The following is a 61,037-nucleotide window of genomic DNA, read 5'->3' as shown; positions in this document are numbered from 1 at the left end:
ACAGAACTACACTACACTACATACTACTACACAGTACTACACCACACCACACTACACAGTACTACACTACACCACACTACACAGTACTACACTACACCACACTACACAGAACTACACTACACCATACTACACAGAACTACACTACATCACACTACACAGTACTACACTACACCATACTACACAGAACTACACTACACCATACTACACAGTACTACACTACATCACATTGCAAAGAACTACACTACACTATACAGAACTACACTACACTACATACTACTACACAGTACTACAACACACCACACTACACAGAACTACATTACACCACACTACACAGTACTTCACTACACCACACTACACAAAACTAAACTACACCATACTACACAGAACTACACTACACCACACTACACAGTACTTCACTACACCACACTACACTATACAGAACTACACTACACTACACCACACTACACTAAACAACACTACACTACATACTACTACACTACACAGTACTAAACTACACTAAACTGAACTACAAAGCACTTCACCACACTACACAGTACCATACTACATCACATTACACTACACAGTACTATACTACATCACATTATACTACACAGTACTAAACTACACTACACCACACTACACAGTACAACATCTCACTACACATAACAACACTACACATTACTACACTACACTACATACTTCCACAGTACACAGTACTTAACTACACTACACATAACTACATTGCATACTACTACCATACACAGAACTACAATACACTACACAGAACTACACTACACCGCACTACACTATACAGAACTACACTACACTACACATAACTACACTACTCTACACAGTACTACACTACAGAGAACTACACTACACTGCACACAACAACACTACACTACACAGTACTACACTACACATAACTACACTACACTACACAGTACTACACTACAGAGAACTACACTACACTACACACAACTACATTATATACTACTACACTACACAGCACTACACTACACTACATAATACTACACTATACAGTACTACACTACACTACACCACACTACACTACATAGAACTACACAACACTTTATAATAATACACTACACTACACAGTAATATACTACACTACATAGTAATACACTCCACTACACAGTAATATACTACACTACATAATCATACACTACACATTACAGTAGTACACTACACTTTAAATTAATACACAACACTATCCGTTAAAACACTACATAGTAATACACTACACTACATAGTAATACACTACACTACATAGAAATACACTACATTATACGGTAATGCACTACACTACACAGTAATACACTACACTTTACAGTAATACACTACACTACATAATAATACACTACACATTACACTAATACACTACACTACACAGTAATACACTACACTATAAAGCACTCCACTACACAGTATTACACTACACAGTCATACACTACACTCCATAATAGTACACTACACTACATTACACAGATATACACTATACTACATAATACTTAATTCCACAACACAACACTTATCTGTAAAACACTACTCATCACTACGCGATTACATAGTGATGTACAACATCACGCTGTTCAACACTACAAGTCACGATACCACTCTCATGTGATCGTGGATAGTAGGAGTGGGGATGTAATCTTTTCATCACTCCAATGACATTTCTACAGTGTGTTGATACACCACATTGTTCAACGTTGTTCAACTAAGATTTCAGATGCGCTTCAAAATGAAATTCTTTATGCTTACAGTCAAAGGTAGTCCTGATATGACCTTTCCACAGGAATATTTATCATAAGCAAATATGGGTCAAGAAAGCGTTAACTTCAGCAATTCTATCTGTATGTATGTCTTAATCACCTGTTCAACAAAACAACCAGCTTTTTGACATGAAAACTAAACTGATCAACATGATGCTCTCCAATAGTGAATAGTGTAAGGCCTTTCACTTCAGATTCGGATATGTATATCTTGTGAAAATATTGCAATGCAAAAAGCTATTAGCCATTTTAAAAAGGTGACCTGGTGGTGCTGGCACAAATGTGCACCTGTAGGCACTGGTTAATTGCATCGACTGCAATTAACACAACTGCTTATTATCATATCTGTCATCGAGGTGACAATAATACACAAACTGTTGTTAGCATGGTAACAACAGGAGAAGCTGCATAAATCTTAAGCGCTTTATCATACTTCGGATATTAAGACTTCCCATACCAAACGGTACATCTCCAAAATGTACTGCAGTTCAAATGAGAGCGTGTGACATCAATAAGGACAAAAAAAATCATTGTAGGTGAAATCAGTATCAACCTCCCTGCATATCCATTGGAGACTTAATGACATAGACGGGAGTGATTATGAAAGTGTACCACATTTGGTGACCTCAGTATATCAAATTACAATTTTTTCATCCGCATCTTTACACTTCACTGGGCATGGACAACTCAAGACTAATCGGTTCTATGAACTCTACTACGACAAACCTGTAACAGATCATGACAGACATGGGCGATTCTGACATTGTTGAAACTGAGAATTAGTAACAAAGTCTACAGAGGTTATTACCTGACTGTAAACTGCTGTGAGAGATAGCAGTGCTGGACTCCATTTAAACCTTAACGATATCGAATACGCACTCCGTTTGTGCCCAAGTCTCATAGCTAGTGACGCTCACAGCAAATGTGGATAGATGATTGTATGTCCAAGGTAAGGGATATTTTCCAGGAGCCAAAATCTCGAAATAAAGCAAAATGTTCTTTCTAAAATTAATACATGCCAACATTTTTGTAGAATGAAGCCCAAGTAAAAACGTTTGTTTGTATTTTTCTGTAATCCTGTGTTTAGAAAGGTGGCAAATGGATTGTAATTCAATTTGTTTGTAAATACGGAAAGTGCTCCTCTGGTTTAGCTCCTATCTATTCTTATGGGACACTGAAAAAGTAATTATGACGAAAACTACCAATCTGAAGGTGTTATATGTGTATTTGTATGGGAAAGGGACTATGATTGAATCAAATTATTCAGGATAAATTACGAACGTTTATTAGATTTACAAACATTGTTTTCAATTACAAATAACATGAAAATCTATATGATTCTCGGGGACTATTACGTTAAAACAGTTGTAACAATCATGGGGTGTATCATATAGAGCAAACACACAGACAAGGTACATCTGTACAATTATGTGTGGTATATATGTATGACTCACGTAATATATTTGTCATTTCGAGTGTGTGTATGATGTATTTATGAATACATAATTTGTAGTTAACTTTCACATAAGTGTACACTGTTTATGTTTTTGTGTTTATGTAGATAGGTCTAAATTGCTAGGTACATTAGTATTTGTACTCTTTTTTTATTTCCCCAGACATTCCTTCTTAAATTAATCCAAATTACACATGAAAAACAACATCATTCAAAGTACATGAATTCGGTTTTATCTTGTCTAAATTTAAGGACAATATGGCAATCCCAAATCAATAAAGCAGAATTTATAAATATAAAATATTAAAATGTAAATGAATTTATAAATATAAAAATACTTTCAATATTTGAATATATAAAGAAGGAATGGTTGATGTAATTTAATATATCAATTTAATCAAAATAAATATTATTGTTATTGTAATGAATGAAATATACGTTTGAAAGAATGAATGATTTTGAGTTTGAGTATGAAAGAATGAATGAAAAAGAAAGAGAAAATGAAGAGAAAGAGGCCTTTTGCATGAAGCTATATTATGTAAGAGGGATGATTCCGGCGCACCCCAACTCTGGCTTCCCTCCCAAAGATGCTGGGGGAATAAATAAAACAATTTGAACCTAAAACAAGAAAGAAAGAAAAAAAAGTACATCTTACGGTCCCTGTAGCCTCAGTCCTCCCAGAGAGAGGCAGTCAGTTCAAGGCGTTTGGTTACAAATCTCTACTATAAGGGATTCATTGATATACCATATTACTTTCAGGTAAAAAAAAAAAAAAACATTTTCATACTTGAAGAATGTATTTTTTCATTAATATTTTTAAAATTATTTTCTGTTATTTTTTTCCCTTCGTTTACTTAATCAAAAACACTCACACATTGCTGTGCCCATTTCCTATACTCTACTCAATAAATGAACACATCAATAACTCCCTGCCCAACCTCCTCTTTCTTCTTGTAAGTGCCAAATTTGAAATTAGAATAATCTCAGACAATTAAAATGAATAAATCCTTTTTAGAATTTTACACAAATTCATACTGTTAAAAAAGAAAAAACTGACCTCACAATCCAGGTTTTTTTCATCAGCCATCTTAGGTAAAATACTGTTTCATCAGCTGTTCAGTAGAACTGCATATGTTGCTGTTCGATCGCTTCACATATAACACTAAGATATTGTTTGAAACGTATGTATTTGTGCCCTTTTATGGAGTTATGCTTTATAAAAAAAACTTTTAATTTACGCGACAAAAAAATATATTTATGAACATCATCAGGTGTAATCAGATTACTGATATCACATGGTGACATCTCGTGGCATATGTAACAATTTCATTAATAATGAAAAGTTCTTTTTACAAAAGTTAGCAGTTTTTACAAGAAAATGTTATTGCTTGTGTAAAAAGAACTTTTCATAATCCATACTTTTCAACCTGAAGAAAATGTTTAGAAATGTTATAATTTCAAGTTAGTTTTTAAATTCTTTTTTTTTTTCATTTTTCAAGATTGTATCATTTCAATTCTACTTCATTTGTCAAAGGATATTGAGTCAAGCCAGCTCTGCTATCAAACATCGGCTATTTAAATTTGAGATCACTTCAGAAGAAAATAGAACATGTGGAGAAAGTACCACTACATCAACAGACAATGACACAAGAGCAACTGACAATAACCACACAACATCAACAAACAATGCTACAACATCAATAGACAATGCCATAACATCAATAGACAATACCACTATATCAACAGACAATACCACTACCTCAACAGACAATACCATAACATCAATAGACAATACCACTACATCACCAGACAATACTACAACATCAAAAGACAATACCACAACATCACCAGACAATACTATAACATCAACAGACAATACCACAACATCAACAGACAATACCACTACATCACCAGACAATACCACTACATCAAAAGACAATACAACTACATCACCAGACAATACCACAACATCAACAGACATTACCACAAGATCACCAGATAATAGTACTACATCACCAGATATAGTACAACATCACCAGATAATAGTACTACATCAACAGACAATACCACAACATCAACAGCCAATAAATACTACTACATCAAAAAGGCAATACCACTACATCAAAAGACAATACCACTACATCACCAGACAATACTACAACATCAACAGAAAATACCACAACAACAACAGACAATCCCACTACATCACCAGACAATACTACAACATCAAAAGACAATACCACTACATCAAAAGACAATACCACTTCATCACCAGACAATACCACAACATCAACAGACAATACTACTACATCAACAGACAATACTACAACATCACCAGACATAGTACAACATCACCAGACAATACCACTACATCATCAGACATAGTACAACATCACAAGACAATACCACTACATCACCAGACAATACCAATACATCACCAGACAATACCACTACATCACCAGACATAGTACAACATAACCAGACAATACCACAACATCACCAGATAATACCACAACATCAAAAGACAATACCACTTCATCACCAGACAATACCACTNGACAATACCACAACATCACCAGACAATACCACTACATCACCAGACAATACCACTACATCACCAGACATAGTACAACATCACCAGACAATACCACAACATCACCAGATAATACCACAACATCAAAAGACAATACCACTTCATCACCAGACAATACCACAACATCAAAAGACAATACCACTACATCACCAGACAATACCACAACATCAAAAGACAATACCACTTCATCACCAGACAATACCACTACATCACAAGACAACACCACTACATCACCAGACAATACCACTACATCAACAGACAATACTACAACATCAACAGACAATACCACAAAATCAACAGACAATACTACTACATCAACAGACAATACCACAACATCAACAGACATAGTACAACATCACCAGACAATGCCACTACATCACCAGACATAGTACAACATCACCAGACAATACCACTACATCAAAAGACAATACCACTACATCACCAGACATATTACAACATCACCAGACAATACGACTACATCACCAGACAATACCACTACATCACCAGACATAGTACAACATCACCAGACATAGTACAACATCACCAGACATTACCAATACATCCCCAGATGAAACCACAACATCAACAGACAATACTACAACATCACCAGACAATAGTACTACATCAACAGACAATCCCACTACATCACCAGACAATACCACAACATCAACAGACAATATCACAACATCAACAGACAATACCACAACATCAACAGACAATACCAAAACATCAACAGACAATACTACAACATCAACAGACATAGTACAACAACACCAGACAATGCCACTACATCAACAGACAATACCACAACATCACCAGACAATAGTACTACATCAACAGACAATACCACAACATCAACAGACATAGTACAACAACACCAGACAATGCCACTACATCAACAGACAATCCCACAACATCAACAGACAATACCACAAAATCAACAGACACTACCATAACATCAACAGACAATACCATACCATCAACAGACAATACCACAACAGCAACAGACAATACCACAACATCAACAGATATTACCATTACTTCACCAGAAAATACCACAACATCACCAGACATAGTACAACATCACCAGACAATACCACTACATCACCAGACAATACTACAACATCACCAGACAATAGTACTACATCACCAGACATAGTACAACATCCCCAGATAATAGTACTACATCAACAGACAATACCATACCATCAACAGACAATACCATACCATCAACAGACAATACCACAACAGCAACAGACAATACCACAACATCAACAGACAATGCCACTACATGACCAGACAATATCACAACATCAACAGACAATCCCACAACATCAACAGACAATACCACAACATCAACAGACAATACCATACCATCAACAGACAATACCATACCATCAACAGACAATACCACAACATCAACAGACAATACTATAACATCAACAGACAATACCTCAACATCAACAGACAATGCCACTACATGACCAGACAATAGTACTACACTACCTCAACAGACAATACCACTACATGACCAGACAATAGTACTACATCAACAGACAATAACACAAGACAATACTACAACATCACCAGACAATACCACGACATCAACAGACAATACTATAACATCAACAGACAATATCACTACATGACCAGACAATAGTACTAAATCAACAGACAATACCACAACATCAACAGATATTACCATTACTTCACCAGACAATACCGAAACATCAAAAACAATAGTACATCATCAACACATTGTAATGTGATTCTGACTAGCTCACGGTATACCTTGTCATAAATTGTTTGTCTTAGGTGGCTATCTCTCTAAAATGGTCGGTGCAGTTCGATTGTTGTAATATTGATATGGTTTTCCTTTTTCAACTGAAGTAAGCTGTGGATAAAAAACTGTCATTTGTTCCATTAAGACAGCTGTTATATTATCGTGCACGTTCGATAAAAAATGTTCGATATTTGGTGACTTCTTTGATACCGAGCCGATGTAACAACTTCACACATTAGAAACATCTATCTGTATTCTGTACAGGCTTCTTATTCGTTGGTCAGGGCCTCTAACTGGATGAATAGAAATAAAGATATAAAGATATAAGGGATAAAGATTTGTTAATCAATAACAAATGTGTTAGAGGGATTAGTATGTTACACGAACATGACAACCTGTTTCCTTTTTCTCGCCCTGGTATATATATTTATCTCCGGTGAGTCATGGTTAGGATAATCAAATCAGGTCCTGAATAAACAATGATGTACCAGTGCCTGAAGCTTTCTCTGTGAATATTTAGAAAACATGAAATAAATAAGATAAGCAAAACCACACTTGAACGTTTGATTTTATCTGACGTCATCAGACACCACGAGTGTTCACGCGAACGAATTATATCCTTAAGCGTAAACAGCGGAGCTAACTATCATTAGAACGCTGCTTGGGACCATCAAAATAAAAATAAAATAGTAATAATATATTTTATATCAATGAAAAATAGAAATCGATATAAATTAAATTCATACACGTGGCTTTTCTAATGCATTAAATCAATCATTCGTTAGTAAATGTTTATATAATTTTTATTAAGAATGTAATAAATCGGTGGATAAATGAGCAATAAAGGTATTGTCATTTAATTAAAACGACAAAAACAGAACAAAAATCAATTGCATTTACATTAAATGATATTCAATCTAATTTCTTAAGAACTCAAGTAGATAAAAAGTGTCGAGTATCTCACATGAAAATGGAAACGAATTGAGGAACCGTTTATAACAATACCAAGAATATATGCTATAATTCGGGATAAAACGCGACATCATCACGCCTTTACCGCCTCCATTGTGACTTGTATTCTATGTTACGTCATGATGTCATGACGTCATGCCTATTTTTTAATGTTTACGTCACAGTTGGTTTTATAAATGTAACACCGGGATGCATTAACTTCATGATGTTCTCCTCATGAAATATACATGGTATCGGTATTTCGCTCGCTTTGTTTTTATCGCGTACAATGTATAGAGACTATTTTGCTTCCACTGCGCAATAAAACGTTGTTTTTTTTAAATGCGAATGTCAACGAGAGTGGCATCGCAGTATGAATGACATTTGATGTATTGTGACGGCATTGTTGCTGCCATGTGCGTTTTTTAAATTCAACAGTAAAAATTGCGATGATGTTAAAACACGACTTACAATGAGTGCACAGCATAAACCTCTTTCAGAGTAAAATTAAAGCAAGATTATAGATTTGATGTTAATCCCCTGTAGTTTCGGGGAAATAATCGTTAGAGGCGACCAACCCTTCATATTTATATATTTGGAAACACTAGCTGTGCTGTCGTCATATCAGTCACGAGGCAGGACAAGTCGGGTCATCTAGACTAACCGACTTATCCTACGAACGTTCAATCTCCGACTCCCATAGTTATGCATACTTTTTTTAATTAGTTACTGAAATCAACATGGGTCATCAGGTAAGTCGTGCAATGTGTGGGGGTGTCAATCATCGGAGGGTTTTTACAATACTACGAAATGTTGTTTCTCTATACGAAGCGTGAAATCCACCATCTCAAAAAGCTTAATACGCCGAAAGAGTTATCAATGAATTCATTAAGATGATTAGCAGGGGTCGTAGAGTTCACAATGCCGTGAGACAAAAGTGATTTATTGCTAACACACGATACCTGTATATATAATTGATGATGGCTGATGGCGGGTTCAGTTTGGTATCAAATATTAATGCAGATGTTAACGAGTGTGATACGGACTGCTAAGACGTTTGTCGTGGGTATTCAGATTTTATGGAAAGAAATAACACAGTCGGCTCACTAATTTTTAAAATGAAAAATGAAATGACCAAATGATGGAAGTTTCAACGTATGCTATTGTCGTTCATCAACTTGCAGAAAAAACAATAAACGAATAAGTTAGTATTTGTATTTGTAATTTTATTGATTAATGTATATGCTAATTGTATTCATTGTATAAATAAATGCACTGTAAATCGCTTTAGAGTGGCTTATGTTAGCTAGATAGGGCGCTATATCAAATGTTGTATATTTATTTATTTAGTATTTTAATATTCCAGTTTAATTGTCACGCTGTAATCATTTACACAGATGTCTATGTTTTCAATAAATAAAAACGCGAGTATTTATTTCCTATCTCTTTGATAGCCAAACATAACAATTTTATAATCGTTATTTCCTTCAAGCAAACCGTTTCAAATGCTATTCAAGGTATGATTTCAAAAACTCCAAAGCATCATGGAAATGTGTTCAAAAATGAAAATGAATGATACGGATATTGGTTTAACTATTAAGATGGAATATATAGTTTTGGCAACGAGATCAGATTTGTTGTTGATACTTAACACTTAAAACGACATCCATCCATCTGATATATGTTTATGGTTGATGTTGTGAAAGACACATGTGTTTTCAAAATCGTCCAATATCTAATATTAAGGCGAAAAAGGGTCCTCAGCTAAAAAATAAAATAAAAACGCTCATCATATCCTAATGTGGTATCCAAACAATTAAATTTGTACCTTTATTTTTTGAAACTTTATCTTTATCCATGTCTACTTGTCTAGGCTTGGACGCATTCTTATTTCTAGAGTTCTATTTCAAGTGTGTTTTTTATCATATCACAGGTGATGTCTGAGAAGTTAAAATAAATCCTGTATTAAACTTTTTTTTCTTATAAGCTTTTTTGGGAAAAGGAGTTAAAGTAGAAAATGCAAAAAACATTATATGTCCGTGTGTTCGTTTTTGTGCTATGATCGGTCAAGATACCAAATTGACATAATATGTGATTTTAAGTGATTTTTTGGGTTTTGACCATTTGTAGAACAAATTTATACAATTTCTTCCAAGTCTTCCAAGTGTGTTGTTATCAGATAAATATGAATGATTGCAGAATTGATAAAAATATTTTCTTTTAAGTTATGGAAGTAAAGCTTCTTTATTTTATTCTTTTAACGCAGAAAGTCGATATAAGTTACCCCTGCCCCCTACTTTTTAAAGAAAGAAAAAATCATTTTTTAACCATTTTTAGCAGATTTAACGCTTGATATTAAGAGTTCTGCTATCAAACTTTTCTTAATACTTAATTAATCAAAAGATACTGTGTTTCTCTTTCTAAAACAACGACAAAATGGGGGATCCGTGAGCTTCTTTTTTTTGTCCTATTATTATTTGTGTTATTTTTCACCTTTTTCGGGGTCAAAATTAAAAGTAATTCAGTTACACTAAATTTGTTTAAAAAAAAAAAAAAAAAATCCAATTTGTTGCACCTTATTTCATTAATATTGAACATTATAAAGTTCTACAACAAAAATGAACTTGCTATAATTAGAAATGGCGACACAATAACGATTTAAGTGATCAATCTAGTGTCAAAAATCTAAAATGTCGGCCTTTCTTGAAGCGCAAGATAAACACACTTTCAAAATGGCTGCCGCATTGGTCATATTTTTGAATTCTTGAAAATAAAAGTTCTACAAACAACAAGCATCTAGTTTTTGACGCATTTTTCAGATGCGTGTTTGTTATCAAAATTTATACTTATTTGTTAAATATTACAAAAGCCTGTTACACAAGATTAAAATGAGACTTGAACGTGATTAAAACCTCAGAAGAGTACATCCGTAAACAGGTATGGGTACAAAAATCATACAGATGTAGTGTCAATCTTTCTAAAGACACACTGTCCAGGTGTTTGTAAGAAATATTAGGCTTATATTCAAATATCATATTAACCTTCCTCATCGACAAAAGCTTATGAAAAATGTTTATGACAAATAACGTTTCAAATATTTGGGATAAAAATAAACGAAATTTTGTATACATCATAACACTTAATAAGACATGAGAAAACCGGAAATGACGTTGTATACACTTGCTATCTTTGCCGAAACCTTTCACAACAAATGACATCCGCAATCTTCGTCCCAATACATCGACATCGAAAAAAAACCAAGAATACTAGCTCGAAAACGGCGAGAAAGCACACTCGTGTTGGAAATATATAAATAAACTACTGTGAAAGTCTAGCTACACATTGTTCAGATCACATGGATTAATCGACATTCTCGCCTGAAAAGGGTCTACAAATACATTTCTTAGAAGAAGGCGAAGTCAAAATTAGATCATTCGTTCTCCGGAAACGGAAGTCTGGTGATGTGAGGTGCGTTTATTCGGTCCTTCATAGGGCGACACTGTAGCTATATGCATGCCTCACATAATCCACTTTCTAAGAATTCAGTCAATACGTAGAGGTTTCCTACAGTTCATGGCCACAGAATGTCAATGAACTTGTTATCCGAATAACGTGTAACATATTACAGATTAACAAGCAATGCAAAAAAAAAAAAAAAATACAGATCTGTGTGACGCATTTTTATAACGGACCGTCGAGCTGTAAAAATACGTCAGAAATGAAATAGAAAACATAAAATTAGAATGCACAAAGACAGAATCCGAACTCAAATGTCGATAAAGATTTGATTACAGCAAACGAAAAGACATCGGAACAAAAGAATAAAAACCCATTATGAACCCAAATAAAGAAGCGAAAGAAAGCACTTGGAAAAGTATTTTCCAAACTTGCTTAATGCAATGAATTAACAAGTCAAGCACGGATATCCAATCGGCTAGGAGTTACAGTGTATATCAGAAGGGTGATATTCAGTTTCGTATCATATACACCTCGGTGTTTTATTTAATAGTCTGTGTAGTTCACAAAATGTATACAGCAAATATTGAACAGAATACATGTTCAACGGACATAAACGTTAATTTCATAACACAAGCAAAACGCGGCAAAACACTAGCTGAAGTTATACCAAAATCTAGCAGGGTACAATTAGTACTGTACCTGGTTTACGTCATTTTCACTTTTTGACATTAAAAAAATATCAGGTATTTCAATTTCAGTTTGTTATAAGGAGTTCTAATTGATAATACATTATGTATATTATGACTTAGTACACAGTTGTGACGTCATCCATTGTTTTTGTGGTATTCTATCCAATAGAGTGTTGAGGTATCACCTATGGCTGTACAATACGTTAACTGTAGCTGTCCAAACAGTGCTAAACGTATTGGACAGTTGTGATATCACATTCTAGAGAACAGATGGGCGGGTCCAAATAGGAGTAAAAATTCAACAGCTAGAGTACTCTACCAGCGGTGTATACATTCAAAATTCAACATCTATCAATGAAATTCATCACATTCAAAATTCAACAGCTGAAGTACTGTACCAGCGGTGTATACATTAAAAATTCAACAGCTAGAGTACTGTACCAGCGTTGTATATATATCCATGGAATTAAACAGTCAACACATTTAAAATTCAACAGCTAGAGTACTGTACCAGCGGTGTATATATCCATGGAATTCAACACATTCAAAATTCAACAGCTGAAGTAATGTACCAGCGGTGTATATATCAATGAGATTCAACACATTCAAAATTCAACAGCTAGAGTACTGTACCAGCGGTGTATATATCAATGAAACTCAACACATTCAAAATTCAACAGCTGAAGTAATGTACCATGCAGCGGTGTATACATCAATGAAATTCAACACATTCAAAATTCAACAGCTAGAGTACTGTACCAGCGGTGTATACACTCAAAATTCAACAGCTAGAGAAATGTACCAGCGGTGTATATATCAATGGAATTCAACAATGAACACATTTAAAATTCAACAGCTAGAGTACTGTACCAGCTGTGTATATATCCATGGAATTCAACACATTCAAAATTCAACAGCTGAAGTAATGTACCAGCGGTGTATATATCAATGAAATTCAACACATTCAAAATTCAACAGCTAGAGTACTGTACCAGCGGTGTATACATTCAAAATTCAACAGCTACAGTAATGTACCAGCGGTGTATATATCCATGCAATTCAACAATGAACACATTTAAAATTCAACAGCTAGAGTACTGTACCAGCTGTGTATATATCCATGGAATTCAACACATTCAAAATTCAACAGCTGAAGTAATGTACCAGCGGTGTATATATCAATGAAATTCAACACATTCAAAATTCAACAGCTAGAGTACTGTACCAGCGGTGTATACATTCAAAATTCAACAGCTACAGTAATGTACCAGCGGTGTATATATCCATGCAATTCAACAATGAACACATTCAAAATTCAACAGCTAGAGTACTGTACCAGCTGTGTATATATCCATGGAATTCAACACATTCAAAGTTCAACAGCTGAAGTATACTGTACCAGCGGTGTATAAATCAATGGAATTANCACATTCAAAATTCAAAAGCTACAGTACTTAACCAGCAGTATCAACACATTCAAAATTCAACAGCTGAAGTACTGTACCAGCGGTGTATATATCCATGGAATTCAACACATTCAAAGTTCAACAGCTAGAGTACTGTACCAGCGGTGTATATATCAATGGAATTCAACACATTCAAAATTCAAAAGCTACAGTACTGTACCAGCGGTATATATATATCCGTGAAATGCAATACATTCAAAATTCTTAAGCTAGAGTACTAAACTAACACATTCAAAATTCAACAACTTGAGTACTTTACCAACGGTGTATATATCCGTGGAATTCAAACATTAAAAATGTAGATAGGTCTGAAAAAAAGCTGCTTTAATCGTAAAATCTGGCCACATATTTTCTTCCTTTATTTCCAAGATGTCACTCATGACACCATCAAAGAAAACCTGTTTCTCAAACGTCCATGGAGTAATACAAATAGCCTCCTCAGGGTTAGAGGTCGGCTTATATCCACAGCTTACTGTAATACACAGGGACCGATGTTCTCTAGCTGACGAGGCAGGTTTAAATAAAATAATAATCAGATCATTTTTCCTTGGTGTTTAGAGAAATAATATGTTATGTAAATTAACAAATGCTCATTAATATTAGTCTGAAATGTCTGTCAAAACGGCTTTGTACAGAGGGAAAACATGTTATGGCATAAAACAACACGTGTTTAAAACATACATATCTCGTTAAGCAGTTGGTTTGTCATGAAAATATCAATTCGTCTTTTGAATGAGACTTATTTATCGTATATTTTGTGTAACAGTTCAATCCAAAGACTCGGCGTAAAAACATGTATGAACTCTATATATAGTAACACTGATAATATTCAACCACTTCTTAATTAAGGCCTTGCGTTATTTACCAGCAACTGAAAAATCGTCTTGGATAATATCCTGAAATTAGAAGAGCAGCTGTTTTTACTGATCAAATAGTGTAACTCCATTGTCAGGACTATCTGCTGTATCCGTAAAGTCATTCCTTGGCTTATCCTACTGCGAGGAATCGCTGGTACTCTGTTGAACGGTCTTCTAAGATTGCATTTTGATACATTATTAATTTCAAATAACACTCAAGCAGCTAGTTTTAATATCTGAAGGCAGTATTCATGCCTGTTTTTCTCTTTTTTTTTCTAGGGCCATACTTTGCAACTCATAAATGAAAAATGAAAAACCGCGTGCATTTTTACACCCATAGTTTTCCATAAAGAAATACCTTAATATAGCATAAATATGAACATTGTTTTACAATTTTAAAATATGTAGCTTTCATTTAATGAAAGAAATGTCACACATTACTGTGTTGTTGGTAGTTTTCGCGGTGGATATAGTTTCGCTAAATTCGCGGTCACAAATGATTTTTTTAAATTAAATACCCAGTGAATATAAATACAATGAATATACACACGATAAGAAAGACCTGTTAACTCTTTTATTGCCGAATAATGGAGATTAAGCATTTATTTGATATCGTGCTTTATGTTAAGTTGACAAAACTCATGTACATATTATAAAATAAATCCCATCACCAAAATACAAAAGACCATCGCTTGCGCAATAATTTTACCTTGCGATTGCTGCGCGAAATTAAATTCCGGCGAACTAGTTCCGATTGGGATAACGGCGAAGCTATTTGATGGAAGATCAGTAGCACGTGACCACGAGACATTTTTGGTAAAAGGAATGTCATTCGTTATCGTCACACCTAAACATTTTTTAATATAACATGGGCTTCTGAAGATAACCATTCTCCATTTTATTAAGTACAATCCGAAATATATTTCAGATCATCAGCTCGTATGAAAAGTTGTTACGTATATTTGTTAATTTCCTCCAGTGGCGATACCCCCTGCAAGCATTCTAACAAAATAAAATCCAAAACGCCTATAAGGATTTCTCCGTTGCTACTTCCGGCCGGTGCCTACGCACATGTATTCTAGTATTGTAAGTCCTAGTGTGTCGCCCAAAAACCCACTTAAGAGGCGAACCAAAGGGGAGTTCATTTGATACTTAAAATTATGCATTCTAATATGAAGTTTTCTACAACATGTCGATAATCAATATTTTTTATTTTATTTCATTGGCATATTTATCTGTTTATTTTTTTAAATTATAACATAATACCCCCAGTAACTCGATTAAATATCAAAACAAATTTGTAATTATGTAACATGATACATATCCATATCTCCCTGAGGGGCCCCGCTTAGTCTAAATCCCTGTCTTCGCACATTTTGTTTTGATTAATCCAAGTTGTCGATTATAGAAAATAAAATGCTTCAATAACTATTCCCTATTAGTTTTTCATTGGATAAAACACCCATTCGGATGGCAGAAGCACTTTCGGCGCCATCTGCACAGTATTCCACAATGGCGGTCGATGACTTCCGGAAACACCGCACACCTCATAGAAACCTTTCTAACACAGTGGGTTTTATCCATTAGGTAAAAGTTAGCATAAATACTTTATTAACATAACTATCAGGCGACGTTAAGTGTTACCGTAACGATTTCCTAGTCAGGATAGCGATGTTTTTATACAACACTGGTATTTCTTTAATTAAATGTATATTACCTCGTGGGAGTTGTCCTGTCGTGGTTTAATCGAACCACTTCTTACTCGAACACCATCATGGTAACCGTCGCCATGAAATGTATGCCGAGTGACAGGGTGTGTTGCTGCTTTAATGAAATGTTCAGCGGTTGATATTTTGAAAGGTCTTTAGTCCTGACGCTTTTGACTGGGCAATAACTATAAAAACGGTTCGAGCTAACTCGCCGAAATCAATGGCGTCACGCATAAAGACAGTTACATCTCGGACTTGTAATGCGGTTCGCCCGTCACGGACAGTTACCTAAAAACAGTTACAGGCAAAAGGTTTGTCGGTCAATTATCCCTTAAAGGAAAATTAAGACGATGTCTGTGAACATGAAAATCTGCGAATGACTGAAGTACGTTTAAAAATAAAGAGTATTCACAGATTTTCTCTTTCCCGTTTCAAATGTCATTAAAGTAAAAAATATATACCACTGGATATCGATATAACAATACTGTTGGCATTTCCGGTTTTTGTTGTTTGTTGTTGTTTTGTTTTTCTTTTGGTTTTGGCTGGTTTGTTTGACTACTGCTTTCTTATTTTATATGATGTCTTCCCCGATATTTCGGTGTCGTTCGGTTTCTGTGCTAACATTTTCGTACCAACTTCCGGTATGGCTCCCTTGTGCTTCCAATGTTGTATATTATTTTCTTTAACATATCGGAGTTTGAAGGGAAGTGACGTTAGTCGTTTTGTAAATTGCTCATATCAAGTATCTTGTTCATCAATGGTAATGTTTGTTGCGATCCTTTGCTAATATTAATAAAATAATTTTTATATATTTTACAAAAATTATGAAACAAATTATTTCAACTTACGTTACTCACTCTTGTTAGCTAGAATGTTAGAGCGCAGAGGGTCTTAATGTGGGAGGAAACCGGAAAACCCGGAGAAAACCAACGTGGTCGGGAAAGTAACCCAATACCTTTTCGCGTCCGATCGGGGAATCGAACCCCAGTCGCCTTGGTGGAAAGCGAGTGCATTAACCACTGCGTCAACAGACCACCTATGTTGTTAGTGTTTAAAAGATGCGTTTAAAAGCATTATACAATTCGATTTGGTCTTTCAGCGTGACATATTTTTGTTCATGACTATCAAAATGAAAAACAGACATTTTTTTGGAAGGGAAAATGGTCGTATTTTCTAAGGGCACCATTTCTGACAGGTTAAAAACAGTAGCTTGCGGAATGTAAAAATAGGCATTAACGCCTCTTTCTTGGTTTTAAAAATCATACTGAAGATAATTTGTTCATTGTCACTAAAAATGTAATGACCGCAAACTGTTTGGGCCATTCTCAACTTCACTGGGTTCAGATTAATCCCAGACTGAGCAGCAAAGGAACAATTAGTTAGGAAACAAATTTCGTTAATAATTTAATCAGATAGAAATACAAACCCTTACTTCCATAGACAACCTTTCTGTATACCAGCGCATTACATCAAGGAGCCTTTCCTGTAGAGGAAAGCCTCTACAAACGGATATTAAATCATATTCTGAGAAGTTTTAAATGACATTTTCATAAAGGCATGAAAAGCAGTATACCCAGTGCTGGGATAATAACGCTGGTTTCGAAAAGTTACCCCATTAAAGACAATCTCCACTTCAGTGGAGCCGGACAAGCATCGAGGATTTGATACCTACCCAGAAGGAGCATTGATGTTCTTGGTATTAATAGCAACATCGTCGTTTATATTTATGTGATTTCGTTTTGTTTTACTTCTTTATGCGACATTTATTGTATGAGTTAATCGTCCCCGATGTCTTCTAGTGAAACGTTCACAATATCATGTGAAGGCCTTTCAGCTGTCCATTCTAAAACGTTTTGGGAAAAAATGCAATTTTGTCTTCCTATGGAAACGGGAAACGTGTACCGTGTTGCCACAATGTACAGTGTCATTCGCATACTTAGGATACCACTATTCACAAGGCAAGAGAAAACATGCATTTTTTTTCTGTGGGAAAAGGATTTACAATAATTATATGAGTAACCTCTTACAAGCGTCAGCGGTGGGAAGCGCATCCCAGATCACAATGTACACCAGCATACCGTCTCCAGCACTCACGCATACACTTCACTCACGGATGCACATCCCTAAATGACCGTAACTGTTATTAAAACGCTAAATAAAATAGAACCTTTACATATCTAAGGCATTGTTGCTATTATCACTGTATGTACATTGTATTTGTCTTTTGACTCTTTATCCTATTATTCATTTATAGGTAACACAGTCAGCGTGAACACAAGGCGAACACAGTACCTTAGTGACGAGTTTTAAAGATGCGTAAAAATGCAACGCTGCCCTCTTTCTCTTCGTGATAAAGGTTTTACGTGGTCGGGCTTGCGTTTAAAGGGGTGTAACTCGTTTTACGCTATCTACCGTCTCTGGAAATCGTCAGCATCATGAATAGGATCGCAATAGATTAAAATGACGGGTCCATGTATTTTACCGTATAAAAGAGTTCGTCATTGATGCATGTCAGTGCTTTAATTAACGAGACAAAAGCAAACTACAAAGAGGTGGGATACGGAATGAGTTTAACGGTGTGTTCTCCTTTCTCCCACTTTAAAAAAAAACATAGAGGCAGTAATGTTGTGATAGCAGTTATAGTCTGTTTCATATACATTTTACCTAGTTTTTACCTGTGTTCTCCCACATTACCTGTATCATTTAATTGATTTAATTTAGGTTGAAGCAAATTCATATTGGAGCATTATTTTCAGAGAATCTTTTTTACCAATAATGCGTCTTCAGTGTAATCATTGATAACTTAGTATCACTCATTAGATTATTTTCCCCTAAAACATAATCATTAGTTATGTTTCTATTTGATAACCCCATATGGCTTGGGTCCACTGATATTTCTAGTTGATAAAAATGAATCTATATACTGACCGTTTGCAGAGCGATTGATCACTATTAATAGATATTCATTCTCTGTCCGGTAATAAAAAGTGAATAAATTTCATAACCTAAATGTTCGTCACTTAATTGATGCTGTGGTGAATTAACAAGTGAGATTAAAGTATATAAGGAAGTGGAGGGTGAGGTCTCACACATTCCCCGTCAACCACCAACATTGCAAATGCACGAATTCAAGTGACGTTTCTTCGGAACAAGTTTGGAAGACAGAACATCGCCTACAACGGATGCATTAACTGTGTTAAGAACAACAGAGGTGAGCGTGTATGGTTCATTGGTTCATTGATTATGACACCGTTGTAAGCGTCAGTCGCTTCTTGAGGTGCTTCTTAATTATGTCCACTTCACTTCCGGTTGCATTAGGAGGTATTGAAGAAGACTTGTTTCTCAATAAGTAGTGAAAATTATTTACAGGTGCAGTGGGTGATAACAAGGGTAGTATCATAATTTCATATAAGATAAGGGTATTCAGTTATAAAAAAAAAGGACTGACAGGCCTGTATAGACCTGTCATGATACCTGTACTTAGAAGTATAGATATTTAAAGGGTTTAATGAGTTAAAAAAAAGTACTGAATTTGGATTGAACATTTGGGAAGTTGTATGTGTTAATTATATAACCCAGCTAATTATGAAGCTTGGTTCGAACTTGATGGGGTGATTTATCCAGTATTTGTTTAACCTGGTCTTAAGAAGAAAACAGGGATAGGGCATTAAATAACCACTTGATCAGAGAGACCATTCCAATCATTTACAATTCTAAATTTGAACGAATGGCCACGCAGATTACTTCTACACTTCAGTTTTTCAAGTTTCTGGTTGTGACCTCTGGTTGTTCTTGTTGCATTGATTTTTAGAAAGTCATCTTTGATGTTGTCTATCCCATTTATTATCTTAAATAATGTATATTGGAGATGTACCATCCCAAAACGTCCAGCTACCCTTAGTACCCGAAACAACATCCCTACTGGAAACGGCTGCCATCCCCACAACCACCCACAGGACCATGCTAAGATCGTCGCCCAGGAGATTATTGAGACCATTTGTACCCGCTGCGTGAAGGAAGTGAAACCAATTCCCAGATTCTACGAGGAGGAGGTAACCAAGCTTCGATCCGATTATTGGAACGACGACACAGAGAACACGGTCAGACAACTACCCACCCTCGGTCCAGGAAATACAAGTCAGCAACGAGATAACGCGCATCCAACACGCAGAGCAACTGAAGAGCAAAAAGCTACCGTAACATCGACAGCCTCCTTAACTGACTAAAGGAACGACACAGCATCCCATCTTTTGCGTGCTTGTTATGAAATTTTTATTTGGTGCTTTGCTAGGATTTCTTAAAATTATGGACTTTTCATTATCTGTGCTTTTTATGGACTTTCCAATATTTCACCTTTAGTAAGTTAGTGCTATTATATTAGTTTTATATCATGTATCTTTGTGCATGTGTACATTTTAGGAATATGATTGATTTGATCAACCAGTGCTAAGTATTCCATGCGTACATGTAATTAATTTTGTTTTATTTATTTGTATTCCTAGCTTTTGCATCTGTTTTTGCATATTTAATAATGTAATACATGATCTCTGTCTTTACTGATTATATTTGTCATAAATTGCTTGCTAAATTTAGTTATATTCTATGAAATATATATATATATAACATACATGTATGTAAATGTATAGTAAAAATGTATAAAATTGATTCAATATGAAATTTATAAAGGCAGGTTTTCAGTTAATGTATTTGGATGTGTTTTTATAAAGTAATAACTGGAATCTTGTATATATTTATTCATAATTCAGTAAATATTACGAAAATCAGGAAATATATTTGTTAAATATTCTTATAACTAACACAATATTTCCTATTAGTGAACAGGTAAATAATCTACCTGTGCTATACCAGAACAGACTATAATGACATCTCTATTGTTTTCCAGTGTTTATATAATTCCTTTGATCAGAAAAAGAGTGGGAGAAAGGAGAACAAACCAGTTTAACATACAACAAAGTCAGTTATAACGAAAACATACCATATTTAACACCCTTTATTTCAAAACGATAACTCCACAATAATTTTGAAATGCCTTTAGCAGTATTTAGTAAAAGAATATCTATAAAAAAATCTGCTTAAATATTTGACATATGGTAGATTATATTCGATAACGTGTAACGTTACTCTTCATGCAAATACATATATGTACAATTATACTTAAACAAAAGTAATAACAAAACATTATTGAAATACTTTCCAGTTGTTAGGAATAAAGCTTTTAGATATTTTTGATAAAACAAAAAAAAACCATTTTGCCACTGCAGTGAGGATATGCTTCATTGTCAATTTGATGAAAACATAACATCACTGCAGTGAAGATATGGTTTTCTCGAAATAGATAATTTCTGCTATGTGACTGGTAAAATGTAATAAACCACTGTTACATTACGATAATGAGACCTATACAAATGATTTGGTCAATCTCATATTCATTTATTTGGTATTTAAAATTCTGTCAATTCGCAAACTTCATGCAATCAAATCTTTTCATTTGTTTCGTGATAAAACAATGACAACGTTTATGTTTTCAACAGGAAAATGGAATGAACAGTAAATTGAATATAAACCAACATTTGTATATCGACAGTGTGTACCACTCCAACAGAAATATAAACTCACCAGGATATAAAACAGCAGTCGAGATTATATGGCATTTATTACAGACACGACTAGAAACAGCTTACAACTCACAGTAAACAATCTTATTCTATTATAAGGACTACATAAATACCTTCACATGTCTAAAAAATATAATTCAACGTTAAAAGAAAATGAAGACATCTTTACATGTCAAAAATGCAATTATTCTTTAAGGAAAATGGAGACAGCCTTATTTATCTAAATAATATAAAAGTTAAGCAAGTGAATTGATAAACTTTAAAGAGGGTTTCCATCACGTGTATGCTATCAGCCGGGTCGTAAATTTTGGAGTAATAAGGTTTTGTTAATTCGTTACAGAGACCTATTATACAGTGCAATCCGTCTACCTTAGTGCCCTATCTTTAAGATCGAGAACATAATATTAATCATATTTTGATAATTCTTGCATACTTTTATTACACTCGACGAATTCGTTTAAAAAACAAAACACAAGCAAACTAATAAAAATCGCCCATGACGTCAAACAAAGGATAGTAAAAATAGGCGCATGACGTCAATATCCTCTATTTACGACTACTTAAATAAGCACACGTCATCAATTCTCTATCTACGACTAGTAAAAACAAGCGCATGTCAAAAATCACCCATTAACGACGAGAAATAAATAAGCGTGGAACGTAAATAACAATGTCAAATGTGGAAACTGACAAATAGAGAAATACTTTTCATATTAAGTTTTGAGTAAGAGTTCTTTCCCTTGGATCTCTCGGCTATTAACGTGTACAAATTGTAATCAATGTAAAATAACATAAGAATTATGCCAGTTGATTGGATATTTCGTTCATAATCTAAAAGATTGAGAGACAATATGGTACTATATATTAACCTAAATTCACAAAGTACAATGTGCCAACCACATTCAAATTCCCGATATATTACACTCATAAATTTATAGTCATTTCTAATTTTAAAATTAAGGTGTAACACGGTTCTCAGTATTGCGGACAGAGGAAATCAGTAGAATTTGTTTAGAAAATCCAGACGAACATGGATCTGATCAAATGTATAGACGACTTACCTTTGAAAAAATATTATTATCAAATACCTGAATACTTGGTAACATTTATATTTGCAATTTATCTTTGTGTATATACATATAAAGTTTGTAAATATTATGGATGGAATGATACTAAATTGTCCTGTCACACTGTTTCCAGAGCACACTCTTAAAAACTGAAACTTTTCAATACTGTCTATTTATAAAAATGACGTCATCGGGAACCATTTTCAATCGGCAGTTAATGATTTCCCAACTTTCTTCAGCGCATCCTCAAGGATAGTCAAATCACCTGTAAAGCACACAGAAAGTACAAATTCACTTTTCATGACACAGAAATATCGTTAAAGCAGGTAACTCATGCAATGTTTATGTTTCAATTAAGACACGTCGACGAATATAACTGATTCTGATTTTATTCTATAATACAACTTAGATAAACAAGAGATCCCAGAGGTCTCTCGGCGCCCACCATTGTACCATCTTCGTTTAGTTCTTTGTCAGTTTGATCTTTTCTCTTCTTTTCCCGTATCTGTTTGATCGAGTCATGTTAGCGTTAAATGCACCTTGATTTAACTTTTGATCTAAACTTAATAATGCTGTGCATAAAAGAACACCTTCAAAATGAGTTTGTCATTTCACATATTTACCAGTACAGTACTTAAAGCGAAAGAAATAGAACCGATCATTACAATATGAGAAATAGCGATAACAAACCTTCACTGTCAAAATCCAAGATGTCTGCCTGTCGGCCATTTTGTTTATCTGATCAGTCTTAAAAGTGACCATTTACAACAAGGTACCAGGGGAAACCTACATATAAAACTTGAGAAAGATCCCCCGGGTACTTCCTGAGAAAAAGCGATAACCAGAAATGTTTAAGGACAGACGACGGACAGACTGACGGACCACGGACGCAGGGCGATTTGAATAGTCCACATCAGATGATGGTGGGCAAATAAAATGAACTAAGCTACGGAATCTCAGCTACAAATAGACATTTGTTGTTGACTTACTTTAACATGTCATACATGTAGATATATGGCTGGCCTATTTACACGAATCGCGATCATATCAACATGTTTATGTTTTTGATGTCTAGCAATTAAAATTACTAACTCATGGATAAGATTAGGACTCGTAGTCGACATGAAGCACCAAGGAAATATCAACACAACAGGGAAAACAACACGAACCTCTATAAATACGAAAAACTAGTTTATAATCGTTTTGATAATAACAACTTTCTATCCATTCTTTGGTACGTTTCACAGCTGTTTCTTGTACATTTATGACATTTTTGATTTTTACAATTTATACTCTACAAACTATTACTTACAATTTACAAAGCCATCCTATCTCCACAAGTTTAAGGAAAAACAACAGACCTGAGACAAGTATTGACTTTGACATGATAGATTCGTTTGTCACATTATTTTGCTGGGACATCTTCAATTCTCAAACTCAGGATTCAAATTTGTTAAGACAGAAGTCATGAGGATATTGATCTGATAAACTCTTAATTCTGAGAACCAAGTTGTAAAATAAGTTTCTTACTTTAAATATTTGCGCTTTGATAAAACCGTTATAGAGAGCACTGACGTCTCATTGCTTTGAATGCAGACCACCTTATCGCAAGTGTTATCGCAGTATAGTACAGTAGTTCAAACGGTGGCCTTACCGGTCAGACTCATGCCAAGGTCTTTGTTTAAGTGTAATGCAGATATAACGTAACCTTGTACATTAACAAAGACTGGATATAGGACAAAGATATACATGTACTTGGATGTTCAACAAATGTTTGTTCTTTACCGATATTTAGAATATCACTTGCCAAATCCGACTACAAAAACACAATGATAAATTACCCACTAGAAGGCCTAATGACAGATAACGGACCAATCGTTTAAACCGTACAGATACTAAGCGATCAATTAGTCCCACTAAATGTATCTCCTTTAACCAGACAAACACAATGTAAAATTGTGAAAATGTTCGTCTAAATATCTCAATGGATTCATCTAAAGACATAAGTAGAACTAATCAGAAAGTAATTTTCAACTGGTGCTTAAATTTATCAAAAGTCCGTCAGTTTGCTAAAAAAGGCAAGTTATGAGCTAAGCTATGAACGTTCATGTCACTGAATATATACATTACATTTACTCCTTACGTGACACAATACTACAATGTACCTTTAGATGGCTTGTTTCAGAAAGAAATTATTTAAATTGTATGTGAAAATTGTTTTGAAACCGTTCTGAAAACAAGGATAGGGAGATAGTCCTTGTTTCCCATCTCCGGGCAACTTTGGTACCAAAAATGAATAAGGAGTACTACTCGGTATATATTGGGGATACGATCCGATTTAAGTACATTCTAAGAGGTTGAACTCTTATACAAAATTTGTCAATTGTAGGTGATAGAGTTTACGAGATATCCCCAGCAAAGTACTTCGTCTACATATCACACCGGCTATGGCGATGAACTCCGGCTAAACAATATGTCTAAGTGACTGACAGACTGACAAACGGTAAGGGAAAGCTGAAGTATGTGATCGTTGAATGAAAACCTGATTTCCTAACTATAAGTAAAAGTAAACGTTCACAATTTTGTTTTGGAATGGTTCTAGTCTACTAAACTTTGCTGTTAGTAAAATTTCCACATGAATGACTTAAACCCGAACTCTACCTTTGATGGTCCGCGTCAGGCTCAGGAGCTGGTTCTTGTTGTCAATGACTTCCACTGTCTGTGTGTAGGGGTTGTACCTGACACTGAAGGGTCGGGGAATCGTGTCCGCGTATGCTCTGAAGACGTTCAAAAAGTCACGTGATCAAAGTCTTCATTTCAATCAAACACACAATGAAAGTGTCGTCATTGGACTTTTAGGAAAATCATCCAGCAGAGAAATACTTAAGTCAAATATAAAATTCCATACAAAGAACAAAAACAGCTGTATAAAAATCGCAAAATTATAATATGATGTTTCAAAATTATAGAAAACGAAAAAAATAAAAAAATAAAAATTTAGAATTAAAAAGTCAAGAAACGGCAATAAAACGTATCCGAGACAGAAATAAAAACAAAACCAGGTATCATAATATCACTCACGTCATCTTTTCCTTGGCCTCATCGAAGCTGCCGGCGATGAAGTACACGGGCTGGAACTCGGTAATAGGGTATTTCTGTTCTGCAGTCTTGGAAGGTTCGAACTCCTTCAGGGCGGGCTTATCCGTCAGGCAATACTATAAATAAAATAGCGTGTTCAGTCAATGACTTTATAGTATACAGTGTAGTAGTGAATAAAATCAAAACAATAAAGTAATATAATAATAATATAAAATCAATAAAAGGTAAGTGAGGAAATGGAGATACAGAAGAAATAATTAAAAAATTCGAAAGTGACACAATAAAGGTTCAAAGAATTACAAAAATTGTGAACAACTGACCCATTTGGGTTTTTTCAATGACACCTCAGCAGAAGAAATTAAAGAATGCCTTAAATTCTGCAGAGACGGGGCATTTTAGTCTCCACATACAATCATAAAGTGGGGCACATGGTCGAGATCCAATGTTCGCCAGGTCTATCCTACACCGTACTACCAAAGTGTTTTTCGATCGTGATCCAATGTTCGCCAGGTCTATTCTACACCAAAGTGAGTTATTTTCGATTAAGAGGCAATGTTTGATAGTCCATGTCACGATAAAATTGACCATGTTCATGATAACAAACCTGAAGTTCGCCAAATGATGACAGAAGACCAGCCCCGAACGCCTTCACCTCTCCCTCCTGTCGGCAGAGTCCGAACTCCACCGTAAACCAGTAGCACTGTTAACAGACAAACGTCTTTCTCAAGCTATGATCATCTTAATGGGAAAAACATTAATAACACACCATATCCCGACATAGAAACAGTGTGAAATATGGACATATGAGAATGTTAGATTGGGATGCTGTGCCTGTCGGTGCAAAAGCATTTTGTTTCCGGACATCTTAGACTTAAATGTCAGTATTGAAGGTCATTTATTCCGCTCATTGGAACAGTGTCAGCAAAGCAAATCAGGTACTACATTCGTCTGCTTTATTGCATAGTTCGGTCAATATTACCCAGTTAAAAAAGGTCAATAACAAAACATTATGCAGTATATGGAAAATTGCTAAAAATCAATGTTAATTCACTACGGACATTGGAATATTGCCAAAAAATAAAGAGCAATAGTAACATTAATTTAAAGACAATAAAAGTGAATTACTATATTTCTTATGGGTTTACTTAACATGCAAATAATTAATTCAATAAGTAAATAATTCCAAGAAATAAATCAATTAAATCAAACACAAGTCATTGGAATATTCCAAATATGTAGTAATTGACTTGCATTATCGGAAATATGCCAATAATTGCAGTTATTGGCATATTTCCAATAATGCAAGTCAATTGCTACATATTTGGAATATTGCCAATAATGAATGAAAATTACTATAATTATTGACCAAATGTCATTAATGAAAATTAATTACTTCAATTACTGGAATATTGACAATAATAGCAAGTTAACTACTATGATCAACGTATAAGGTTTTTGCTAACTACCTGCACACTCAATTACAGAGGGCACTTCATAATTCTATGTCTATTTCTACTCCTACTGTTGTACTATAACTATTGTCATGCAATTAAATACTTATAATAGTTCTTCTTACCGTTGCGAGTTTCTGGATGTACTCATCTGGGGCGCCGAGACTGGCCAGCCCGATCTCCTGTGAGAATCGCGCAAATATCGGATCTGCCAGGAGGGGCACGTGACCGATCAGCTCGTGACACACATCTCTGAAATAGCAAATAAGGAAAACATGATGTTATCTGAGCACAATTTCCATGTAAATATTGACAACATATTATATTATAATCAAATATTGACAAAGCATTGAATTATGATAAAACTGATTAAAACTAGTTTGTGTACTAAACTTTCCAATATAGACGTTAATTTAAGCACAGTAGTAATTTACAGTGTAGTTAATTAGGATGAGTGGGTATAATCTGCAAGAACCTTACCGATTCATGTTTTGACGATATATAGTTCCCTACTGACTGAAGCTATCATACAAGAATTCAGTCTGGATATCTAATTGTTTTAAAAAGTAAGGTAATCCGAGTAATTTCACACAAAATTTATTCACAAATAGGATAGAGTCATCTAACATAAAATGAGTCAATAAACTACTTATATTAAGGTATTTGACGTCCAAGAAGAATGTCTATGTTTTCCCTTCGCTTAAAGTGATTGATTAATTTGTTTTTGACTGCACAGCTGACCTTATGTTGGAAAACATACACGCCAAAGAAAAACTTCTGACCATATATTTTTTTTTATTATACGACATGAGGTAAAATACTTGTCCTTCGGAGGCGAGGAAAGTACAAATGACTTAACGAAAGCAACTTTAAGTGTATATACTATCTTAGAGTGGCATGCCAACCCTTTTCAAAGGAATTCCGTTCAATCTAAAACATCTAAGTATCTGCAAGGAATAGCAATTTGCAGTTGGTAAATTCATAAAGGGCAACAACTCCAAATCACAGGTGTACCACATAATGTAGCGTATATTCTTTAATCAAACGTAGTATGATAACTGTTTTATCTTTTTGATACACTTACGGCTCAGGAGTGTACATAGGTTTCGAGCTATGACGAATGTATTGCGTTGCATGGAACACTCGGAAAGCCAAACCGGCCAGGAAATCCCGGGATGACAGTAAACCGGCAACTGGTCGGACACTGAATCCGGAGCAATCTACAACGGAACATCATTTCTGGTCAGTTGACAAATACTATCCCAGATCTCACATAGTTTTACTTCTAAAAACACCGTCAGAGTGTTGAAGTTTATAAGACCCATCGCTTTGCCATTGACGTTATACAATAATCATTAAACCCCAGTTCATCTACCCCCACCGCATCGCCTAACCCAGTTTGATTCCCTGCTCGCAGGTTTGATAGATTTAGACAAATAAAACGAAATATAAGGTGAAATGTTCTGTAACCTTTAAGGAATTTGGAGATGTCCTCGAGCTGGGGAATGTTGTCCCGTCGGTAACCACAGTTCTCCTCCAGGAGTGGAAAGATATGGTTAAACTCCCGACAGGCGTGTGTAGGGAAGAGTTCCGTCAGCTTGTCGTATATCGTTGTCCTACAATACACATCAGAGACGAAGCGATGTACTACAGAGCGGCTTAGGTGTACAGGTTTACTTTTGTTTTCCAATAGACAATTTAAGTATACAATGCATTTATGTGAATTAAAGTAAACATGAATGTTTATGACGATGACAATTATTTATTGCAGTACAATTAACTGTTATGTAAGAGAGTGTAGAAAGTTACGTCATGAGAACGTTAGATAAGCTTCCCTTCATTTACAGCAAGTTTAGGACCACTTTTATAATCTTTTTTTTTTTAAATTCAAAAGTACCAAAATATTTATTTTTTTTTTCTCCTTTTTTTTCCCCCCCCCCCCCCCCCCTTTTTTTTTTAATACGATTGTAAATTGTTTTCATCTGTATCGGGTAATGAGACTGCGGTACAGGACGGCACTTCATTACGACAGGTAAATTAGCATTTACCTTGATGTTTAGCAGGGAATACACTAATACAGGGTTATTTTTTATCGAATCATCCAGAAGGTAGATTAAAGTAAAACGTCCGTCATGAGCGTGTACATGATTCAGTATATTACCACCCGCACTGTAAGCAAATATCGTACATCATAATCACGTGACTACACATACTTGAGACAGATCGACGTGACAAATGGGTAACATCTGGTTTAAAAGTCGATCTGACAGTACAACTTGCAAATAGTGTCACCAATCCCCTATTGGGAATCGACATTCAGTCTAAACTCTAAACTAACGTCTGTCTCACGAATATGAAATAGAGCGAGGAGAAAATAGCTGGCATTCCACTATTATAGCGATATCGACAACTGTCACACTTGGAGAGTTTTGAGTTAAATATGTCTTAATGTTATACTGTTATTATAATAACTGCTATCCTTTCAACAGAATAAAATATATGATATGTCGCATGGAATATACTTCAACGCGACATATCAGTAAACGGGAGCGATGGGAAGATATAATTTTAATTAGATTGCAACATTTTAAAACTAATGATGGAAATAAAACTTAGTGAACGTTACAAAATGTAAGCAATATCCGTCACAAATATTATGTAACGTAGCCTATAGCACGAGCTACTAGTATCATACTGACAAATAAACATCAGTGAATGGATATGTCGTACAAACAATAAAACAGTGTGTCATGATATCCGTCATAGGTATCCAGGACCAATTTTCAATTTGCCACAAAAAAATGTTCCGGACGACAAATTTTGGTATTTTCTGTATACTGACAAACATGTATTACACATGAAATAAATCGGGAGTACCCACCATGTTTTGATTTCCGCGGGTGTGTAGGTTACACGCGGGATAGCCTGTCCACTGAAAGAGAAATAGTTATCCTCAGTAAAGTATTACCACCGTATCTCATATCAAATCGAAGTTGTTGTTTTAAATTGACATCTGCATGCAAATATGAAATAATGTTGTTGTTTTTCTATTTTATTTGGTTATTTCCGTCTGTTTAAATTTTGTATTGGGTGGGATATATACGTACTACTTGTAGTGGAAAGCTATGTCGGCGAACTCTTTCCTCCTTGCTCTGTATACACTGTCGGTAAATCCCTGAAATACAACCATGATAAAATAGTTCAAAATAACCACAGCTGTTATACTTTCTACTGTGAAGTGTCGTAACAGGACGTCCAGGTGTATAGACGAGAAATCAAGACAGACAAACGGACATGGTGTAATATAACTAATCATACTGAACCTATAGGTTTGTAAGATAGGAGGCCAAAGACAATAGAATATAACATTGAAACAAATAAAGGTAATGCAGAACAATGTAATATTTCTGAATATGATAGTCTTGACTAGGAATCTATGATAACATAGACAACGTGAAAATGTACATGTTTGAAGATATTAGTTCCACATGCTAAATACTGTGGTACAATAACGCATTCTTATTATACTTACGGGATGATCAGATTCCAGCTCCGAGCCGTAACTAAGTATCTGGTTTGCAAATCGGTCAAGCTCGCAGATTTTTCTTGGAAACCATGGGACTGAACAGATAAAGAAAGAAAAATTGATATACAGGAAGGTTTGCTTAAGGTTTTAGTGTAAGCTCATCCTACAAGGCTGGAGTTCCCGCCTTCCTCTCTATTTCTACTGAAGTCGACAACAGGGTAACGCCCGTGGTCTGAAAGGAGTTCGTCTACTCTCCACTGAGCATTCTCATTTTTTATGGGAGATATCGTGAGGGTACATATCATGATGTAGAAAAAAAGCTTTATTCTTCCGAATGACCTATGTTCACTTCTAGAATTGCTTTTCCTTTTGTTTTGGCGTCTCCTCATTTCTTTGTGTATATCTTTCCGTATTATGTTTTTTCGTCACAGTGTACATGTTGTGACGCTGTTTTGTATATTTCCTTTCAACTGAAAGTTAACGCTGTGATATATATTGTCCGTTACTTTTACCTTCTCGCTATTGTATATTTTTATTACTTAACGACATATTGAATAATAGGAATACGCCAAACTCTGACATCATCAACTTTGCACACCCCAATCGGTCTAACATTTCAAATTTCAGTAGGAACTTAATGCCATGATTTACGATATTAGATTCAACAGAATGTCAACAATACTTTTGTAGTCGGGATAAAATATTGCTTATCTGAAATATAAGTATCTGTATGTCATAGGGCCAGTAACAAACCGTGCTACGTATATGTTATTGTTTGCTGAACAAAGCAAATTAATACAGGCTCCCAACAATAAAACAAAACGTTTCAAAGCCAGTTTATACTTCAGTGACACAGATATGGTACACACACATAAATAATACACATTCATTTAGGCCAACACTACGAAAGAGCATTAGGGCCATGTAGAACAAAAATCGTTTTTACGTGTAGATAACCCATAATTTCAAGATAATAACTCGAAATTTCGATTTTCTAACTCGAAATATCAAGATAATAACTCGAAATTTCGATTTAATAACTCGAAATTTCAAGATAATAACTCGAAATTTCGACTTAATAACTCGAAATTTGGACTTAATAACTCTAATGCTCTTCCGTACAACACAGATTGTGCATCTGTGTCAAGTTCCATATCCTTACAACCTTACCATACAAGTGTGGTGTGGTATTCTATACTGGAAAAACACATGACATGGACATCATTTCGGCGCCTTTAAACTCTTTGTAAAGACAATCACTAAAACAGATACCGGAATCAGAGGCGTACCTGATCCTGGTCCTTCGTCGGCGCCATCTCGTGTTAAGATCTTTAATGTTGTTGTACGGACACGCAGTTCGTCAATCATCTCCTTAAATGTTGCCTGTTGGTGAGAGTCACAGTTGACGAAGAAATCATAGCTGTCCTTTCCTCTTTTGGACGGGCGAGACTCAATATGGGACAGGTTCACCTTGTGTTTCTGTAACAATATCAATACATCAATCTGATAACTGTTCGTTTTCGTCAACTTCTTTTATAAAAAATACTAATAGCTATTCCTTTCTCAAAATATGTCTGAGGCAAATTATTTTTGGGTTATGTCGGGGTTTTTTTCAGTTTAAATTAGCCTGATATTGACATGCAGTGACAATTAAACGATTAATTCCATTTGACATGATAGTTTACTACAGAAAGCCTGACCTAACTATGACGGCAGTCAATCAGCTCCCAAGATGTCAAGATTGACCCAACAATGAACACCTCTATACAACGACGAAGGCCAGTCTGACAATGCCAGTTAAGTTGACCTTACACTAATGACCTTGAAATACCTTGTTAACAGTTAGCATGTCGCTAATGGATGGACCTTTAGCCTTTAACCTTGACCTTACCTTGAAAACTTTGAGACAGCCAGCCAACGCCCCAACTTCCTCATTGGTAGAGAAAAGTAGACTGATGGCATTTTTATCGTGGTCCTCTTCGATGTAGCCATGGTAAGTCTTCAGATCACTGTCTTTCTACAATTACAAAAGACGTCATCAACATCTACACAGTCAACGTCGTCAACAAGACGTCATTATTATTTACACAGTTATCGTCATCAATATCTACACATTTAACGTCATCAACAAGACGTCATGATTATTTACACAGTCAACGTCATCAAAATCTACCATAGTAAACGTCATCAATATATACACAGTTATCGTCATAAACACATACACAATTGACAGCATCAACATCTACACACTTAATGTCATCAACATGACGTCATAAATATATTCATAGTTAACGTCATCAACATCTACACAGTTAACGTCATCAACAAGACGTCATTATTATTTACACAGTTATCGTCATCAATATCTACACGTTTAACGTCATCAACAAGACGTCATGATTATTTACATAGTTAACGTCATCAACATCTACACATTTAACGTCATCAACAAGACGTCATGATTATTTACACAGTTATCGTCATCAACATCTACACAGTTAACGTCATCAACAAGACGTCATTATTATTTACACATTTATCGTCATCAATATCTACACAATTAACGTCATCAACAAGACGTCATGATTATTTACATAGTCAACGTCATCAAAATCTACACATTTATCATGATCAACAAGACGTCATGATTATTTACATAGTCAACGTCATCAAAATCTACCATAGTAAACGTCATCAATATATACACAGTTATCGTCATAAACACCTACACAATTGACATCATAAACATCTACACAGTTAACGTCATCAACATCTACACACTTAATGTCATCAACATGACGTCATAAATATATTCACAGTTAACGTCATCAACATCTAAACAGCAAACGTTATCAATATATATATTTACATTTGCGCTGCAACCCACTTTATGAACATTGCCAGCGGAATCGCATTTCATTTGAGTATGAAAGCAAAACCTCCCGTGACGTAACACGTGGTCTGCTTATAACGTCATGGATTAACCTTGTTCAATGAGAGTCTTGTCGCTTCGCTTCGGATAACATGGAGAATGTCCCTGCGTCAAACGCTCAAATGACTACGGTTAATTATTTGCGCCAATTTTATTTAAATATGGCTGTTCCGCTAATGTCGTTTAAAGGACGACGCATATACAAAACGCCGTTAATAAATTAATTATTTAAGAACAAATAATGAAATTAAACAATTGTTCTATAGTAAAAATGTAAATATATGGCTTTAACGGCGTTTTTGTAATTTTCATGCCGGTATGAACGGAAATCGGTTACATCCATATTAAACATGAAGCCAAAATGACCTTACAACTATTAACAGATCTGTTTTAATTGTTAGAAAAGTCAGACGGATATAGGAGGATTCCCAAATAAGCAAAGATATGGCAAGGAAAACATAGTTGCTTAAGATGTGTCCTTTCAAACTTACGGCCTTCCAGTGTATTTAAGTGACGGAATCTTCAAAGATAAGGGGTGTTACTGTATAGAGGTACATGTATTTGATAGTTTAATAAATAGTACTTGATAAATCACTGCCGTCCATGAAACACTTCTAACATCGAAATGCGGTAAATTAATATTTGTGCCTCGCTTGAAAAATCCGCTCGGTGTTGAATATGGGTGAAGATGTCAGCCACTTCTTTATGGATGAAGATAAAATGGGAATGATTTTTTCCCATTTTACAGTGTTACTGTTTTTAAGTGGACACACTTTTAATGTCACTACACTATCCTCATTACCTATGTCGGCGAAGGTGTCTGTATAGCAGTTAATGTTGTCAAAACTGTCACAATTCTGATCTTCTAGTGGGAAAATATGTATTATTCATGATTAATCCTAACATTCCAAACAGTCATTCTCCTAGCCTGACAAACTTCGGATGACACCGTTAATAAATATAGGTTTAAGGAATATCTCAGTTCTTTCCATGTTGTATATTCCATGAATATCGCATAGCAATGTACGTGTACAGGTAAATAACATTAAAATGTTATGGGCATGAACATGAACTCAAGCTTTCTGCAGTTTACATTTTGTTAATTGTCCAAGAAATCGCCCACATTTCCATTTTTGACATTGTAACACGTATGCTTTTATGTGACTTTATATAAATTATTCCATGTTTTGGAAGCATGCCATTTTTATTAAATGTAAATTTACTTTAAATTGTATTAATAATTCTCGGGGTTTTGTTTATTGTTTTAGTTATCAATGAAATACTAATGGTATGAAATATTATCTATATAAATACTAGCAGTACCTGTTACTAACATATACACAGATACAGAAACGACACACACGTAACTAACGGACGGACAGCGGACGATAAACAGACAGAAGTAGGATCACTTGACCAGACGAATAAGACAGACGAACAGACAGATAGTCAGTACTTGAAGAGGACTAAAGCCGGACGTCATACAGACATACCAGAGCACACATGAGCAGCTGGGCGATTGACAAGTTAATACGGTATAAGTGTTGGCCTAGCTATATTGTATACAAGTCATGTAAGTCCAGCTTGTTTTACAGTAATTGTCATAAACTGGCCCAGCATGGGAGCAATTCCGTCTTTGCGTATTGCAGAGTTATCTTCTCTTGGGAGCAGGTATTGATTGTTACGTCACTTGTTTGTGATAGTAACGTCATCAGTTTTTGAGAAAACGACGTAATTTTCTCGCACAAACCAATGACGGAACAATCAATACCTGCTCCCAAGTGAAGATAACTCTGCAATACGCAAAGACGGATATAGGGGAAACTGGCATAGTGACGATGGAAACATCTAAAGCTTACCTATGGTAAACACACACAAAATAGCACGGGGTTGTCTTGATACAGTTTAGTCAAAATTTTATTTTATGGTAATCGATCGATTTTTTTCATTTTATTGAAATTTCATTAGAATTTAAGGTGATTAAAACATACACGTAGGTACGTCAATACATGCTATAGTGTCAAAATTCATTGTATATGTAAACAAATAAGTAATGCAATGAAAATATATAGCGATGCATAGAGTTTAAAAAGTTAAATTCAACACAAATGTTAAAATATTGGGGGTAAAAAACCCGAAATACCAAATCTTCCTCATCAACGTCCCATTTGTTTGAACCGAATGTAATAATTAACCTCGCCTACCATCACCGTGTGTATGTCCACTTGTAGTGAAAGGGGGGTGGCCATATTTACATTACAGGTAAAAGTTTGGGGGAAAACATAAACAAAATCGCAACCTATTTCTACTTTGAGTTATGAGACCGTATTGTGGTTAAAACAATACGTACGAAAACCTTCAAATGGCCCTGCCGTTGAATTACCGATACTACCCTTTTAGAAAGACGAAACAGCTGCATTGGTGCAGAGGTGTCATTCAATTTTGACATATAACGTCTATTACCAAATTTTAAAGGTGCAAGTACATGCGTACATAATTCCAAATTGTATTTATGTAAATTATTCCTCGTTCCCATCATTAAATGACCGTAGCTGTTGATAGGACGTTAAACAATACTAAACCAAACCTCCCCCGTTCATACATGCATGAACACTGGAAAAATACAGATTAAACACCTGTGTCTAAGCTCCACCTGTTGATATATATGCCGACATAAAGACTTTTACCACCCTATGAAAATGACAGCTTTAAGTCTGGGCTATATTTAGGACAGTTTCCATTATTGAACGGCATATTTATGCTGTAGTCACATATTATTTCTGTTGTGGTCAGCTATATGAGTTATATAGTTATCTTGAAAAAAGTTATGTTATTTTGATAAACTGTTTGAAAGTTGCATCGAAATGGTTTATCGTGACGTTGATAACACACAAAAAGTCGAGTTCAATGTCAGGCCGACATATCTGAAGGTAGATTGCACTGTGCAAGGTTATTGCGACACGTGGGCTGTTCACAAAACGATTATTGTAATTTAACAGTCCATTTAAATGTGCTAGTAGGTCGACAGTATAAACGACACGCGCTTCATCGTAAATATATTTATGAATAAAGACATATTATCCCAGCATGACCTACAGATCCGTGGCCATACAGATAGTCTAGTTGTGGTCACAAAACATTGATGTATTACAGCCCAAGATATTAACGTTGTCACCATAGTACAGTGCGGAGGTGTCCATACAATAGCAATGATTTGGCCACGTGAAAGTGACAAGCTAGCTATTTTGTGGCCACAAAATCATATATGTAGTTGCCGCAAGCTAGCTATGCTGTGGCCACAAAATCATATATCATATATATGTAGTGGCCGCGAGCTACGCTATGTTGGCCACAAAATCATATATCATATATGTAGTGGCCGTAAGCTAGCTATGTTGTGGCCACAAAATCATATATGTCGCGGCCACAACCTAGCTATGCTGCGGCTATAAAATCAGTTGGTTTGGCCCAAAGAAATATTGTTAACTATATTGTGCGGTGAATGTGTATATAAGATAGCTAAGCTGTGACCACAATATAGCTTTCTTTATGTAAACTCCCGTATGACCTAAAACTGCCACCATTTGTACGTGTACGTTCATATATCAAAAGTTTTTTTGTGGCGCTGATAAAACACACACAAAAATGGGTTCACTGTTAGGCCGCCTTATCTGGAGGTACATAACGCTTATTCAGGTCAAAGCTACACCTAGACTGCCTACTAAACGATTCGTGTGCGAGTCTTGACTTTTGTATATATTGATCATGTACGAACTTTTTGAGAATTACGTAAGAAATAAAGGGTTCTGAATAATGCATAATGCCGGTGTGAGTTCGTATATGATAAAAGAGAGTTTGTACACCTAAACTGTAAAAATACAACGCAAAAGCATTTTTAATGTAGCAATTATGTACCAAATTTATTTCAACAAGTGAAATTACTCGCTCGCTGTTAGTGTGTATAGCATTTATGTAGCTCGTGTAATCTGACGATACAGGATTGTCCTTGTTTTACAACACTTATGAAACAGGTTTTTGGCACGGATGTTAGCGCGCGGATGGTCTTAATGTGGGAGGAAACCAGAGTACCCGGAGAAAACCGCCGTGCCCGGGCAGGTGACCCCATACCTTTCGTCACTTATGGTGACGTAAAATCATTGTAAACGAAAGTCTCCACGTATAGGTCTTTATATATTTTATAGCAGTAATTGGTTATCCCACTAGCGGTGATTGGTTAAAACCTATACACAGGCTCATATTGGCCATTGCCTTTTAAATAACACTCCTCTTACTAAAATCTAATAATCCCATTTATTCACGCATGTCAAGTTTTGACGTGATATATTACATATCCTGTTTATTGGCCGACAACTGATTGTGAGGTACCATTTAATGTCGGTGATCATTTTCAAGTGCATTGCTTGATAAAACCTTCTTTTTTTGTATCACGTTTGTCGATTTACTTAAGATAAAATATCAGTGTTCAGATATATAAATTAATCTCATAGTCAATAAAGTAGCATGCTTAAAAGTCAACACCATCATTTATCTCCTGTATTTGGTATACACTTTATCATGTAAATTTAGGATCTTATCTTTTCTGTTCTTTCTTAACATTTTTCTTCTTCCTAATGTCTCCCTTGACAATGCCTCACTTTTGGCCTTTAGTTGAGCGTTCGCCCCTGTGAGGAAGGGTTTGGGTTCTGTCCCCTGGCCGAGACATACCAGAGTCTGTAAAAATGGTAGTTTCTGCTCCCACTTAACGCTCAGCAATTTAGGAGTGGGGCAACTGCTTCGCCCGTTGTCAGTATAATGTGAGTCCGGGGGGGGGGGGGGGGGGGGGGTGGGGGGCCATCAGTTCTGAGCAATCACAGAGAGGCAAACACGAACATATCGCAGCCTCCCAAAACACACACGAATACACTACACGCATGCATCTTGCACGCAGGGGAGACAGTCCTTAAGTGACCAATGCTGTTGATAGGACGTTAAACAATACCAAACCAAACCAAACCAACATACGGTAGTGATGTGCGTACTAAATGGTTGTGTTTTATCTAATGTTGTATTGAACAATGACAAAGGTAGTAGTCAAAGGACAACCAATGACTACTGACAACAACAGTACAACTGTTTATTATAACGAACTAAAAATAATGACAAGTGTCTTACCTGGAAAATTTCTTCCAACAATTTCTCGCTACATATTGTAAATTTGCATATATTGTCGGTAAATCTGAAGTGATTTGCAATTATAAATTTGAAAAAATTGTCGGTAAATCTGAAGTGATTTGCAATTATAATATTACAAAACGAACATCATGTCATTCTGGTTTTGTTTCGCTCTTGTTGGTAATTAACTACAAATCATACACGAGTGTTAATTAACTCATAATACGCCGTGTATTTGTGTTCATGGTCGTGTGTGGGTTTTTTTAATGCTTGCATCAACATTAATCACTATTCTAGTTCATAGCAACTAATATTAATTAGCCTATTGAACCAAGTATGTGGGAAATATTCTTCCTTTGTTCCTTTTCCAAAGTATAAATGATTTCATTTTAAACCTCACTAATTCCTTCTCAAGTCCTTAAAAAACTACCTATGTAATAATTTTAAACGAACTTTAAACGAAATTGGATCATTGTCCTTTGAAGCTGCGCCTCTCGCCTCGAATAACGTGAAAACATTGTTAGCTGCAAACATTAAGGTGACGTTAGGCTGTTCCAGGAATATCGCTTGCAGTGACGATACAGACACTTAAATACTGCAAATAGCACAAGATCTTTATGTTTATGTAACTAATTACTACACAACTTGAACGGTTTATTTTGACACCGTAATATAATGACCACGTCAGAGCTACACGCCTCATATAAAGCGCCGTCTTTGCAAAAGTTCTTATCCATGTTGTGCACGGCTATTACTGTTATGGCGCGTTATGTAAATATTTGCACACCAGCCGTAAACGGCCCTGTATTACTGTGTGCAACAGCAGGGTGACACCTGTTTAGCAGATATATATTATTCGTATTAAAATGTCAGAGCGTAAGTATACAGCGTATGCCGTGACCTACCTTAGGGCTTTTCTCGCAATGTTATTCATATTTTTAGGAATGTCTGCATCTTGTTCATTATGTATGAGGATTTGGAAAATAACTGGAAAAATATCGATTAGCCGATTATACTTTTGGGGTTTATTTTTGTAGGCTAAACATATTTTATTGCATCACTACCGTCCCAGATATGAGATTAAATGATGAAATAGTCTAGTCACGTATGGAAGGTTAAAATGACAAATGTGTCCTTAAGTCCAGACGGACATCATATAGCTGTAGGCTATATATCCTAAGTTTCTGGTGGAATAACACTAGGCTCTCGGGGGGAAATGTGTACGCTGTCTTAACTACAATTCATTTGTCTTCCTTGTCCAACATGAAAATTAAACAGTGTAAATATAAATGGTTACGGAATACCACTGTGACGTATTACAGAGTGTTATATAAATACACATGGCTTACTTAACACTGAAAAGTAATACTTGTAGAGAAGTATGCTTTATAATGAATACTACATTGTCAAAAGCTGACAACGAACGCATATGATAGTGAATGTCAAAATTGGTCCTATGGTCAACGAAATGGGTATACCAATGTAAATTAAGAATTAAGATACAGCATGTATTTTGAGACCTTCCCCTACACCGGACAAAGGGCATCGAAAACTCATCTCTTTTTCTCTTGCTAACATTAAAACACACTAAAGCCAAAACCCGCATTTCATTGACCTACTATACGTTAGCGACCTGTTATAGTAAGACACCGTCCTAATGTCCCATGTTGATTGTAATAGGAAAATTTCATTATTTTTACCAGATTACCTGTTCATTTTAGTAATAATATTTTTCAGTATATTTATCACATTACATGTCGATTTATAATGTCGGCTTATCGGGGACATGGCCAGTTCAGTGACTGAGTATTAAGCCACGTTGAGTTATTAGGTGCCTCAATAGGGATTAGATAAGATTATTGTGTGTCGGTAGGTGCCCTACCAGTGGGGATTTATTGGGTTATAACATTTAGTTCTTGCCATACAACATTCGTAATTGTTCACAAAACAAAGTGTTCATGCCTTATAAAACACATTAAACAGTAAATACGTGTATCGTTTTAACTTCTTTGTGTAAACGCAATTAAGATCAATGCAAATACACGATAAAAATCGATAATATGCGTCCAGCGTTTCGCACTAAAACTAAAACAGGCGCTTGAGATTAAAATAAATCGATATGTGGCTATGTTTACCAGTTTTGTGTTACAGCCCACAACGCGCTCAATACAGGTCACATGTATTTTAGTTTGTTTTAAACACAGTCACCGCACATACTCAAAACATAAATGTACATGGAACTATATATTTATTGGACAGATAATGGCTGGCGCGTATCCAAAAACAGCAAAGTAGTATGTCCTGTTTGTTTTATGAATGGCGTTCGATATTTTACAGAGTAGATCTATGTCGGGTTAGTATGATGTATATAGGTTAAACACTTACCACAGTGCCGTTGTCGATTTTAGACCGTTTTGCTGGAGATATCCCCGCATCCATGTTGTCCTGTCAAATATAAATGAATCTCTGTTTACAGTAGCTCTCTGAAATGACCTTCACACACACACACCCCTACAGGAGGAACGTTCTGATTGGTCAATCCAAACACACCTCCCAAAACATCTTCTATAGACTGTTTCAACTATTTACCACATGACATTCTAGAAACAAATTTAAACAGGCTTATTTCATGCAGAAAAGTATGGAAGTTAACAAATAACCTACGTCTGTCTCAAAACAACGAATGTTTACAACCGATCGTCATTAATTCATAACGAGCAGTGAGTCTTAGTACACGTGTACTGTGGCATAGGGGCAGACGGTCGGAGTCAATGATTATAATTCTAATCCTATATATTGATGTCTCCCGGCTACTCCCGTGAGACATATCTACCTATCATTTCTACAGCCCTATCTGATCTGTGTTTAAGGAAAAGAAATAAAAAAACGGAGTTGTTTACGGAGGCGATCGTCTTAAGTTACCTGAAAAGTATTTTCTGTAAATGATTCTTACGAGACTATAAGATTGAGACTCAGGTTTTCGAATTCAATAAATATGAAAGTGTAATTATGACAGAGCGAAAAGCGATAAGGCCGATCTGATGACACAGTCTGTCATTTCACATGGCATTCCTACATGTCACGGAACACAGCAGATAAAAATATGACATATGGATTATGTAATTATGTATATATTTTACAAATTGAAACACTCTTCAAATTTCTGTTTATAAAACTGAAAAGCAGAAAGGGAATCAATTGTTTTCCCTATAGTACATTAAAGAGAGTAAGGTAGATAACACGGGCTTCCGAATAGGCCATTGATTTACCTGCAGTTTCTAACAGAAGGAACGGAGTGTGTAAGATTTACATGTCTTGGGAAGGATTAATCTCAAACGAATGAAAAAAGCAATGGACGAATGTGTCTACTTAAGTTACGGCATTTTCCGAAACGGACGAAATGCGGATACCAAAGATTGGAATATTTGGTTAATTTTCAAATATATTTAAAATTGGGATTTGTCTCACAGATACTATGAGTGATATGGTGTAATGAGGTCTGCTATCTTAAGTATGGAATTCAATTCTTCCTCATTTACATTTAACATTCACCAAAACTGTTTAACTCCTGTTTGATTGCTCCGTGTTATTGCCCTGAAGCCATCTACGGTGAGGACAACGGTCTAGGAAGACATTGTCGAAAAGAGATAGTAACTATATATAGGTAGGGCAGCAAAGATAAGATAACGGTTTCAAATGGTGCAATCGGTCTTCCCCCGGGGGGGGGGGGGGGGGCACGTTAGTCGCCTCTGACGATAACTCGTAAACTAAAAACATCACATACTCAGCAATGAAACTGTCATTATACTCATCGCTATACTACAATAAGTACAGTACCTAGATAATGCATCGTACACCTCTCAAGACCAGCATTTCTAAAACCGTTCACAATATAATTAAATGCAAAATTACGAAATGTGTAATCGTTTGTTTAGTGGTGGACATCGTCGCAAGACCTCAGCGACAAGAACGTCTAGTCTTGAGCACATACAAGAATGTACTGGTAACTTGATAGACAGAACATTTCAAAAAACGTAAAATCCTCATGTCTTGTAGCATTTTTTTTCTTTACTTTAGATTTTTTCTATTATATGCCGTTTTAAAAGTAACTGTTATTTATACTCATTATTAATTATATCCCGTATAAAAAAAATAAAAAGTTAAAAAGAATGGAACAGAAAATCTTGAATAAGCTAAGTTTGACCTTTGACCTAAATATTAAGAATACTGGCTCGTGGGTTAGAGAGGCCCTATCACGAAACCTTGGGACAACATTAGATGGCTAAGCTGTTAAAGGCTCTGGTATCCTTGTGTAATCTAGAACTCATATCGGTAGAAAACTGTTGAAATTACGGATGACTGTGATAGACATGTACCCAATCTACTAATGGAAACAAAACACTAGCAACATAAAACTGTATTATGTAAAAAAAAAATCAGAACAATTTTGAATAAATTTCTCCCGGCGTCTATTTTGATTTAGTTGTCAAAGAAAGAAAACTCGAATACGCCAAAAATAAAATAAAACTTCGTTTGGTGTAAAAATATTGTTTTGATCGTCAAATTAATTATGAAAACAGATTTTTTTAAATATCACATTTTTTAATTGATTTCATATTATTTTATAAATTTATTTTATTTATTTAGTTATAATAGAATCTGTTATTATTTTTGTTGTGCAGTGTAATATCGGTTTTGGTTGATGGTGAGTTTTTTCTCATTTTATTCTGTTTGAAATTGGTGAAAATTGGAAGTTCATTGCATTACAAGGTTTACGTTTCATTGCAAACAGTGTTTATCGATATAAGAATGTCTCTTTCGCTCTTCGGAAGTGGGAAAAAAATCGGCGAGGATATGTGGCCTCATTTTCATACGATATTTTCGTACGTTTGTCAGACTACAAAAAGACCGGTTCATGAATGAAATATATCACCGTTTTTTCAGGTATGGGTTCATTTTGAGCAAGATTAAAAGTGTTTTAAGCAAAACTTAATATATATGCGTGGTTTTAAATCAGTGATTAATGCTAAATGTTTTCTGGACGAACTTCCGGTAATTTTTGTGTCAGTTTACAGACGATGGCCAAACGTCTGAAATATCCTTGTGTAGTGTCCGGCAGGTCACGTAGTGACGAAATATCAAATGGCTGCGCGGAAATATGTAACGCGCGAAAACCTATGACTAGACGATACTTACCTTCGACGAAATATCAATCCAGTCGTAAGTCGAATTGCTCATGACGTCATCAAGTGTTTGGTGACGTACTTCTGGTCCTCCTCCAATCCTCTCTCTCGCCGTCTGATTTGGACTCTCCATTATAACATGAAACGTTAATATAGCTTTCACTCTTACCGAATAACTTCCGCAGTATTTAACTACACATTTGATTTCAAAAGTTGATTCACACTGGAGAAAGTATAATCCAATATTGTTTTTACACACAAATTTTTTGAAGTTTCAACTTCTGATTTCTAGCTAAAACAGAACACGAAACTGTTTTTAACTTCGTGTCAAACTCCTCCTGTCGTTATCAGAGTGGTGGTTCGTATGTCACGTTATCACATTTCCAACTCGTCCTTCAAATCGTTGTTTACGATGTGGGACTCTTCACCGACATTTGAGTATGGAAATAGCACGACTTGCAGGCCTATAATCACGGTAGATGGCGGACACGTCAGGTACCCGTCTACTTAACAAACTTATACCCAATAACGTTATGTCATGTCTGCATGTAATTAGCGGACTGACCACACAGGTTAGCCCTAAGCTGACTTGATCAAATTATACAAGGAAGCTTGGTTAACGAGATGGGGTAGGGAATTCATACTCGTGTGATAAAAAATAAAAGGCATTTTAACCATACAGACAAGCTTATCTAATAAGAGCGTAGCTCTCGGGTGCCGAAGGCTCCCGAGCGAAGCGCTTTTATGTAAACACATGCGTGCGTAAACAGAGTTGCTTCCCCTTACTAGACATTGGCTTTAATTTTTTTCGTCCGGAAGTAGACGTCCAGTGGGGAAACAGGAAGTGTATCAACCCATACATGAATATCTTCAAAAAAACTAATATACATTCTGAGTGAAAGATAAAAGATACTAACAGGCATGCAACTTTTGCCACATGCACAAAAAGTAAAAATGCGGATATTTTCTGAAGATCCTTTTTGTTATCAACCCGGTTCTGTTAATATTTTTACTGTGAGATATCTTCGAAAAACGCCGGCATTAAACTAAATTCCGTCTTTTCGTATTGCACAGTTATCTGCTCTTGTGAGCAGGTATTGATTGTTACGTTATTTGTTTGTGAGAGTAACGTCATAATTTTTTGAGAAAACGACGTATAGTAATTTTCTCACACAAACTAATGACGTAACAATCAATACTTGTTCACAAGAGCAGATAACTCTGCAATACGAAAAAAAGGAATAGGTCAACGTGTACATCCATTTTTCATCATCTAAAATTCCATTAGCTTTTGATTTCAATTTGTTGAGAATATGAACGAAATAAATAACATTTTCGAAAGTCTGGTTATAGTCTTAACATTATTTATTTATGCATCACCACTCATTATAGAAACAATGGAAAATGCATTTATGTCGAAATCAACATTAAATTCTCAGACAACCAACCCAAGTGCAACGCCCTTTTTCAGCAACGTATTACTTTTTCACAACGCATGCCGATTTCCAACTAGTTACAGACAGAAACTGTTTAATTTTATTTGGCATCATTACCTGTCAAACCTTGGTGACAGTTACAAAATTTAAAATTCAAACCGGTGTTTTAGGATGGAACAGTAACTGAGTCTACATATCGATATAACCACAATCTCAGTTACAATCTTTTCTTTTTTTTCAATTTTATTTTTGCAACTAACATCTCTATACATTTTCTTAGACTAATCGTCAAATATGTAATATGCACTTTTTTCTATAGCAATTACCAATCAGTTTTTCCCCAGCTTATCTCAATCGTTCTTTTTGTGCCCTGACGGAAGCACACAGAGGATGTAATTCTTAACGTGGGAGGAAGCTGGAGTATCCGGAGAAAACTCGCATGGTCGGGCAGGTGACCGGAATTGAATCCGGCCATCTTTGTTAAGACGGGCGCGCTATCCACTGCGCCACTCGACTCATCATATACGTTACGCACAAAAACAAATATCTACTTTAGCTTTGACTTGAAGAAAATTGCGTCATTGATGCAAAAATTGTATTGTGAATACATTTTTAGCAATCATCAATAATACAAAAAAATCTACATACGGGAGACCGGGCCAAGCTCGGCCACCCTTGATATCTTTGTTTTTGAGCTTATATTTACAACTTTAAGAATCTTAGCAGTTTAATTGGCTGGGCATTCTTCGAAAAAATGGCGAGGAAAACTCTAATGTAAAATGAATAAATAGGAGAAAATCACTTGCGAGAGGGTAGAAACGGAATTGCTACTTTTTTACGGTCAAATGTGTTACACACTGACAGCTTCAAATGATATACATAAAAGCCAAGCCAATCACTCACTACCATATTGCTGTACGATAAGAATTTATTGAAATATCAATTTCAGCCCGAACAGGTTCGGCCAATGATACCGTGACAAGTTCGGCCCATGTTACACATACAAAGTGGTAAATGATCTAAATGGGGGCCGAACTTACCCGAATGCCTGTCCGAACTTACCCCATGGGGCTTGTTCGGCCATCCGATCTTCCGACAGGAAAAGTTAAATAATGTTCAAAAACGGACGTGCTGCAATACTTTCCAGAACGGACTTAAATAAAATAAAAAAAGGGGGTCGAACTTGCCCCGGTCTCCCCTATTGTTATGTCGGTCGAGTTTGTGTTTTTATTGTTATTCCTCGACTTCCCGACTTTAAAAAAGGTTTATCTTATCTCATTCTGAAAGCAGTATCCTGAATCAGTAAATATCGGGGATCAACAAAAGCTACGCTCTTTTAAGGCTTTGCCTTTTCATATTAATATAATATTGTATTCTTGTTGATTAACAAAATATGATCTAATCAATTTTAAATGAGTTTATTATCACTACAATTATATATCGTTTATAGCCAAATTCTCCGTTTTTGTCACGTTGGTTCTGGATGACGGTCAAATCTTTCGACCTGTTACGCAAACACGTCGATTACAAATTGTTTTCAAGAAATTGTCAATCTGATTAAAATACAAATGTTCAGGATGCACTACGTCTGAATGCCAAATGTGATAAATTAACATTTGTTTTCTAATTTCTAATCAGATTGAGAATTTGCCAACACATGTGTTACATGTATTGTGGAAAACAGGATGAGATGAGAAAATGTGGAGTGAAACATTAACGAACGCCGGGCTATCAATTCAAGCACAATACACAAAAAAACACAGCACCTGCTGATTATATATATTCTTTCAAACCAACATGTAAAGTAATGTGTTTTCTGATCTACTATATTGCTAGCCCGAGTTTCCTCTGGCGCTAATTATAACACCACACATAAACATTTTGACAGATAGATGTCTGGTGAGCCCGAATTTCCTCTGGCCCTGACACCACATGTAGGCATTTTGACAGATAGATGTCTGATAAGCCAGTGTTTCCTCTGGCCCTGACACCACATGTAGGCATTTTGACAGATAGATGTCTGCTGAGCCCCAGTTTCCTCTGGCCCTTACACCCCACTCAGACATTTTGGCAGATAGATGTCTGGTGAGCCCCAGTTTCCTCTGTCACCTCACTTCCACATTTTGACAGATAGATGTCTGGTTAGCCTGATTTTCCTCTGGCCCTGACACAACACTTTAACATTTTTACAGATAGATGTCTGGTGAGCCCCAGTTTCCTCTGGCCCTTACACCCCACTCAGACATTTTGGCAGATAGATGTCTGGTGAGCCCCAGTTTCCTCTGTCACCTCACTGCGACATTTTGACAGATAGATGTCTGGTTAGCCTGATTTTCCTCTGGCCCTGACACAATACTTAGACATTCTGATAGATAGATGTCTGGTGAGCCAGGGTTTCCTCTGGCCCCGACACCACACCTAGACACAGATACAGGTCTGGTGTGCCCGAGTTTCCTCTGGCCCTGACCCCACACTTAAGACATTTTGACAGATAAATGTCTAGTGAGCCCGAGTTTCCTCTGTCGCCTCACTTCGACATTTTGACAAATAGATGTCTGATGAGCCCGAATTTCCTCTGGCCCTGACACCAAACTTAGACATTTTGACAGATATATTTCTGGTGAGCCCCAGTTTCCTCTGGCCCTGACACAACACTTTAACATTTTTACAGATAGATGTCTGGTGAGCCCGATTTCCTCTGGCCCTGACACCATACTTAGACATTCTGACAGATAGATGTCTGGTGAGCCCCAGTTTCCCCTGGCCCTGACACCACATGTAGGCATTTTGACAGATAGATGTCTGGTTAGCCTGAGTTTCCTCTTGCCCTGACACCATACGTAGACATTTTGACAGAAAGATGTCTGGTGAGCCCGGGTTTCCTCTGGCCCTGACACCACATGTAGGCATTTTGACAGATAGATGTCTGATAAGCCAGTGTTTCCTCTGGCCCTGACACCTCACTTAAGACATTTTGACAGATAAATGTCTGGTGAGCACGAGTTTCCTCTGTCACCTCACTTGGACATTTTGACAGATAGATGTCTGATGAGCCAGAGTTTCCTCTGGCCCTGACGCCACACGTAGACATTTTGACAGATAGATGTCTGGTGAGCCCCAGTTTCCTCTGGCCCTGACACCACATGTAGACATTTTGACAGATAGATGTCTGGTTAGCCTGAGTTTCCTCTGGCCCTGACACCACACTTTGACATTTTGACAGATAGATGACTGGTGAGCCTGAGGTTCCTCTGTCACCTCTCTTAGACATTTTGACAGATAGATGTCTGGTTAGCCTGAGGTTCCTCTGGCCCTGACACAACACTTAGACATTTTGACAGATAGATGTCTGATGAGCCCGAGTTTCCTCTGGCCCTTACACCCCACTCAGACATTTTGGCAGATAGATGTCTGGTGAGCCCGAGTTTCCTCTGGCCCTGACACCACACATAGGCATTTTGACAGATAGATGTCTGGTTAGCCCCAGTTTCCTCTGTCACCTCACTTAGACATTTTGACAGATAGATGTCTTGTTAGCCTGAGTTTCCTCTGGCCCTGACACCACACTGAGACATTTTGACAGGTAGATGTCTGGTGAGCCCGAGTCTCCTCTGGCCCTGACACCACACGTTGACATCTTGACAGATAGATGTCTGGTGAGCCCCAGTTTCCTCTGGTCCGGACACCACACTTAGACATTTTGACAAATAGATGTCTGGTGTGCCCGAGCTTCCTCTGGCCCTGACACCATACTTAGACATTCTGATAGATAGATGTCTGGTGAGCCCGATTTCCTCTGGCCCTGACACCACACGTTGACATCTTGACAGATAGATGTCTGGTGAGCCCGAGTCTCCTCTGGCCCTGACACCACACGTTGACATTTTGATAGATAGATGTCTGGTGAGCCCGATTTCCTCTGGCCCTGACACCACACTGAGACATTTTGACAGGTAGATGTCTGGTGAGCCCGAGTCTCCTCTGGCCCTGACACCACACGTTGACATTTTGATAGATAGATGTCTGGTGAGCCCGATTTCCTCTGGCCCTGACACCACACTGAGACATTTTGATAGGTAGATGTTTGATGAGCCCGGGTTTCCTCTGGCCCTGACACCTCACGTTGCCATTTTGACAGATAGATGTCTGGTGAGCCCGAGTCTCCTCTGGCCCTGACACCACACTGAGACATTTTGACAGGTAGATGTCTGGTGAGCCCGAGTCTCCTCTGGCCCTGACACCACACGTTGACATTTTGATAGATAGATGTCTGGTGAGCCCCAGTTTCCTCTGGCCCTGACACCACACTGAGACATTTTGACAGGTAGATGTCTGGTGAGCCCGGGTTTCCTCTGGCCCTGACACCACACTGAGACATTTTGACAGGTAGATGTCTGGTGAGCCCGAGTCTCCTCTGGCCCTGACACCACACGTTGACATTTTGATAGATAGATGTCTGGTGAGCCCGATTTCCTCTGGCCCTGACACCACACGTTGACATCTTGACAGATAGATGTCTGGTGAGCCCGAGTCTCCTCTGGCCCTGACACCACACTGAGACATTTTGACAGGTAGATGTTTGATGAGCCCGGGTTTCCTCTGGCCCTGACACCTCACGTTGCCATTTTGACAGATAGATGTCTGGTTAGCCTGAGGTTCCTCTGGCCCTGACACAACACTTTAACATTTTGACAGATAGATGTCTGGTGTGCCCGGGTTTCCTCTGGCCCTGACACCTCACGTTGCCATTTTGACAGATAGATGTCTGGTGTGCCCGAGTTTCCTCTGGCCCTAACACCATACGTAGACATTTTGACAGATAGATGTCTGGTGTGTCAGGGCTTGAGGAAACTTTGGCTACTTTATTGCCTGTGAGGCTATGCTGCGTTCGACAATCAAACTATTAAATTATGCTATTTTGCACAACCAAATCTTTTTCTCACATGATACACCTTTTTTCCCCCCATCAACATGCCGTCTTTAGCTGATGTCCTATTTTCTGTAAGCCAGTCATATTATGCAAGGTTTTTTCCCCAATGCAAGCGTGTACCCTCACTCTCCAAAGTAACACGTCCACAATTGGTGAAATACGACTCATTTATTTATAGATCTCATAGAAAGAGACGTTTAGATAAAAACGATTGTCAGAGACATATATACAACTTTATAGCGTTATTTGTCTAGTAATGTTTCACAGGTATTACCAGACTTTCACTTCAAAGTTGAGGTTAACTGTCATAATCTATCAAAATGTAGCATAACACCTTTATTAGAGGATATTTCAGGAATTTTATCATCATTGGGGTGGCATTTTTACCAAAAATTGATCTTAAGTCCCAAAACGTTTAAAATTACTCTCAACACCTTAGTCAAATACACCTGTAACAAATTCTCAGGTCCTAGTGTACGATACCTCCTTTACCCGGTATGTATGGTTTTAAGAGTTATTCCCCTTCATTTACAATAATTTCGTGTCACAAACATTCATTTTACAATTGTAAATTGTACACATGTGAATCAAAGCTCGCCATTCACCACAGTAGGTACACTTGTGAATCAAAGCTCGCTATTCACTACAGTCGGTACACATGTGAATCAAAGCTCGCCATTCACTTCAGTCAGTACACATGTGAATCAAAGCTCGCCATTCACCACAGTAGGTACACATGTGAATCAAAGCTCGCCATTCACTACAGTAGGTACACAGAAAGCAATGCTGAATTGAATATATATAGTTCCTTGTGCTACAGTAAAAGACATATTGCAGTGATCAAATCTGGTATCTCCAAACTCAAAAGGGATACCTCAACAAATTGGCGGTCTGTCACCATTTATCATTATTTTGCCGCTCACTTTATTTGGAAGCTTGTTAACCTTCATCTAACCTTTCAATTTTCAGAAACTAATTAAAACTTTGTCATGAAAATGTTTTGAATATAATAACAGATTATGTCAGTGGTAAAATAATGTATTATGAAAATATGGCAATTCACACTTATCTATATAGTGACTGAAAATTATAAATGCCTTGCCAGAATATATTATGTGTGTAATGTTGATGACAGAAGCACAGTGTATATCTTAACTATAACAAAAACCAGACTAAAGACAACAACGACTCCTTTGAATTTAAATTATTTTTATTAAGTAGTTTCACAGCTATTTTCCTACACAAATAGTCAGGAATCAGTACAATACAGAATTGATTACAATTTCTATATTTCACAACATGCAAAGGAAGTAGACTGGCACTCGCAGCATACAAAACATTTCCTTGGGCGATGCATCATCACATGACTTATCACATGACCAGATATCCATAGGAGGTATAAACATTCCAATCTTAGCCACTTTCTTTCGCACATAATTAGTAGGTATTTACAAAATGTAAATGCACGAAGGTAGTTTTAAGCGTAAGGTTTCCATGGCAACCACATTAATAATATATAAACTAAGTTCTAGAAAATTTGCTAAATTTTATCTACATGCATAATTCAACATTGTGTAGCCTCAGGTGTCTTAGCCTGCTGCACACTGTAAGTTTGTCCTTGCGACACCCAAAGCATCATCAGTCCTAGCTCCATCAATACCAGGAGCTTACTCTAATTTCTCCATGAAAGACACCTTTGATGTTGGCTATTGTCTCCGAACTATCACAAATTTGGCAATTTATACGGCATAGTTTCGCTCCAAAAGAGTTAGTTCCTATGCGTTTGATTTAGGTCAAAGGTCATCGTGACCTACATACAGCACTGGCCGTGCTAGATATATATATAGCACAATGTGTGTAAACATCATTAAGGGAAAGAAAAAGGGCAAAACAAAATTATATATAATACTGTTTTAGGCACAAGCCACCATGTAAAACAACCCCCATAAAACTCTGTAAATGCTGAAATTCTGATGTTTGGAAACTGACCCGTACTTGAGCCACACTCTTACTTACATCCAAGGTAATATAACAATCCTATTATTTAATTGGAACAATAAATGTTACACTGTATTACTTGACACATGTTACATTGTATATAAAAATCAGTTCTAACTTATCACACATTATCTACAGGCTGTGCACCAGTTAATGTCAATCTATAGCCATAATGTTAATTTTGGGTTGTCTCCCTTCAATCTGGATTTACAAAATAGTTCAGATGTTAATTTCCGCTCTTATTCTGTATAATAATTAGGTTTTTTCAATCTGTCAAACAAAATATGCTTGTTTCTTCGGTGTAACGAATACTGCATATAATATTATAGTTTTAGAGTTTTAGATCATATAAATCAACTTTTTCAGCCTTTTAGATGGGTCACTTTACCCTTTCACCACTGTAGACCATAATGGACTCATCCATATCAATGCATGGTAGAGTCTACTAAAGTTACATAGGGGTGAAAGGGTTAAGAATACTTTATTATCAATGAAATCAACAATTGTCTATAAATACTATTTTCTATTAGTATCAAATCCTTTTTTATCCTGAAACATGGGAATCAATGTAGTTTAAGATCCGCCGTTTTTGTTATTGGCTATAACTAGGAGGGGGAGACAGCAGATATGTACGACACTGGTCTGTACCTGTCACAGCTGGAATGCTTAAGTGAGACCCTTCATGTCCTGGAAATACAGCCTCCCTATATTACCTTCTTCATCCTATAAATACATCCATGGAGTGTGGATCACAGTTTGACTAGTATGCGAAAAATATCTTTACAAAAATTGTATTCCTGCACAAATAACTAAAACAAAGTGTTCTAGGAATTTACAGAAAGCTAGAATATGAGATTACTTCCACCACGTTCAGAAAGGAAAGGAAGAAAATTCTTTAAATTTTCTAATACTGTTTTTAGTTAGACCAAATAAATAGATAATTATCAACAACACATTCTTTAGTTATTGAGGAATAGCTGAAGTAAGGATGCATGTCCAGAGTCCAGCCTGTCACTGTGGAACACATACACCAACATCGTCCACTACCAGTCAGAACTCCACGACCAGAGTTAGCTCCCCTGTGGAGTAGACTGACAGTTGGTGGACAACAAAGGCTGTGATATCAGCATTCTTACCAGAGATACCCAGTGATAGTTTATACCATCTATTCATATCTTATATTTTTTGAAAATTACTAACAAAGATTTAGAATTAAAAAAAATAATTGGTTAAGCAAATATCCAGCATAAAAATAGCTTCTGATTCAAGATTGTCAATTTTCAATAAAAGATGGAAAAGGAAGAAAAAGTTGAGAAAGAAAACAGAAGAAAGGAAATAAGGTTGAGAGACTGACCTTGCTACATAAGCTATCTACCCTGAATACTACGGTAAACCTAGCACAGACAACAAGCGATAGCAAACTTAAGGTCAGTCTGACCAAACAGGCATTATCTTAAATAGCACAGCCGTCAGTGTTGTACAAACCTTGGGTCCAACATGTCACCGAAGGACAGACCTCCCCCGTCCTCTGTCACCATGACGGACAACAGGGGCGCCATAATGTACAACACCAAACAACTGCCAACACACCTGGTTCTGCTGAGAGGGACAAGAACAGATGTTTCAAAAGAATCCAAGACAACCTGATATCGGTTGTTCAGTTCAGCTAACAGTTGGTTGCAACGGATACTCAGTTGTGTTGCTGTGCTACCATACCAGATGCCTGTACACAAAACAAGTGGCTACCACACCTATTCGACCTAGTAATACATCTACCATTCTTCCATCCAAGACGAAAACACCACTATGCCTCCGCAGCGAAAAGCTCTAAAATGAGCCAGTAAGCGATGGTGGTAGGTGTCCGTTATGTCGAACAGTTGTCAACACAAACAATAAAGGCAGGGAAAAGCCCCCAAAAAACGTTAACCAACAAGCAATAAATATATAATATTGTACAGTTGCATAGGGAATGACAGTGTAGACTTGGTCATAAACCCTGCATGCAAAAGTATCAACAATAAATGGCAACAATTAACAATAGAAAATAAACAACAACAATCAACGTCAGGGATCTTGAGGGGTTAAAACGGCCAGAGGTCAAAGGTCACCTATCCTGAGCAGACTCTGGATCCAACATGTCACCCAGAGGGGCACAGAGGCCTGGTCTTGAAGGTCAAAGATCACTGACAGATAGTTCTGTCAGTGACCCAGGCCCCTTAAGACAAGGTCAAAGGTCATATCAGCTCAAAGATCTGGTGCTTTAACAAACAATGGTAACGATATATGTAAGTTGTGTGCAGTCCATCTTGTTACCATGGTGACTTAGCTTTCAACATTGTAAGCAGGCCTTAAGTCCAACATGTCACCTAAGGAGGCAGATCTGCAAAGGTCAGATGTCATCAAAGGTCAAAGATCACAAAAGGTGAATCAAAGACCCAGACCAAATTGGACCTTTGCAGTTGCAAAACTGATGCTTACGGTCAAGAGTCAAGTACCAAATTCAGTACAAGACATGACTATACCAACTTTTATGGAGTTTTGGTTAATAAAGAGTACAACCTGCAGCAATGTACAAGTGTCTGTCTGTTACAGACAAAACTGGGACATTATACTGCCACATATGACAGTAACATGCCACATGAAACTTGTAAAGTAAGTTGTCTGTATCAGAGAAACACTACCAAAATGATACACCTTTTTATGTGAAGCCCAGCAAGGTTTGGCAGTAGGGGGCACTGGGCACAGTCAGTGTAGGAAGAGGCCATCACCACCAAAAACATGGCCATCACTTGCATTCAAAAAACGTACAATTTGTCAAAATATAATATTTGGAAAATAGAGCTTTGACAAGCCATAATATCTGAGATCAAAATATATATATTCATAATATAGACATGTACAATTGTTATCAAACATTACTAGAAACATAATGCATATTTAGGGTTTAAGACTAATATCTATCAGTTACATGTCCCGAGGTGACTGTATGTACATTATATATATATTTACAGGTTTTATTATTTACAATTGGCATTTCTCACATGATTTAAATAGCTGTACAGGTATTTATAAAAATGTACAAATGACTACAGATGTTTAATCTCATACTGGAAGTGGAATTGTACAGACCTTGATATAATTTGTTCTTCTGATAAATCTTTGGACGCCCCAATGATGGATGGCTGGATAGCTGAGTGAAGACTACTTTTCACTATTTCCCTTAGTCAGAACCACATACAAATATTTGTTTTTAAATCACAAATGTATTTTTTCACCAATGAAACTTTACTACGACAATAATCATATAGTCTGGGTATTTGGACATTCTTTTCCTTCATTGTCAAATTGCAATTAGCCACTACTTTATTTACTTTTAAAATTCAGGTTTCCAGTTAAAAGTAAGTTGCCTGGCAACAGTTAATTTATTTTATCTACTTAACCAAATATAATACATGTTTTCACACACAATGCTAAACAGCATTGAGAAATTATTCGACCAGTTACTAGTTTCGGAAATAGAATTAACATATTTTAGTTTCTGATGTAATGCCACACAGGTGGTAGCTAGGAGGGAATGATTCAATCTAGTAGATGTTGGGGTCCATAGCATCATGTTCAAATAAAATATGGTAATATGGGGTCGGTGGTCAGGGGTCAACCTGGTCCAATGAATCATCAGGAAACTCCCAAACTTTTACATTTACACAAACCTGACTATGGCATGTTACGAACAGGATTATATCCTTTCAAAAGGCTGAGCATTGTCTATACATAAGTTATCAAGTGTAATGAGCACAATCAATCAAAAATTACAAGGTATTTATGAACACACTAAAAAATCAAAATCATGATATACATGTGGTTGCCATGGAAACACGAAAGAAGTACAATGTATTTTGCGAATATTAGCACCATATTTTAACATGGAAAGAGAGGAGACATATGCAGCACTATCTCATTGATCCTCCCCTCTGATTGGTCAACGTGAAGTCATGCGACTGTTTCTGATGCATCCCCAAGAGAAAACTGTCCTGGGTCGTACACATGTGATTGTACAGACCACATCAATTTAACAAGTGCCATTATTAACAGGCAGCTGATACATTACTGACTACTACTCTCAAAACAAAGGATATCTACGTTTTCCTTGTACACTGCATTGTGAAATCTTATACAAGAATACATACACGTTTTAAAGACTTAAATAGGCAACAAACAATGAACTATCTGGGTCACCTGTTAACATTTCCATGTACATGTTTTAAGTGAGTTAGCTTGACATTGGGGCTACATAACGATACATAAATATGTATATGGAGGTTAGCGTTCGTTAATCTTATTGTTATATATGGTATAGTTGTTCCTGTTCAGTTACGGACATGTTATCTCAGAGGTCAAAAGGTTTAGCTCAACAAAATCTAATCAAGGGGTGTAATTTTCATTTTTCATTTTTCAACGTTGGATGTCCATCAAACGGTACTTACTTCTACCTCACCTTCACAACCCTACAATCTTGATCAGTGAAGGTCGTCCATTTGTCACTAGCATCCAATAATAATCCCATAGTAACCTCTGACCTCTGAGACACTGTACAGTGACCTACAGTGACCTTATATTATCCCTCTATATCTCAGGACCCCATTATATCAAACTTCATTAACTAAATCCCTCATCAAGGAAAACATTTGAATCACTATAAGGAGTATGAAAATAAGTCTGCCTGTTGCAACTAACTTTCGGGTTTTGGTAACTGCTGAAACTTCACGCATTCATATGAAAGTGATATCAATTTGAAATATTTTGTAGTTCAGACAAGTATGTTTTTATGATAACTTGTTCCGGCCAAATGATCTAAGAATTATTTTTTTTAATTTTAAAAAATATTGGTATCATAATGATTACCATCATAAAACACACATGTAAACCTTAATTTTTATGCAATTTGACTTTTAGAAAAAAACATTATCACTAAATAAGGATGTACCAGCAGTTTCCTATATCATTTCTAAAACAGGGAAAAAACAAAAAGGGCAAAACCTATTAAACCAAAATGTGCATCAGACAATCACAAAAACTCTTCTGTATCATATGTGAAGTAGAGAATTGTTCACCCCCCAAAAGTGCTAACCAGTTACCGGTAGCTAACAGACCACATTAACACTAATATTTATACAGACATTGAGACTAAAGGACTGGTACACGTAAACATGTATTGATTTATGGATATCAATTTTAAAAAATATCCAATCTTCCTTTACCCTGTGTACATAAATCACAGTCACTACAATCGCTTGGTTTCTTACATACTTTAGTTTCAAATATTGACGTTCCTGAAAACAGAAATATCAATGTTCCAAACATTTTCTTTATCTGGATATTTTCTGTATTTAAATTTATTATTAGAAACGTTCTTGTATCAAGAAACAAGCAGATGCACATTCAGGAAATAAGGATCTTGTTCCCTCTGAACAATTAGACAGAATATAGATAAGAATTTCAGCAGTCTTTAACAGTAAAGTAAAAAGTCTTTTTTATTTCAAAACTAATATATTATAAAAACTTTTAACTATAATAGTGTTCATTAATTCAGAGCCAATCCCATAAAAAGTGTGCCCAGACCATCGTGTATAAATATTTTGATGCTAATAAATTATTATGTGCTTGATCTTACATACTGGCATATTCAACAAACAAGAAACCATATTTATATACCTTGGTAAGGAATTGTTCTCTTAAACACCAAACTCTGTAACCCATTTTGGCTATATCGGTTTCTCTTTACCAAAACTCCAAATACATGTAATAGATATGACCCCATATTACATTAGGGACCACGGTGGTAGGTATGATGTAGACTTGTTTGACAGGTACAGTAACAAAAGGTGATTTCTAGACACACTTTACCTCTGTCAAGCAATGATAATAATAATAATAATAATAATAATAATAGCAAATAGTTATTATAAATTCTATTTATAGCTTCAATATTAATTTACATATATAGTTCCTATACAGATATATTATAGTTTATTTATTATAAAGCTATATACATATTTATGCCCAGCTTAATATAACAGGTACGTTACATGTGTACCTGTAGACTTCACCTACTACTGACGAGAGTTAAAGTGTGGCTAAATCCCACCCCTCCTACTGCAGCTGTCGTCTTATACACCACACGCAAAGAGGAAGGAGACAGAGAAAAACGTAGAAAGTGACCCAGAAAATTAAAAAATAAGCTTAAATTAATAGTCAGTTGGAGAGATGACGACCGATGATATGACATTTTTCTGATAAAACATGTCGTGGGTAAGAACATTTTTGATACATTTTAAATATTCATTAACATCCGTGTCATTTGATTATGACAAGCATGTTAATTTGCAGTTTTACATTACCTCCCAACGTCTAAGAATGTATGGTGACTTCTATCATCCAACTATGACAAGCATGTACATTTCAGTTTGACATATTTTCATATATATCAAAATGCTTGAAAAGTACTGTACGCACATGACCATCACCATGACAATCTTGCATGTTTCAACATCCAATGTGTCATCTATGTAACTAGATGCACCCTACATCTTTGGCAGCATATCCCAAATGACATAAGGTACACGTGTCAAACCGCCGCCAACAGCATGTGATAAAACTGGGTTGCAGGAGCTGTGCTTTTCCTGTATCGGAACATGTCAAGGCAGGAGCTAGGGTTGATGTCCTCGGGACTGTTCGTCAATATTACACCCCTTACATGCCGAGGGGTTGATGTCCTCGGGACTGTTCGTCAATATTACACCCCTTACATGCCATGCCGAGGGGTTGATGTCCTTGGGACTGTTCGTCAATATTACACCCCTTACATGCCGAGGGGTTGATGTCCTCGGGACTGTTCGTCAATATTACACCCCTTACATGCCGAGATCCAAGTGTTCGTCCATGCATCTGTCTCCACCTTAGAGAATGTTTCTCTCCATATTGTGCCGAGGACCACCCAAATCAACGTCCACACACATGCATTCACTCCTTGTAATGCAAAATGCCACTGCATTCCCTAAGAACATTGCACCTTCCGTTAAAGTTGCTGTAGTCTTGATTGGTTGGCAAAACACTGACCAGACCAGTCACATGAAAGACTACTTTGACAGTTTACTTATCACTCGGATTAACGCACCATTCTCCTCTTTTAAGCGCTTGTTATCATCTCTAAGTTGATCCATTTTCTGTAAAAATCAAAGATCAAGTCTGAGTGTACAAGACAAGGCATATATCAGATTGCACCTGTATTTCATTTATTTTGATTGAAAAGTTTGTTAATGATGTGCATCAAAATATAATGACGTATTTGTGCTGATTTTTATTGTTACACCTCTACATGTTCATACAAGTGATAGATTATAATTATGGTAGTATTATATGCTAATGTAGTAGAGTTATCTCCCTTGACAAGACATTGACTTTAGTCTCTGTGCTTTGATGAGAAAAAAAAATACAAAAGTATAATTATGAACTGATAAGAAACTTAAGAACACAATACACTTCAATCAGATGGATATATGAACAAGCAACATAACATCAATCTATCAGAATTAAAATATTAAGAATATTGCTATACTAGTCTATACATGAACATGTGTGCTTGTTAATTAAAATAACTTCCAACATTTTTTTTAATACAAACGCAGGCTGACTGCATAATAAAACTTCTTAAAATTAGTGAAACAATGAAAACAGTTATCAATAATACTGTAACACTATGGAATTGTCACTTTGTTACAATACACTATAAATCATACTATCCAGCTAGATCATGCATTTCCATGTGTAATTCTCGTCTTCCCCCCCCCCCCC

The 61,037-nt window shown here is 36.2% G+C and overlaps 2 protein-coding genes across 20 annotated transcripts in view; both read right to left on the bottom strand.

Annotated features, from left to right (window-relative positions):
• Positions 1–21,738: 21,738 nt before the first annotated feature.
• LOC110459063 (phenylalanine-4-hydroxylase-like) lies at positions 21,739–45,177 on the bottom strand. Of its 2 annotated transcripts, none has more exons than XM_021511111.1 (14): positions 44,836–45,177; positions 42,025–42,084; positions 33,427–33,552; positions 32,825–33,014; positions 31,542–31,630; positions 31,117–31,184; positions 30,891–30,941; positions 29,480–29,625; positions 29,094–29,229; positions 28,135–28,261; positions 27,163–27,258; positions 26,541–26,674; positions 26,121–26,236; positions 21,739–23,724 (listed from the first exon to the last, which is right to left on the bottom strand). In XM_021511111.1, the coding sequence occupies exons 1-14, from the start codon at positions 44,953–44,955 to the stop codon at positions 23,663–23,665; spliced, it is 1,521 nt and encodes a 506-aa protein (XP_021366786.1). In that variant the 5' UTR covers positions 44,956–45,177; the 3' UTR covers positions 21,739–23,662. The 2 variants fall into 2 exon arrangements, with proteins under 2 accessions (XP_021366786.1, XP_021366787.1); XM_021511112.1 differs by lacking the exon at positions 44,836–45,177 and adding an exon at positions 42,304–42,322.
• Positions 45,178–56,519: 11,342 nt separating this feature from the next.
• LOC110459072 (protein phosphatase 1 regulatory subunit 12C-like) overlaps positions 56,520–61,037 on the bottom strand; it is a 103,886-nt gene continuing 99,368 nt past the window's right edge. For 17 of the 18 annotated variants that reach the window (XM_021511128.1, XM_021511125.1, XM_021511129.1 and 14 more), the window contains one exon: positions 56,520–60,409. In XM_021511128.1, coding sequence (XP_021366803.1) covers positions 60,323–60,409 — 87 coding nt within the window. In that variant the 3' untranslated portion in view covers positions 56,520–60,322. The remainder of the gene's footprint in view (positions 60,410–61,037) is intronic. The other variant, XM_021511126.1, reaches the window with a different exon arrangement.

This window comes from Mizuhopecten yessoensis, unplaced genomic scaffold, assembly GCF_002113885.1.
Source record: "Mizuhopecten yessoensis strain PY_sf001 unplaced genomic scaffold, ASM211388v2 scaffold9963, whole genome shotgun sequence".
NCBI lineage: Eukaryota > Metazoa > Mollusca > Bivalvia > Pectinida > Pectinidae > Mizuhopecten > Mizuhopecten yessoensis.
This window is presented reverse-complemented; position numbering and strand designations above follow the sequence as displayed.

Bases quoted from the DNA above. Each gene is read 5' to 3' on its own strand.
- LOC110459063 (XM_021511111.1), bottom strand. From the start codon at position 44,955: ATGGAGAGTCCAAATCAGACGGCGAGAGAGAGGATTGGAGGAGGACCA. The intron at 31,185-31,541 runs GTAAGTATAATA...GTTGTATTTCAG, and splicing joins AGCTGGAATCTGATCATCCC to GGATTTACCGACAGTGTATA. The intron at 29,626-30,890 runs GTGGGTACTCCC...TGTGTATTGTAG, and splicing joins CCCGCGGAAATCAAAACATG to GACAACGATATACGACAAGC.